General features: G+C 50.0%; 3 long non-coding RNA genes across 4 annotated transcripts; 1 reads left to right on the forward strand and 2 right to left on the reverse strand.

Moving 5' to 3' along the window:
• Positions 1 to 23,527: 23,527 nt before the first annotated feature.
• On the reverse strand, positions 23,528 to 24,526 carry LOC121832742 (uncharacterized). 2 transcript variants are annotated; one of them, XR_006076446.2, is made up of 2 exons: positions 24,288 to 24,526; positions 23,528 to 24,060 (listed from the first exon to the last, which is right to left on the reverse strand). It is a non-coding gene; the product is annotated as an uncharacterized LOC121832742 (long non-coding RNA). The 2 variants fall into 2 exon arrangements; XR_013042679.1 differs by having other exon boundaries at positions 23,528 to 24,145.
• Positions 24,527 to 30,387: 5,861 nt separating this feature from the next.
• Positions 30,388 to 31,460, forward strand: LOC121832741 (uncharacterized). The gene is made up of 2 exons (XR_013042680.1): positions 30,388 to 30,608; positions 31,135 to 31,460. It is a non-coding gene; the product is annotated as an uncharacterized LOC121832741 (long non-coding RNA).
• A 30,965-nt stretch (positions 31,461 to 62,425) lies between these two features.
• LOC121832740 (uncharacterized) lies at positions 62,426 to 67,786 on the reverse strand. Its single transcript, XR_006076443.2, has 3 exons — positions 67,687 to 67,786; positions 66,272 to 66,355; positions 62,426 to 62,615 (listed from the first exon to the last, which is right to left on the reverse strand). It is a non-coding gene; the product is annotated as an uncharacterized LOC121832740 (long non-coding RNA).
• Positions 67,787 to 71,294: the final 3,508 nt, after the last annotated feature.

Here is a 71,294-nt window from a genome sequence, read left to right on the forward strand (position 1 = left end):
GGAGGCTCCCGGCAGCATGGGGTTCTGTTTAGGGAAGCCGTTTCCCTGTCTGGGCAGATGGCCTGCAGGGATGGGGGCTTGGCTGATCTGGTTTCAACTAATTCTATTAAATGGAAAGTTCTGTAGAGCAGATTCCTTCGCAAGCCTCTGTCCACATGGTGATTTAATCGAGTAAATTAAAACATGGTTGCTCTCTGTCCGCCTTGAGTTTTTTTTTTTTTTTTTTTTTTTTTTTTTTTTTTTTTGCGGCGGTGGCCCTGTAGGGAATCTAGTAGAGAGGAAGAGAGGTCCTGCATGTATAGAGGCTGCAGGCAGCAGGCTGTGTTGGGAGCCCCTGGGGCAGAGACCAAGCTCGGAGAAGGCAACAAGGGCACCTGCAGAGTGTAAAACCTAGGACTGTAGGTTTTATGAGCGACTTCTAGCAATCCATCTACCCTGACAAGGTGCAGATAGAGAAACTAAGGCTATCCAAGATCTCCCAGGAAAGCGGTGTCAGCCAAAAGGAAGCTGGGAAGAGGAGACTAAGAGCCAAGAGGAAAAACGCAGGCCCGATGTATAGGAGCTGCAAGTGGGAAACTGACTGGGAGGGGCGAGGGTGTGGTTGGGGGTGGGTGGAAATGTCCATGTGCCATCTCACATCCTGGGAAGACGGGTTTCTGTTGTCCTTTTCATTCAGCAAGCTTTTCCTCCCTTCCACCTTCTGTGATTACCCCACCCCCCACCCCGCCTGCCCAACCCATGCCATAGTGAGTCTCCTCTCCCCGACTGCAGATATGGCACCATACTTCTCTGTAGTTTGCAGATCTCTTTCAAGGACTCGAACTTTGTACAACAGACAGAGCAGAGGGGAGCCGGTGGGCCCCAAATGCTGGTCTCTGGGACCTCCTTTTCTCCCCTGGAACTCCAAGGGTATCCACCGCCCCAACCCCCAGCTCTCTCCATGCATAGCTGGAGATGGGCTGTATTTGTAAAATGTACTGGGGCTTGTTACCCCTCCCAGCCACATCAGGAGAGGCACATAAAGACGTCTTCAGTGTTCAGTTTGCACTATATTCCTGATAAAACATGGTGCTCTCAGCCCAAGGTGGTGGCGCACACCTTTAATCCCGACACTAGCTCTGAGTTCGGGGCCAGCCTGGTCTACAGAGTGAGTTCTAGGTCCCCTGTGAGCAGCCAGGCAGACATGAGGGTCACCTCAGTTTCATGGATGATGACTTAGGACCAGGGACAGTAGCTTCTTTAGCTTTGGAGGCGAGCTTCACACCTGGTTGTGCCATCACCTGGGTAGGGCATCCCCAGTCAGGGACTGAACAGCTTGTAAGAACCCAAGGCCGGAGACAGAAGAGAAGTCGGGAGTCAGGATAGGATGGGTCCTAGACAAAGCTGCAGGTAGAGGATCGAGGCTCAATGTCCCTCCCCTTCTGCCACACCCTTTATCTAAGCCCCAAACATCCCCAAGGGCATCTGTGGGGTTGGTTGATAACCAGGCTACCAGAAACTTGGTGGGCATAAGGTGGGTTCTTTCCACAGAGACAGTGTCTCCTGAGCTCACAGTGCCTCTTCCTCCTGCCTGCGAGAACACAGAGGAGGGCCAGCAGCATCCTTTGGGAAGCAGGGGGAACCCTTCTCTTCTGAGATACACTCTGAACATGGCTGCCCATGCCCTCTCCTGCTGGGACTTCCCCAGGAATCTGCAGAATTAAATGGGCTCCGCTGCCTCCTCCCACCATCGGATCCCAAAGCATGCTTTGATTGTATTTCCTGCCATTCAAGGGTCATCTGGGCAGGCGGTCTTTGCAGCCCACACCGGATCGCCACTTGTCAATCAGCAACTCTGCCCTTCTCAGTAGCAAAGGTGTCTTTTTTATTTTTCCTGAGATTGTGCATGGCATGTATGCATGCATGCACGCTTTGCATGTATATGTGAGAATGCCTGTGGAAGCATGAGGTTGATATTGGGCGTTTTCCTCAGTGCCCTCCACCTTATAAACTGAGGGATCACTGACCCCACAGCTAGCTGTTTGGGCCAGTCTGGGTTGACTACTTGCTCAGAGGAGTCTCTGTCTTTGCCTTCTGTACCCTGGGATTACAGGTGGCTGCCACACCCAGCCAGCATTTATGTGGCTGCTGGGAAGTAAGCTCTGGTCTTCACACTTAAGTGTTTTGCCCACTGAGGTGTCTTTACACCTTTTGTTTGTGCACTGGGTTGTCCTGCACAGGGAGGGGTGTGAGCATGAGCCAGGGAACATCCATGGCTTCAGGCAAACCTCTCCGGGGGCATCTGACTGACTGTATATGAACGTGCCCTGGGCCCTGTCTGGATGGTTAAGTCCTTCACATTCCTAGGAAACAAGCTGGGATGTAGTATTTGCTTTTGACTGTGTGGCAGTTGGAAGAAAATCACCAAGTTACAAAGCCAGCCGCTAGAGAGTACAGGGCCAGGAGTCAGGGGACATCCTGTTGGCATTCCATTCTGTGGGGGGTGAGGATTTCCAGGAAGAACAGCATCCCTCCCCATGTGACCCAGGGCCTTGGAACAGTGTAAACCAAAGGGAGCAAGAACTGCTTCACAAGGCTGGGACGCTGCGCAGTTGGGAGCCAGGTGACACACAGAGAACCAGGACCAATGAGGAAACTAGTTTCCACAGAGGAAAGAGACAGCATCCAAGGGTCCATAAGGCTCTCACTGCACAGGAGTGTCCCTTTGTGACTGAGAGGACTGGGATCTTGGGTGCTCACTTGCCTGGAGCACAGTGAGAGTTCAGAATGTGTGAGCACCAAGACAGAACATTAAATTCATAAGGAGATCATTCAGATTCGGGGGAAAAGCATGTTTGCCCAGGACCGGGGTCTAACCCTCAAATCGCCTGCAAAATCATAGCAAGAGCCCTAGCTTCTCCATGTGTGGCACCCCTTCGTGGGGCACCTTCATGCCAAGACTCAGCACTGGTGCTCTGAGATGACACAAGATACAGCAGCCGCAGACACGGCTTGGGAGCATCTGTAGGCTGCTTTCTACTGGGTGGCCTCCAGCAAGTTCCACGACCTCTCTGAGCATCAGCATCCTCATGCCTGACAAGGGGGTACTCAGCACAGACTAGAAACAGATGCAGGGCCAACAATACCCTGGAAAACAGAGAGAGAGAGAGAAGAGAGAGAGAGAGAGAGAGAGAGAGAGAGAGAGAGAGAGAGAGAGAGAGAGAGAGAGAGAGAGTCTTGATCAGGGGTTCTCAACCTGTGGGTCATGACCCTTTGGGGGGGAACTGAATGACCCTTTCACCGGGATCACCTAAGACAATCAGAAAGCACAGATATTTACATTGTGATTCATAATAGTAGCAAAAGTACATTTAGGAAGTAGCAAGGAAAAGAATTTTGTGGTTGGAGGTCATTACAACATGAGGAACTGCATTAAAGGGTCACAGCATCGGGAAGGTCGAGAACCACTGCTCTGGATGGACGGCTTCTCTGTACACTCCTGAGGGCCAGCAGATTCTGCCTATCAGAGACAACCTTAGCATTCCTATCCTTTTTCCCTATACCCTGTGGGTCCTGGCCAGTGTACTGGACTGGGTGTCATTTGACAGGTGGTCTGTTACCAGAGCACTCGCTTCACATCTCTCTGCTGACCGAAGGCTAGCCATAGTTGATACTGTCAAAGCCACCCTGGTCCTCCTGTTCTCTCACCTGATCCACAGGGGGCCTGCGAGGCCCCAACTATTTCTAGGCTGCTGGGACGAGGGGACCTGGGAAATCTGTGCTGTCGCTGCTGCTCCCCAGCTGGCTGTCGGGTGCATTCCAACATGGTGGGAAGACGGCCCAGCTGGTCCCTTCCAGGGAGCCAAGCCACCACTGCACTAATTCTGCAGGCTGTCATCGTTGGGCATCGTTGAGTGCTGATGACCAGCCGAGTGAGTGTAAATAGAGTCAAGATTTTGCTCTACAAATAAATGCCTTGGCACGCAGCTGCTCCTGGGAACAGCCCCCTTGTCCATGGCATGTTTGAAGCAGCTTCTAACTGGCTTCATCCTGACCCGGCATTGGAGAACAGCCCTAGCCAGTCTCTGCCACCACCATGGAAGGCAGCAGATGGGGTTTGAGAACCCCTGAGCAACGCTTCTGGGTGTGGAAACTGGTGGAAGCTGCTGATGTGTGGAAGACAGCAACCCAGAGACCGACCTAGCTCAGCCACTCTAAAGTTCTGCCTGGCGCTGGGGAGAAAAAACGAAAAACAAAACAAAACGAAACAAAACAAAAAAAACTTTCCCTCTGTTGAATTTCAAGCCCGAAATTTACGGCACATACTTTCGGAGCCTTGTGTTTGATCCGTTTTTAATTAACTCATTTTGGAGCCTTCATACTTTCCCTCAAAATATTTTATTGGCATTTTGTTCTCATTGTCTTCCCTGGGCAGGCAGCAATACAGCCAGAGAGGGTCACCCAGCAACATGGCTTGGCATTTGGACGTGCTTTTGTTCCCGTCTCCCTGCCAGGCCTCTCTGGGGCTCTTGCATTTACTGTTAAAATATTGCAGAGGCCCACACCCGAACGACCATAATCCCTCCTGCTAGACTGTCTCTAATTGATTTAATTATTCATAATTGCTCAGCTGGGTTTTCGCATACTTGTGTGTGATTATGGAGAGAGGGTGGGACCGTGGCGAGTGCTGGGTCCCCATCCTGATTAGCAGGAGGATCATGGAGACACTGGGGACTTCATGTGGACGTTGGGATGGCATGCTCAGAGCCGAAGTTTTGTTTTGTTTTGTTTTTTCTGAGACAGGGTTTCTCTGTGTAGTTTTGGTGCCTGTCCTGGATCTCGCTCTGTAGACCAGGCTGGCCTCGAACTCATAAAGATCCGAGTGACTCTGCCTCCCGAGTGCTGGGATTAAAGGCGAGCGCCACCGCCGAAGTTTTAACGTGGTTCGCCCTGCCCCATGAATGTTTGCTCTTCAAGTTTGGGAAATTAGCATTTTTGGTGCCAGTGGGGTTTAAACACAAAGAACAGACAGAACAGGAAGAAACTGGGAAGAAAACCAGGAAGAAAAGTAAGGCAAGGTGCATGCAAACAGGAGCACATGGTCCCAACCCTCCCTTCATCCTTGAGGCCACCTCCCGTGGTCAGTGGGCTCTCCAACCCTGTGCTACCCTAGAGCTGGGGTACTTTGGAAAAACAGAACCTGTCAGTATCTGTGAGGACACAAGGGGAGGCCAGAGGATGCAGAAGCAAATTCCATCACCGGGAGATGAGATGTCATCAACATAAAGGTCTCTAATTGTCCCCATACGAGTCTCCTTAATTAATTCAAGACTGAGTAAGTGATACAAGGCCGATCGCTTCATGGGGCAGCTTCCTGGTGGCTAACGTTGAAGGTCATAAAAGAAGCAGACATGTTCTTGCTCCTTAATGGTCCCCAGGTCCCCAGTTGTCTCTGTCTCAACCCAGCTCACAGCTGACCCAGCTGCTCGGGATGGCTCAGAACACGGCAGGTGAGGACCTCGGAGGCTTCTGCAGTGCTGGTTGTACGTCTGGGAAGGCTTTTGGTCCCCTCTCATCTGAACGTCATGCCAGCCAGGAAACTCTAGGAGATAAGCAAGGCAGAGGCCATGAGCCTCCTGGGGAAGGAAATGGATGCTGGGAGCAAGGGCCCGCTGTGTGTGTGTGGGGGGGGGGGGCATGGATTGTACAGTCCTAAGTCTTGGGGTCCAACTTCCTTCCACCTGTTTCTGGGTCTCGGAAGAGGTTTTGGAGTATCTCAGCTTGGATCTGTGTTCCTGAGTGAAGGCTGTGCAGGTGACCCACAGAGACTGGAAGCAGGCCCAGAGAGGAGGAGGAGGAGAGGTAGATGGTTGAGGGGAACAGTAAACTTCCACATTCTGGACCATCTCAGTTCAGTTCTCTCCTCAGTCCTTGAGGACCCTACAGAGAAACTTTTTTTTTTTTTTTCCAAGTCACAGCTCCATAAACTCACGCGGAGTCACTAAATGAACCTCTAGGCTGTGCTTGGGAAACCAAGGCTGGGAGAACCAAAATGTCATCGTAGGGGACCCAGGCCCAGGGTGACATCTTCTACCCCTCCCACCAGGGAGGGTCTAGGCAGAGGAGTTTTAATCTGAAGAAAATCCTAAAATAGCCCTGAAGATGATGAGTGGATACTAGCTCAAATTCGCCCTTGGGGTGACTCACCGGATCTTTTCTAACACAAACACAGAAATGATTTTTAGAATCTAACCAACGTTACCCGGCTCCACAGCCCTAGAGAACCTCGGGCAGTCTGCCGCCCGCCTCCTCTGCCAACAGAAGTACCCTATCAGAAGGGTGTAATTACATGTATTTATACACATAGATTCTGAACGGGGGGGGGGGGGGGGGCTCGCAGGACGGCGCTGGAGCCAAGGGGGGAAAAAATAGAAGAAAGAAAAGAAAAGAAAGAAAAAGGCTTAAAAAGTCCTGACAATGCACCATTCTTCACGCAACAAAGCCATTACAATAGCCGGCCTTTGATCTTGCCGGCTCCTGTTGCCAATTGTATTTTGTCACTGCTGGGCTGTCACCCGCGAGGGAACACTTTTGAATTAAGCAGTCCACAGCAATTTAGTTTGCACAGGCTTTGAAGTGCCACCATCAGTCAGGCCAGGACTAACTTTTTTCATTAAAAAATTTTCAACTTCTCTAAGGGGGCTTTTTGACTTTTTTTTTTTTTTCTAAGCCTGCCGGGGCAGTTAGATAAGTTGAGCCTCCAACCCGTGGCCCCTAGACATCAAAAGGCCTCGGCCGAGTCCTGCTGGAGGCAGCCATCATTAAACCCTAATGGACTGCTTCATTAGGGTCGCTTCAAAGGCTGGGTTTACAGACTGGGAAACTGACTAATTTACACATTGTGGGAAAATTGCTACCAGCTCTGCCCACACCCCAGCGGGGGACAGACGCCCTCTTTCTCCGAGAGGTGGGAACTGCACGCCCGACCCTTTAATTGCAGGCTGGCCTTTTCAAGGCAGCCCCCCCCCCCACTTCCCCCCTCCCCAGGCTCTGCCCTAAAGTTCAGTGACCAAGACAGAGCCTGTGGCATTTGCCCACCTGCACCCCTGGTCCTGTTTGTCTGTCCAGCAGCAGTGCGGGACAGACACCAAGTATAGATTGGCTTCAGAGCCACATGCTCCCAGGCTTGGCTGTCAATCCCAGCTCTGCTCTGGTCCGCAGGAGACTTTGGGTGGGGGACGAAGCTGTCTGAGCCTCAGTGTCCCTCACCTGAAAAGTGAGTGGTACTTCCCATGGGTACTCTCAATAACAAGATGTAAAGGGGAGTGCTGGGCTTTCCTACCGTGGTTTTAAGTCCTATCAGCCCCACTTACCTCGGGAGTGCCTGCCAGGCTCTCTTCCTGGGATTGCTGATCGGGAACTGTGCCCCATGAGGCCTGTATATGAACAGTGTCTGTCCGTCTCTATGGAGTCAGGCTACTTGTGTTTTGAGAGCCCTTGGCCGTGACCTCCAGGACAGCACACCTTCATGCCCGTTCCTGAGCTCTGTCCCTTGTCGCAGAAACAGTTTGGAACCGTCAGAATTAAAGTATCCTGTCTTTGGAACACTTCCCTGTGGACCGCAAACCTGGCCAGTTACAGAGTGTGGCCACCAGAGAGCCAGGTGTAGGGGGCTGCCTCTGTCCCGATGTGCTGGGTGACACCAGCCACACTGCCTGCCCTCTCTGTGCAGCAGAAGCCACCTAGACTTGAGGAGTGGAGGGTGGGGGATTTGCCCAAGGCCTGGCCTGGAGCAGATGCCAGAAGCTCCTCTCCCATCCTTTGGCACTGATGTCACACACAGAGTCTCTGGCCATCCCATGAAGGGATCTCCCTTTTCACCTGAGCCAGATGACATGGGCACTCAGGCAGGGTTGAGGGACTCCACTCCAACCCCCGCCCCCAAGGACCCAGTGACCGCTATTTTCCAAGCCCAGTAACTTTGACTTCAGAAACCCGGATCTCAGAGTCCTCCAGCCTGGTCCCCTGTCTGTCAGTCAAATCTTGTCAGCAGCATGCCACTTTCCCTTCCCAGTGTCATCTGGGCAACGGAGTAAGAAGTTTCTGGATGCTCACTGAGCACCCACTGTGTGCAGGCCACCTGCTGGCATGCCCCAGTCCCCACAAGAGAGGGAAAATGACCTACCCAAGGCCACACAGCCCAAGCATGGCTCCTTCTGAGGACCCTCACCACTACCCGCTCCAGGCCACATAGGGGAAGCCGGATGTCCTGTTCCTACATGCCCCCACCACTGGGCTGGGTAGGAGGGGACCCCAGGGTGAGCTGCTTGCCTAGTCTTTTAGCACGGTCCCTTCTCCCTCCCACTTTCTATTGGCTGATCTTCCTAATTACAGAGAAAAAAAATTCTATAGTCACTTCCTCTACTCAACCTTTCACTTAAAAAAAAAAAAAATCACCTCCCACCCCTTAGTTCCCAGCCTCTCCGGGAAGCACCCCGGCCGCAGGCAAGCATCGCTCGAACCACTTAGCAAACCGCAAATTTCAGAGGCCTCGGCACATCTGCGTTTTATCAGCTTTTTCCGGATAGTATTACCCCAAGCAATTGTCTGCAGATCGGCCGACAGCTGAGACGTTCAAGCGCTGAATTACGGAGAAAGGGCCGGAGATAAAGCCAAGCACATGTATCCCATCAAAGTAATGAAAGCAGCCTGCCGCCAGGCCGCTTCGCTGCCTCCTTCCGAGCCGCCCAGCCGCTCCGCAGGAAGGCTGATTAACCCTTGCGAGGTGGGGGAAGAAGACCAGGGGTCATTCAATACCCAGGCTAATCACAGACCCCGAAGACCAGAGAGGTGGGGTGAGGGGTGGGCCGGAAGAACGGCTGCTGCTGAGGGCCACTATGACCTCAGGAGTGCCCGCTGCATTTTCTGTAGCGGGGCTTGTGGGCTGGGGATAAAGCACAGTTTCCCAGCATGCCCCTGGAGTGAGGCCGAACACATCAAGAGGGTAACTAAGCAGAGGACCTGGTACTCGCATGGGGATAGCTGGCAATCCCAGAGCAGCTGAGGGCAAGTGTCTGGTCTTAACTGTGCCCATCATTTGCAAGAGCTGGTGACTGGTGTTTTGTGAGCACCTACTATGGGCAGGCTCCATACCCCACACTGGAACCTCTGGGACATAGAGTGTACCCAGCTCTTTCTATGTTGGCCAACACCCCTGCAGAAGAGCTGACCGTTCTCCAAGGGAGTCCGGCAGCAGTGTGTCCTGTGGGCTTAAGTAAATGTGCCCTCCTCCTGGCAAATCCAAGACCACGCCTCCCTTAGGGGCACTTTGTCTGCTCCTACAGTGGGTAGTCCCACTTACACTTCTGCCTTTCCCTGACTGTTTCCCCAAGGTCTTTTTCTTGTTTGGTGAGCTCTCCTTGAATAGTCCCAACTTAGACACTGCTCAGTTTAAGTCTTTGCAAAGATAACTCATGCTGCCTTGCTACCCGGTTCCTTTGCCCATGGTGCCCTTCAAGAGGAATGTTTATTTTATGCATTCATGGTATCATGAGATAGGGTCTCCTGAGGTAGTCCATGCTGCCCTCGAACTCACAACCGTGCTTCAGTCTCCTGGATGCTGTGATTATGGGCATGTACCACACTACACCAGTCAAGAATTCTTGGTACAAACATGGCCCTGCCCCCCATCTGCCCTGTCCTTGGGTTGTTTTGTAGCAGACTAATCCTTCTTAGGCGCTGAAAGGCCTTTCTCTTTGACTAACTTTATGTCCCAGCCTAGGCCGGGGAATCCTCTGGAACCCTGGGAGGGCTTTAGAGAGAGACAGTCAGTTTTGACTAAAGTGAACAGTTTTCTGAGACAATATGTTGTTGGCTGATTTGGACCTCAGCAGTCCACAGGCCTCCTCAGGGTGGCCCCTTGCAAGCAGGTACCACGGATCTGATGAACATGGTGTCTGTCTTGCTTGGAGGATTATGTCCTGCCACAGCTGCATGGAGCTAACTGACAGTGCCCTACAGTGGTAAACTTTATGCTGTATGAGTTTAACATTCGCTTTTGGTCGGATGGACTTTCAAATGGTGTTTGTTTGGATGTCGCACAAAAGGAAATCATGCCATGGTGTCTGCTTCAGGATAGGCTGTGTACTAGGCCCTTTACTGAAAGGATGGAGGTTCAGAGGGACATGGAGATGGGTTGTTGGGGAATAAAGAGTCTATTAGAATTGTTAACAATGCAGACAGATAGACAGACAGACAGACAACAGCATGGAGAGAGCTCAGGAAAGAGGAAATCAAAGCCCACGTGGCTCCTTATACTTTTCCGAAGAAAAGGGTGGTTTCACTGCACACGCCTATAGCTGGGCTCCCAGATTCTGGGTAGGAGACAGGGAGAAGGTGGAGTGGAGGATGTGTGGCCACCAATACTGGCTTTGACCTGAATTCTCTTCTCCAGATGAAAGGTCCTGGCACCCTGAAGTCTGTTACCTAGAGACTCACAGAGTCTCAGATGCCTGAGGAGAAGGACTGAGAGAGTGCTGGGGCCTGAGCAGCAGTGACTCTACTTACATTCTTACATTTACCACACCTGTAGCTCTGACAGCCATCCTATTGCCAAGCTGTCCTGGAGATAGGTAAACTGAGTCCTTGAAAGATAAAGTGGAGAGGTTGCCCAGGGTCCTATGAGGAGGGCTGGAGCTGGGCTCTGAAGATGGGCACTCTTCTCCAGAGTTCAGGGGTGGGACTGGCTTTGTCCTCCTGCAGCCAGAGATGAGAAGATGGATTTCCACAGGAGCACCTACGACTTGCACATACCCTGCCCGGTCCAGCAGCCTTACTTCTTCACGGTTCCCGTCTCCAGCTTAGTATGTTCGAGGTGTCATTTTGGAAGTGGCCTGTGCCACCCCCCAGGTTTTTTCTAGGCAATCACTATTAAGGGAAGGACCAGGTCGTGTCTGCCTGGGGGTCTGGTCACTGCTGCGGGTCCAGCCATTATCCACCTTTCTTGCTCATGCCAACCCTGCTCCAGGGGGGCAGCCTGTGGGCTCCTTTATAAATGCTATTAGTACCATGTGGGGGCTGGCTAGCTAGAACAAATCTTAAAGCAGCTTTAGGAATGGAAATCTGGGGAGCTGGCCATGGCCACTACTGAACTCCGGATTCCCAGAGGTTCTCGATCTGCCTGGGGGAAACCATTGGCCACTCTTCCGCTGTCTTTGCAGTCACTAGTGAAATGGTATGTGGTCCATCAGCATCTCCGGGCAGGTATGTGAGTCAGCACAGAGCTTGAGTCTTTAAGACAGCGAAGCTGACATGGTCCCTGGAACTTGCAGTTTCCTCCAACACTAAATATTTGTTTTTCTACCCTGCGGGCACAATCTTTCCTGAGCCAAAATATATGGAGCTCATCCATAAAACCGGCATTCTGGAAGGAAGGAATGGTAGGAAGCCCATTGAGAGCACACCTGTTGCCTGCCATGCTCTGCTGGGTTCCAACAAGGATCTGGAAAGCCCTGGCTTTTACAGGTGGGCACCCGAGCCCCTGAGGGGTGCTGTGAGGGTCACACAGCAAGGGGAGGCGAGGGTAGCCACCAGCCCCAAGTGATCTGAGCGGGGAGAGGTGAGTTCCCTCTAGCCTCCAAGGGTCTGAGGATAAGGGCTGCTGGTGTTCTGGAAACAGCAGGAGACTGGGCCTGGGATGGTCCACCCACTTCCCCTGAGCTTTGAGCCCAGTGAGCTCTCTTTGTGCATAAGCAATGTTTCCTAGAGGGTGCACTCCTGTATCTCAGTTGTGTGCCGACGGTCCTAGCTGGTAGGTACAAGTTTGTTTAAAGGGATCCTTCCTGTGCCGGAGGAGGAAGATGCTGCAGAGGGCATCCTTGGGACCAGTGAGAAGTATAGATGAAGGCTATGGAGTGAGTACGGAAGTTCTGTAGTGGGGTTATATGAAAGAGCATCCTTGATCATCAGATATAAAGGCAGAAGTACCGGAGACTGTTTTCCTATCTGTTACTGGCCCCAACACGGTTAAAAGAGCAACAGTTACCACTGCTCATGAGGCAGTGAGCTGGGGTTGCTGAGGCTCAGCTGGGGCCGCTCTTCTGTGTGGGAGCAATCAGCAGGGATGGTTCACGTGCTGCAGTAAGTTGGCGCCTGTGTGTTCTGAAAGGCTGCAGTCACTTGCTGGGAGTGGATGGGCCCTCATGGGGCCCCCTGGACCTCACCCTCTGCAGACTCCTTGGAACTTGGTGAGTGTATCCTAGAAGGGGCAAACAGGAGTGACAGACCTCTTAAAGCTGTGCCCAAGAACTGGTACAACGTTACTTCTGCCACCTTCTGTCAGTCAGAGCAAGCCGTTAGAGTCACTCCCCACACCCCGAATGGAGTGAGGGGTAGTTGTCACATCGTGTGTGTGTGTGTGTGTGTGTGTGTGTGTGTGTGTGTGTGTGTGAGTGTTCCTGGGGATGGACCCCCCAGGGCCTCACACACGCTAGGCCACTGAGCTGTATCTCCAGCCTTCTCATATTTCCTTTTTGGTTTTTTGAGACAGGATTTCTCTGCGTAACAGTCCTGGCTGTCCTGGAACTCACTTTGTAGACCAAACTGGCCTTGAACTCGCAGAGATCCATCTGCCTCTGCCTCCTGAGTGCTGGGATTAAAGGCGTGCACCACCACCACCCGGCTTCATTTTTACTTTTTATTTTGAGACCAAAGCCTCACTAGGTTGCCCAAACTAGGCTGGCCTTGAACTGGTGATCCTCCTCCCTCAGTGTGCATACACACATGCACATGAGGTGATGGTTAGGTTGGCCCTGCCCTACTAGGTGCATGTGAGTATATGTTATACAATTATGCATGGAGGTCATAGGAGGATGCCAGGTGTCTGCTCTACCACTCTGTGCCTCATTACCTTGAGACAGGGTCTCTCACTGAACTTGGAGCTAGGTTGGTACCCAGCAAGCCCCAGCAATTCTCTTGCCTCTCGAAAAGAATTGGTCATAGCCATCTGCCGATCAGAGTGTCTTGGTTTCTTTCTTTGGTGTTGTAATAAAATACCCCAACAAAAGGACAGCCATCCTAACTCAGGGATTCCCTGAAAGAGGGACTTTTGGCATCAAAGCAGGAAAGTCCAGGAAAAATGGGCCAACTGCTGGTCTTCCCTTTCCCCTGCTGACAGCTCAGTCCTCATCTGTAAGGCAGAGACAGCAAGGCCTCCTGAAGCCCAGCACAAATCTGCAGAATGGTCAACAGCTCCTGCTTTGTGCCCAGGGAGGGCCCTGGGAGGAACAGAGTCAGCCCTACCAGGAGCAGAAGTTCCCTCAGGAGTGACCAGGCTGCAAGAGGAAAGCAGACCTGAGAGAGGACTCCGGGGCAGGGGGCCTGCTGCAGATCTGGAAGACCTTGATCAGCCCAGTTTAGGAGTTGAGATCAAAGGGGGAGGCAACACTCAGACGATTGGAGGAAGTTCACTGCAGGTAGAGAAGACAGCAGGTACAAAGGCCCCGAGGCAGCCTCAGGCATAGCTGGGATGTTCAAGGGGAAGCCGGCAATAGTAGGAGGAGTCTAGGCTGTAGTAGGTGGAGTCTAGGCTGTAGGAGGAGTCTAGGCTATAGTAGGAGGAGTCTAGGCTGTAGTAGGTGGAGTCTAGGCTGTAGGAGGAGTCTAGGCTGTAGTAGGTGGAGTCTAGGCTGTAGGAGGAGTCTAGGCTATAGTAGGAGGAGTCTAGGCTGTAGGAGGAGGAGTCTAGGCTGTACGAGGAGTCTAGGCTATAGTAGGAGGAGTCTAGGCTGTACGAGGAGTCTAGGCTGTACGAGGAGTCTAGGCTAGAGTAGGAGTAGTTTAGGCTGTAGGAGGAGGAGTCTAGGCTGTAGGAGGAGTCTAGGCTATAGTAGGAGGAGTCTAGGCTGTAGGAGGAGTCTAGGCTGTAGGAGGAGTCTAGGCTGTAGGAGGAGTCTAGGCTATAGGAGGAGTCTAGGCTGTAGGAGGAGTCTAGGCTATAGTAGGAGGAGTCTAGGCTGTAGGAGGAGTCTAGGCTGTAGGAGGAGTCTAGGCTGTAGGAGGAGTCTAGGCTGTAGGAGGAGTCTAGGCTGTAGGAGGAGTCTAGGCTGTAGGAGGAGTCTAGGCTGTAGGAGGAGTCTAGGCTGTAGGAGGAGTCTAGGCTATAGGAGGAGTCTAGGCTGTAGGAGGAGTCTAGGCTGTAGGAGGAGTCTAGGCTATAGGGCTGGGGAGACCGCTTAGCAGTCAAAGCACTTACCTTAACATCAGTAAATGCTGAGTGGGTGTGGTGGCCTGGCAAACATGCATACACAGGCATATCACACACACACACACACACACACACACACACACACACACACACACACACACAGATGGACCGACAGAGACAGACAGACAGACAGACAGTGAAATCTAGGCCACCACTAGAGGACAGAGCATGAGGGCCTGTACAGCCCCTGCACACCAGCTCCCAGGTCCTGAAGTCACACAGAGCTCTGGAAAACACCTTGGCCACTCCCTAGCTGTGTGCCCTTGAGCAGACTTCTCAGCCTCGTTGTGCTGTGCCCTTATCTGTAATCTGAATGTAAATAGCGACTTTGAAGGTAACATATAGTATCTGGCACAGTTCCTTGTGCAAGATGCTCAGCCGGCAGTTTTTACTCCCGTTGTTGTGGTGACTGTCATCCTGCCTCCAGCTGCCTCCACCGCGGGACTTCCAGTGTTACATCAGCGTAGCATCATCACCATCATCACCGTCAGCACCACTACCACACAGGCTTCTGGTGTCCCCTGGTGACAGATCTCCCTGAGGGAGCCCGCTTGATGGTTTCAGGACTCGACGCCGATTTTCTCTGGCTTGTGGTGGTTCAAACTACTACCCTGGCATTCTTTCCTCTGTTTATTGTTTTAGAAAATCAACTAGAAAATTGCTTTCTTCCCGATATGGTTCTCCAGCCTGAAGCATCGGGATTTTCCACTGGCATCTCGGAATGTTCTCATCGGAGGCCTTACAGCTTGGTCTGACTGAGGCTGGGAACTGCACCGAGGGCTTGGTCAGGGAGATCTCACACATGCACACTGCCCAAGTCCAGCCCCTTCCGGCCAGTGAAGGCCTTGCAACAGAGTTCCCAGTACAAAGGCCTGGGAAGAGAAAGGTTAGTGTGGAGGTGGCCACGGGTGCCATCGGGTAGGAGGGGGCCTGACGGAGGTGGACAGTCTGTCTGTGGGAAGGAAAGAGGACAGGAGCTGTACCTAGGAGAGAGGGGCCTGAAAAGGGACTTGGGGGAGGGGGGTGAAGGGGAAATGGGGTATAAGGTAGAGGGGAGAAGGTGGTGAGGGGAGAGGGACATGTAGGGGAGAAGTCAGGAGAGAGTAGGGAGAAAAAGAGGTCTGGTGGGAAAAGAGGCCTAGGAAGGGGGACCTAGAGGAAGGGAGATGTGGGAGGAGAAGCTTACGGGAAGGGAGGAGTCGAGGAGGAGGGGTGGAGGGGAGAGGAGCCTGGGCAGCTGTCTCTGTCCTCTCAGGGCCTATAGTATAGTTCCACCTGAGGGGTGGCTTAAGGGGTCCCTTCACCTGCTCACTGCTGGAGGTGGAAGTTCATGGGCAGGATGGCCGACCTGCTTTCTGTAATGGCTTCTGCGGCTGGCTTATAGATGTTCGCTCTCACTGTACATGAGTACACGGCAGAGAGAGGAAAGAGGGGGAGGGGAGGGGAGGGGAGGGGAGGAAGGGAGAGAGAGAGAGTGTGTGTGTGTGTCAATGTTTTCTCCTCTATAAACACAAAGGACCTACAGAGCATCCTGTGCTGGGGGGTTGGGGAGGGGAGAGGTGTGGAGAGGCGGAGGGAGGGTGAGTCTTTTGGAGGAGGCCTGGCAGGATGGATACCTACCGGGGAATGAAGAGGAATCCCTGTGCACTTCCCGGTAACACTCACTGTCTTTTCCATTCCTAAGAGTCTGTAGCCCTCAGCGAAGCCTTCCCTTCAACTCTGCCATGAGGATGCAGCCTGGTGCTGAGGGCAAAGGGTGCTGTGTAAGCGTGCTTCTTGGCCAAGCAAAGCTAAACAAGGGTGATGGTCGGTGGCTCTCTGTTGTTTTCTTTACTCTTTGCTCTTTTGGCTCTTTGATCTTTTGGGGGGGCTGCCACCCAGCTCCCCAATAAATCACACACAGAGGCTTATTCCTTCTTTCTTATTTTTTTTAATAAATGCCCGGCCTTAACTTGGCTTGTTTCTAGTCAACTTTTATTAACTTAAATTAGCCCATCTACTTTTTGCCTCTGGGCTTCTATGTTTATCCTATAAACCTTTCTTTACTTCTTATTCTGTGGCTTGCTGTGTAGCTGAGTGTCTGAACCCTGGAGAATTCCTCCTTCTCTTCCTCCTAGATCCCCCCTTCCCCCCAGATTTCTCCTCCTGTATATTCTCTCTGCCTGCCAGCCCTGCCTATCCTTTCTCCTGCCTCCCTATTGGTCATTCAGCTCTTTATTAGACTATTCAGGTATTCAGGCAAAGTAACACAGCTTCACAGAGTTAAACAAATGCAGCATAAAAGAATGCAACACATCTTTGCATCATTAAATAAATGTTCCATAGCATAAACAAATGAATACATCTTTAAAAATATTCTACAACAGCTCTCCTCTCAACCTTGGCTTGGGGACTTAGGCTCCTTGCTCTCATGGTTCCATTATTCCAAGAATGAAATACGTTAACCCCAGCCCCAGATCCCACTGGCAGACTTGGAAGGGAGGCTGGGAAATGTGGCTCAGCTGAATGGCCAGAGGAAGAGGAAGTAGGTTTGCTGGGTACAAGGGACTCCAGGGGATTATTCCATCTACCCATTCACCCATTCATCCATCCATCTACCCATTCACCCATTCATCCATCCATCTACCCATTCATTCAGTGGCCATGTAGGAGTACAGTCCTAGATAATCAGGGCCTACCACCATATATCTGTGACTCCTGGGCAACTGCATTTTGTCTGTGCCTCCATTTGCTTATCTGTTCACTGGACACCATGAACTTCCTGGGAAGAACCTCAAAGGTGTATTTTTATTGTCATCTTCTCTGGCTAGTGTTTGTCAACTTGAGACAAGTTTGGGTCATCTGGAAGAGGGAACCTCAATTCAGAAAATATTTCTAGCAGATTGGCCCTAGGCAAGTGTGGGGGGCATGTTCTGATTAATGATTGCTGTGGGAGAGAGCTCAGCTTACTATGGGTGGTGCCACTGTGGACAGCCCCAGGTTATACAAGAAAGCAGACTGAATAAGCCTACGGCAAACAGTGTTCCTTCATGGCCTTTGCTTCAGTTCTCTGGGTTCCTGCTGGAGTCTCCAATTTCTTTTGTTGTCATCCAACTAAACCCTTTCCTTCTCAAGATGCTTTCGGTCATAGTGTTTATCACAGCCACCGAAAGCAAGCTAGGGCACCACCCGTCCTTTGACAAGGGGAGTTTGTTGTCCACTCTTGACAGGTAGCTAGTATTTCTTAGGTCTGACCTCGAACCTCGTGATGCTTGGGAAACTGGCAGCATGTTGTTTCTCCAACAAGCTCAGTTGGAGAAGGCTGAAAGCAGAAACAAAGTGCTCATGGAAAAACTGAGTCCTAGAAAGGACAAAGGTTTCCACACCAGCCCCTGGAACATTCTACCTGACCCAGAATGCAGATTCCTCCTTTTTAAAGTAGGTGGATGCTTGGTGCTTCCGCAGCAGGGGCTGTTTCAAGGTCCAGGGAAGCAGGAATCCTACACCATCGTCTGTCTGCACCTGGTTTGCACTTGAACTGGACTCTGCCTTTTCTTGCCTAAGCCCACAGCACCTCTGCTTACCAAGGCTAGCAAGTTAGAGAATTTATCCATACAATCCCTGTGGCTACAAGACCCCGAGACAGGACACCATGAGCCCAGAGATGACACGCCCAGCCCAGAGCCCAGAGCTACAATGGCCCCGCAGGTCACTGGGAAGGACAGGCTCCTGCCCCCCCCCCCCGCCCCCCGCCGCAGCCCCCCCCCCCCCCCCCCCCCCGCCACACACACAGGGAGCCTGGCTCCCTGAGCCCCACACTACAATCACGCTGCATGGCTTCCAGCATGTTACTCCTTCTGCCTCAGTTTCACTTTCCAGAGTAGGACAGGAGGGTGCCCACCTCATCAGTAGGCATCCCTGCTCTCCTAACAGGATGTAGGGTGGCCATGTCTGACAGTAAAGTCTCCTTGCTAAAGCCTAAAAAAGATAGGGACCATAAGAATATGTGGGAGGGTAAGCTAGGTCGGCCCTGGCTCTGATGGCGTGTAACTCCATTAGGACTAAGAAGTTGAAAGCAGAGGTTATGAGCTGATAATGACTCTAAGCCAGTAGCTGGGCAGATAATCCAGTTTATGTATCTGATAAAGTGGGATGGAAATGAGGAACACATTTCCCAGCGCAGTGGGGAGCAGCTTTGTCCTTCCTCAGAGACTCCACAAGCTGCAGACTCTCTTGCCACTCCCTGCCTCCCAGTGAGAGTCCCTGCTGCTGACACTCACTCCATGGGTGGACTATGGCTCTCCGACATGAGGCTGGGCATCCCCGTGAAGGCCACCACCACTTCTGTGAGCCTCAATTTCTTCATCTGTGCAGTGGGAACAACTCCCTCTGCTGAGCACTCAGTGAGATGCCTGCAGGGTGCTCATAAAATGTTCAGTGAATAAACTGATTATAGTAGGTGCTCAGATCATGTTTGCAGAATGAACAATTAAAAGAAGGCATGGAGACCCATCTTTGCGATGGACAGCATTGCCCGCAGGCTTTCGTCTTGGGAGATTTTTGATAGTCGAGGCACTTGGGCTCAACGTGGTTGTATAAGGTGTCCTGGCTCTCAGGGCTCTTTAGACAGGGCCTCTTGTGTTTTGAACCCTGTTGTGTTTAGTCCCATGTGCACTGTGCTTTCCACAGTGTCCGTAAATTTCTCAGAGGGCCTACCGCTTAGCAATGCTTTCAACCATTGCTTAAGCCATAAACACGAACTTCTCTCCCAAGGCGCCGTGGGAGGTAGAGGTTCAGGCCCAGCTCTCAGCTGTGCCATCCACAGCACATGATTCTTTGCCATAGTGCCTGATACGTTACGAACACAAGTAGCCACGGTGACTGCAGGCATCACAGTGATCCTGCCTGGGGACAACTCCTTACACCTCACTAGTTAAGACTGATCAGCCACATAGCCAACTCTGGCTGCAGGGCAGGATGGGAAATAGGCAGCCAGCAAAGGCTGATAGGAAGGCCAGGCCGATCCAGGCCAATCACAACTGACCATGAGACACCTGCTCAAAACACAAGCAGGATTTAGATGGTGGGGGAAAGGAAGGGCAGTGGAGAGTGTGCCCATCTGTGGAAGCCCAGAGCCATTTGCCAGAGACCTAAGGGAGGAAACTGGGCCCCTAGAACTCCCCAGCGACAGGTCCTGGGGCTTGTGGACCTTGGTGCTGATATCCAAAGTGTTATGAGAAGGGACCAGAATCAGAAAACTGCAGCCACACATCAGGTCCATCTGCACAGCTGACCCAGTGTTCACAGCAGCCTGGCACAAGGGGTGTGGCCTCTGTATGCCCTCAGTGCCCCTTGGACTTTTGGGTGACATGATAAACAAGTGCCTTGGGGACCTTGACTGCATCTGCACTTAGGAAGAAAAAGTCTGAAGGATGTGTGGGGGCCTGAGCTGGGGCAATGGGACAGGTAGAGGAGTTAGATCACAGTGTGGAATGTCTATGAGTAAAGACTTTCCCACGTGTGAACATCACTGCTGTGGGTCTCGAAGAAGATTCGAATATTCTAGATAGTGCTCATCAACACAGAGGACAGCTATCATGAGGTATGCTGGTGGTTCATAAGAAAATGTGGACACACATGTATACAGTATACATACACACGAATGTACACACACAATATATACACATAGATATATACATGTGCACAATATACACTTATATACTTGCACAAATGTACACACACAATGTACACATATATACACACAGATGTGTGTACACATGCACAATGGACATACATACACACACAAACATACACAGATGTACATGTGTAGTATACTGACATACATACACAAATATATATTTGCATTCAATGTATACATATATGCATATGCAAACATACATGCACAGAAACATACATGTACAATGTACATATGCACACATTCAAACACATCATATACTATATACATGCCTGAAAAGTGCATGCATTATGTGTGTGCATAGCAGGAGGGGAATGGAGAAAGAAGAGGCGAGCAGATGTGTTTACTAACACTTGGTATCTCTGGTGTAGCATGAATCTTAAAAGTTCTTATTAATAAAATCAAACCCAAGGCAGGTATTGGGGTGAACGCTGCAAGATCAGAGAGACAGAACAGGCCACAGCCACCTCATCTCAACAGTTCCTCAGCTGATCCTGTTTCCTCAGACTGGAGGCCTCTGAGTCCTCTTCCAGAATGGGTCTCAGCTGAACTGCTGCTCGAAAGCCTGAAAGCTTAACCAGCCAAATGCTTCTAGTTTCTGGTCTCCACGCCCTATATATCTTTCTGTTTTTCCCATCACTCCCTGGGATTAAAGGCTCACTTCTTGGGATTAAAGGTGTGTGTCACCATGCCTGGCTGTTTCCAATGTGGCCTTGAACTCACAGAGATCCAGATGGATCTCTGACTCTGGAATGCTAGGATTAAAGGTGTGAGTGCCACCATTTTCTAGCCTTTGTATCTAGTGGCTTTTCTGTTCTCTGACTCCAGATAAGTTTATTAGGGTACACAATATTTTGGGGAACACAATACCACCACACTCTGGCTTCTCATTGAGGGATATATAGGGGTTCATTGTATAATTTCTGTAATTTATTTGTAAGTAATAATTCTATCAGAATCAAAAGTTGGAAAAGGGATGCACTGACTTTTTAGAGGACAGAAAATTAAAACTAGTAACAACCAAAATTATAACATGTTAGCAGATTCAGCCATCAGGGCAGCTCTGCCTGTGGCAGGCAGAGTCCAGTGTGAGGCTCTCAGTGCTAGTTTCAAGGACTTCAGCTTCCCTTGGGCCTGGGTTTGACCTCTGGTACTGTCCTGGGAATGGCTCCCAGGGAAAATGCCTGGACACATGTGAGGGGTGCATGGAGCTTCCTGTTGAACCTGAGCAGAAGCCATAGCCCCTGACACTGCTGTGCTGGGTGCCCCTGTAGATGCTACCTGGACTGGATTGGGGGAGGGGTTAGGTTTCTTGCGAACAGGAGATTTCCAGAGTGGAACTTCACCTGTGTTCCTCCTGAATGAGGTACCCAGGGGATGAAGGCACAAATGAGCCTCCATCTTGCAGCACATGGCCATGAATGTGTATACACACACATGTACACACATACACACACTCACACACATACACACACACACACACACACACACACACACACACACACACACACACACACACCACAGCTGGAGCAGCAGCAAGCCTCCATTCATCATGCTGGGACTAATTCCATTTTCCTGTCCCTGCATCCATCCGGAGGCAGGGATGGCCCCTAGCCTGGGTGGTGTCTACTTCCTGGCAGCGTTCAGGGCTCCGCTGCTCTCCTCCCCAGCAGTCTTGCCCATTCTCTGCCCAGGAGGTTCTGTGGTGCCATGCTAATCCCATTACCACAAATGAAGATGGCATCACAGCTCTTGCAAAGGCCCCCATAACTGATCCCTCTTGGAAGAGAAAAGAAAAGTGCCATTGTCCAGCCACTGGTTTACGAAGCTCCCTCTGGGACCAGGGCTGGGGAAGATCTCTGCAGCCTCCCACCTGGTCAGGGATGACCTGGCAGGCAGGGCTAGACAGCCTGAGTGTGGGGAGTAGGAGTCAGGGCTATGCAAGGTACCAGCTACCTAGTGCCACACCAACTTGCACATCTATGTCTCTAAAGCCCTTAGGGCTTTCCAGTGGGCACAAAGGATCCCCAAATATGCTCGGGGTATGGCCATGCATGGAGCAAAATATACATGAGGACAAAGGCACACATATGGAATTTAGTACATGTTAGCAATAGGCTGTGAAGACAGTAGGAAGCATTTGTGGGCCTTTTCTACATCATCCACTTTTCTATTTATTTATTTTCAAGACAGGGCTTCTCTGTGTAGCTCTCGCTGTCCTCGAACTCCGTCTGTAGACCAGGCTGGCCTCAAACTCAGAGCTGCCTGCCTCTGCCTTCAGAGTGCTGGGATTGGAGGTGTGCACCACCACTGCCTGGCTACACCACTTTTCTGATGTTCTCATTGCTCCTATTTATAAACAAGAAAAAAGAGACAGACAGCTATGTGACCCGTCCCAAGGTCATGGCTGGCGACTTCAGTGGACAGCAATGGAGGAACACAAAGCTGCCACCTGCTTGAAATGATGATGAATTTTGAATGGAACCAGTGGCATTTGACCTATGGTAAAGATTCGATCTAGGTTTGCATGGAAACAGAGACTTCCGGTCTTTGCCTACGTCCGCTGGCCAGCTGAGTTCCAGAGATGATGAAGGGTTTGTTTTATCCATGGTCTGGAGTGTAAGATGTACCCTTGGGTTGGCCATCTCTTTGCTGCTCCAGATCTGAGCTCCTTGTGCCACTCCACTGTGTCATGATAACCAATGATTGCCATTGCTGGCTCTGCAGGAAGTATCGGAGCAGGGGCTGTCAGCCGTATGTCATATACAGTCCCCAGGACATGCTGTTAAGGACCCAGGGACCAGGTCTCAGGAGGAGATGCCACCATCCAGAGCCTTTCATAGTTCCACAGTGTGAGACTCCATTACCTACCAAGCTGGTCCCAGAATGTAAGGTGAGTCACTGCCAGGGGATCGCGAAGGGATGTCTGCACTGGTTCGAATGCACAGCTCTAGCTCACCAAAGATCAGTAACTGGCAATTTGACAGGGCAAAGATGGAAGCCAAATTTGCAGATTAGCGAAGTGTGATGGTTGGCTTTAATTGTCAACTTGACACAACCTAGAATCACCTGGGAAGAGTCTCAGTCTGGGGATGCCTACATTGACTCCGTCTACTATGGGAGGCACCATTCCCTAGGCAGCGGGTAATGAACTGTGCAAGAGTGGAGAATTCAAGCTGAGGACAAGAAGGCAAGAATTCAGCGTGCATGCATCCTCTCTTCTCTCGACTGTAGATATAATGTGACCAGCTGTCTGAAGCTCCTGCCCCTGTGACTTCTCTGTGGGGATGGACTGCAAACTGAACTGTGAATTGTATCACAGCCACAGAAGTGAAACTAGAAGAGGTGAAGGCATGGAGGGGTGAAGGAAGACAAAGGCTTCCTGGGGTTACTTGCCAGTCAAACCCCGCTGCTGCCAAGCTGGAAGAGGTTGCCCCTTGTCTGAGCTCAAGACTGTGTGCTAGCTTGCTTAGGTAACCTCAAAGGCAGAGTCTAGCACAGCGGTTCTCAACCTGTGGGCCATGACCCCATTGGGGTTACACATCAGATACCCTGCGTGTCAGGTATTTGTATCACAACGCATGACAGCAGTAAAAATTATAGACATGAAGTAGCAAAGAAAAAATTTATGGTTGGGGGTGGGGGGCCACCAGGACATGGAGGAACTGTATTGAAGGGTCACAGCATCGGGAAGGTTGAGAACCATTGCTCGCGCAGGAAGCACTAGCTCCAGGAACAAACTAAGGGCCTTAGAAACAGTTCCAGCATGGAGTACTTGCCTCCTCCGAGGCCACAGGAGACCAGTAAGAAGAATGCGCATGCTTTTGGAGTGCCAGGAATGGGCCAGAGATTCTTCTCACATCTGACCTTATGTCTGGCTTCCTGCAGCTTCCAGGAGGCTGCAGGGCCCTGGGACCCTGAGAAGCAGACCCAGCACCAAGAGAATTCCAGGAGGGACCTAGATGTGTGAGGACTGATAGCTTCGTGGATCCGTCACCTGCTTGATGCTCCGAGCTGAAGGTTTGTCCCCTCAGCTCTGTCTGCAAAGCCAAGCTCCCATGGGGCTGGCGTTTGGACTGGGGACCAGAAGGAGGTAGCAGTGGTTGTATGACCTCATGGAGTGTATCCTCAGCTAGAGCCTTACCTTAAAAACAATAGACACAGGGGCTGATGAGATGGCTCAGCCAGTCAAAGCGCCTGCCACCAAGCCTGGTGACTGGAGTTTAGTCCTGGGGCCCAGGTAGTGAAAGGAAAGAATGGACTCTTACAAGTTGTCCTCTGACCTCCGTGTGTGCTGTAGCATGCACCCCCACCTCCCCACCCCCTGAAGTCCCCCCTCCACTCCTGCCACCACCCCCACACAATAAATACCTGTGAACTAGAGCCTGAGGCCGCTGGTCATGCTGTGTCACAGAAAGCAGAGAGAGACAATACTGCGGCTCAACTCGACTTCTCCTTTTTATGCAGTCTGGGACCTAGGGAGTGGTGCCACCAACTTTTAGGTTGAGTCTTCTCATCTTAATTAGCCCAGCCTAAATAATTCCTCCTAGACATTCTCAGAGAGTCTAGATCCTGTCACATTGCCTATTGGAGAAATTATTTTGGCCACTCCACGTAGTTAAAAGGATATTTATTTAATGGCGTAACTCACAAATTAAGTAATGGGTAGGTCGCAGGGTCTGGGGAAGGTGTAATGCAGTCCAGCGGTGTTCTCCGGAGCTCTGCACAGTCAATCTGCACTGGTCAGCGTTCCGGCACCGAGAGAGTGCCCAGAGCGAGCGCTGGCCCATCCAGCTCTTGGGTCCCCAGGCGCCTCCCCTCGCCCCGCCTTGTAGGCGTGACAGTTGCTGGAGTCTCAATGGGGGTTGGAACTTCCAGAACCAAGCTGGAATGGCTACCCACTACAGTTGCCCATCAACGTAAACCATCACAACTGGTGTTGGTGAAACTCAAAGGCTGGGAGAACAACCAGAAGATCGAGCTCTCCTCTCCTCTTCCTTCGCACAACCCTTCCATTCTACAGGTTACCTCCTGGTCTAATCTGGCTGCTTCAGCTCCACTGGGTCATCATGCCCACATTCCAGAAAGCAGGCAAAAGAATAACAAAGGGAAAAGTCACATTCTTCTCCTTTAAGTCACATATCCCGTTGGTCAGGATTAAGTTGTAAACTCCCTGTTTCAAGAGAAATCAGACAGGAAGTCTTTTTTTTTTTTTTTCCAACCAGTGCTGTGGTCAGCAAGGAAACTGAGGGCTGTTCCCCAGGCAGGAGAGGAGCAGGTTATTGTGCAGAGGATTTGCCACACACACCCAGAGTGTGAGCTCACTTGGTGTGACTGCCTAGGACTTTAAAGTGTTTAAGAGATGAGGCAATTGAAGGGAATGGCGGAGGAAATGAAGTCCAGGTGGCTCTTGGGTGTGGCGAGGATGAAGAAGCGGGAGGAGCGGGCAGGCAGGGGCATTCCACGCTGCTGCGCTAAGGTCTGCTGGCTTCCTTCTGCTTTTGAAGGAGGTACGTTCTGGCCCAGGCTGAGCCCAGACCTCCCTCTCCTCTGCTCTGTCTTTGGGTCTTTGCGAGGCCTGGTGACCCTGGCTAACACGTTGGCCTCTCTCCCTACCTTCCAGGGCGAGCAGACAGAGCAGTGCTGGGATTTGAACCTTTTCTCCCAAACTTACTGGAGCTTTCACTTTTGCTTTCACGATGTGGGGAATTGAGGGGAGCTTTTCCAGAAGTGCTTGATTATTGTGGAGATGGGTTAGTAAGGCCAAGCTGGGTGGGTCTTTCCCACTGTACACTTGTCCTTCCTTTCTCTACATTAACACATGCCATGAAAATGCTGGCACCCGGCTCTTGCATTTGTGAGTCTCCAGATAACCTTCTGATGTTCCTAAATCACCCGGTCTCGGACATGCTGTTATTGCAACACCAACTGATAAAGATGGCTGGGATTCGCTGTACACTGTGAGATCAAACATCAAATGAAAGAAGTACCTGAATAATTTGTGACAGTAGTTGGCATTCATGCCGTCTGGGCCATCAGCCTAGGTAGCAATAGCTGGCGCTTTGACCTTGAGTTGGCAGAAAAAGGGAAGCATATGCAGGGCCCAGTGCGGAATGAGCACATGATGCTACTTCCAAGTGTGATGATGCTGTTCCACGAAACTGATGCTTCACAGATGCATTCCATCCACTGGAAGGCGTAGAGTATATATATGAAACAGCCTGGGAGCATGAACTGTTGTTATAACATGATGGTTCTGTGGGGCTGGCCACCATTCTGTCAGTCAGAAAGTATCCATCCAACCCTCATGGGTGCCAGACACTGTCTTGGCACCCTAGAGCCCCCAGCAAAAAGACAGAGTCTGTGCTCTGTAAGGAAGCCAGACCTGAAATAATTCATCCCACGCCTAATGAGTTAGGATTGGGAACAAGGCCAGGACACTGAGCTTAGCCTTGGTGAACCCAGGAGCAGCTGTCAGGAGAGGAATCCTCGGAGACAGGCTGGAGTCCAGCCAGATCAAGGCAGGGGACAAGTCTCTAAGCCCCAAAGGCATACCCAGTGTGGCTGGGTAAAGGTCTGCCCAGGGTGCTGGATGAGGCCTACACGCATCAGCTCAACAGGTCTCTATTTCAGGCTCCAGAGCTGGGCCAGGGCCAAACCAGCTGGAGCAGGCTAGGCCTTGGCAGGTGTCTGTGTGCTGAGCTTGGGTAGGGCTGCCTAGCTGCCACTTCGGGCAGCTCCTTTGTGGGGCAGCCTGGTCCCCCATGCTGAGCTCTAGCCATTTCCTTTCTGTGGAGTCTGACTTGCAAAAGCCAGGGGATTGTCCCCTGGCAGCTGGGGTGGGGTGGGGGCGGGGGTTAAGGTGGGCTCCATGGAAATCCAGGCCCTTACGTCTCTATATCTCAAGCTGAAGGAATATTGCTCTGTTGATAACCATGGTATGCCAGCATCCCAGGTCCTTACCGAGTCAGGCTTAATGAATGACAGCAGAGAATCCATGGCAAGCCTAAGGCCTCAATGAGGTGAGGCTGGATTGATGACATAAAGGTTGTTGGGCCCTGAGAGACGCTGCCTTGGCCAGGGTAACACCACGGCAGGAAACTGGAACACACACGAGAAAGCTCTCATCTCTCCTCCATAGAAGGCAAGAAAGCAGTCAGCAGTAGTGAGGGTCTTGCTCTGTCACTTCCTGCATGCCCCCGAGGACAGGCCCTCCTCTCATGGTCAGCTGGGGAACCCCTTTATTTTTGTTCCCAGGGAAAGCCGAGAGTTTTCGTCAAATCTCCCTTGTGGTTTCTCAGATGATTTAATGCAAATTCTCTTAACATTTCATGGGAATTTTCTTAGCATGCTGTCAGCATTAGTGTAGAATTCTCTGGAAGTCAAAGGGATGTTCCATGTGTGGAGTCTCTATTTCTAAGAGAGCTCACTGAGGCTCACAAGGCAACTCAGGAAGGTTTTCACGGGAATCCATTGGGAATTCCACAAGTTTTTCTATGAACATTCCAGAAGACTTGTGGAAAGGGTCCACGAGAAAGACACAGTTGACATGGACAGAAAGCAGAGCAGGACTTCTGGGCGGGCTTGGGCTATCCCAGATTCCTCTGTGCAGCTCCATGCAAATTGTGCAGGAATGCTGTGGGAGGTCTTGGGAGGTCCAGAGGAATTTTAACAGCACCCAGGGCAGGGTTTTTCTGTGAGAGTCACTCTTGTCTTCTCTGTGACTACAGAACTCGGGTGCTAACCACGGTTTTCAAGGCTCCCAAGACAAATGATGCCTAATGTGTCTTTTTGTCTTGTTTATTGTAAAACTTTTTCCTCAAATTCAGGAAGGAAGGAAGGAAGGAAGGAAGGAAGGAAGGAAGGAAGGAAGGAAGGCGGTGGTAGGAGGGAGAAGAAAAAGGGAAGCAAAAGGAAATGAAATAAAAAAAAGAGAAGAGGAAAGAGAAGGATTCGTTTGTTAGAAATATCCTCATTCTGGGTTCCTGCAAAGGGTTTGGAAACAACCCAGCTGCCTATGGAAATGCAGGATGAGGCAGGGAGGAGGAGTCTGGACCACATGGAAGGAGCCTTCTGACCCATCACATCTCCTTCTGGTCCCTGGCAGTCCAGGGAAGAAAGTGTGTTGTCTGACCATTTCTCACATGGCTGGTGTCCTGGTGAGCATACTGTGGTTGGGGTTAAGAGTTTCTGATTTAAATTCCTGTTTGGTCAATCTCTGCATCTCAGTTTCCCCTTTTTGTCAAATTAAGATTAGGGGGCTTCAGGGACAGTCAGTGTTCCTACCATGGGATGGTGAAGGTGGTCGTGGTGGTGGTGATGATGGTTATGGTGACTGTAGGGATGCTGTTGGTGGTGGTGATGATAGAAATGGCCGTGGTGATTGTAAAAGGGCCAGCCAAAGAAACACACCCTGGTATGGTGATATTTTATTTGTGCTGAAATGTGATTTTATTTGTATATTAATAAAGTTGGCTGGGGATCAGAGCTAATTGCCAGCCATTTAGCGGAAGTTGGGCAGTGGTAGCACATGCCCTTATGCTGATCATATGACAGGCAGAATCTCTGTGTGTTCAAGGACACAGCCAGCATGGAGACACACGCCTTTAATCTCAATACCAACCATGGAGACCTGGAGGTCTGTATAGACAGGCAGTGACGAGGAGGTCATGTGGTTGGGTTTACAACCAATGAGAAGGCAGAACAGAAAGTCAATAAAAGGACAGGCACGCAGGAAGTAGGTCTCTTTCTCAGGGGAAGGACGGCAGTGGCAGCGGGTGGTAAGGAGGTGGTTTCAGCTCTTGGCTACTGCTCTCTGATTTCTGGGCTTTTAACTCTGCATTTGGCTCTGTGTTTCTTATTTAATAAAACCGTTCAAACTTACATCTATACCCTGGTCCTGAAACCAGAGCCAGTGAAAGGAACACACCCTGGCCCTGGAACCATAGCCAAAAAGTTAAAAAGGTCCAGTGAAAGTAACACACTTTGGCCCTGCAGGGCCAAAGAAATACAATTTGCCCCTGACCAACTCAGTATAAGAACCAACCAATCCCTGAGCATAAAACCAGCCAATCACTGAGTACAAAATCCAGCCAATCCCTGAGCTCAAGGATTGAAATCTGACCAATTCCCACCCTGAAAATCTTCACCCTGGATACACTCCGCCCCTAAGAAGCCCTATGTAATCCCTGTAACTGTTCAGTTGGCTGCTGCTTTTTTTCTACCACGGCAGAGGCAGTCACCCTCCTGGATTCTTTCTTCCCAATAACTCTCTTGAATGAGGTTTGGGTGAGACCTTCTTTTCGCTGGAATGGAACCGAACAGAGAAGTTAACATCCTTCCCCTGAGCAGAGCAGAGCAGGACTGTAACGCTTTAGTTGTGGGAACCTTCCCGGAGCAGAGTTGTTACACTCGGGTGGGACCTGAGCAGAACTGTAACAACTTCACTGGGGAAACCCCCTGCCGGAGCAGAGTTGTTACATTGAGGAAACCTTTCCGCTGAGCAAGGTTGTAAGCTGCTATGCTTATGGTGACTTTGCGGTACTCCTTGGCTCTCGACTGCCAGCATCCCTTTCCATTCAAGCTGCAATGCTTACAGTGATGGTGGTGGTGTTGATAGTGGTGTAGATGGTTGGGAAATGGTTACTGTCATCCCTGAACCCTTACACATGAATTCTCTCAACTTGTGCTAAGTTCTTTAACCCCCGTGTCAGCACTTTGTGTAAGAACTACAGTGATCTATTCTGTTATAGGTGCGGAGGTTGAAGGCTGTGAGATTTAATTGAGGTCCCTTGGCTGATAACAGTAAACTCTGCCTCCCGTCCATCCCCCGCCCCCAGCCTTCTCTTAGACTCTGAGCTCATCTGTTACTTCTGCTACTTGCCATCCTAATCTTTAGACTCCAAGGAAGTTTCTGCAATATACTACTCAAAGGGCCTGTGGTGAGGAAGCTTTCTTGGGTCTTTCCCTTTATGAATTGCCACTTCCATTCCTGTCTGCTCTTTCCTTCCCACTCTATGATTCCCCATGTCACTGTGGTCTCCATTCCGTTTGCTCTCCCTGCTCCAGGGCACCCCCCCTCACCCACGGGATCCACCTAGTACACACAGGCAGGTGAACTTCCTGCAAACTCTCTGGACTCACCGCTTGTGCTCAGAAGTTCCAGGGTCTCCTACTAATTTCCAGCAGAGGAAGCTGAAGGCTTGAGCATCCCAGTGTATTATTCTGAGAACTCCATAGCTTGGAGATCCTTGCTCACAGATTTTCCTTAATGTGCTGAACTAAATTTCCTCTGTGTGCTTTACTCCCAAGAATCGTATGCTGAGAATGCCTCCTTCTCTTCTCTTCCTCCTCCTTCCTCTTTTTCCTCTTCCCTCCTCCTTCCTCCTCTCTGCTCCTACTTCCTCCTCCATCCCTCCTTCTCTGCTTCCCTCCTCCACCTTTCCCCCTCCTCCCTCTTCCTCTCCTCTTTCTTCCTCCTTTCTCCAATATGAAGACACACACCCCCAGACTACTCCAATTGCATTCCAGAACATTCAGGCACTGATGTCACAAAGCAGTGAGGTATGAGGTAAGAGGCTGCGTTGTTGCGATACTTCCCTCCACTACGTGCGTGGACTCTGGAGGAATGCGTGTGTGAAAAATGACTGGAACCACAGCACTGAGATTGCGGCAGGCGGCAGTGGTCCAAGGGTATGTGGCCATAGTCTACATATGGGGATGAGTATACATAGATATGATGCTGGGAAGAGGGAGGGCCCCTGCTGGGGACAAGGTTTGGGGCTAATGAGATCTTTAAAAAGGAAAAAAATGAAGTGGGGGGATAACTAACAAACCAATAATGGAGTGGGTGAACCACTTAAGACAAGGACCCCAGGACAGCTACCTGCTTCTGCCTCTGACCAGACACACTACTTTACCCAGACAATGTCCTCGTTTGTGGAAAGGTAGAACTGGGCTGGAGGGATAGCTCTGTAGATGAGAGCACTTGCTGTCCTCCCAGAGGACCCAGGTTCATTCCTAGCACCCACATCAGGTGACTCACAACTGTAACTCCAGCCCCGGGGGATCTGATGGCCTCTTCCTCTTCCGGCTAACTCGGGCCCTTGAATGCAAATTTGGGTGGTATACACTTGAGATATATATATATAAATGTGGAGGTCAACTTGAAGTCCCATTGCTGTGGAGAGAGTGCTTTGACACACTTTTCTGCCTGTAGAGAGGGAGGAAGGTGCTATCAGGATCATCGGGATCATGGCCACTGTGAGTCTGGAAAGGGGCTTGGCCTTTGTATTCCCGTGGAAAGATAAAGACAGCAGGAGTGATAGGTGAGTGCTGTGGAGCAAGCAGCAGAGTCTGGGCCCTGTTCTTCGGTTCTTGGACCATGTCACCATGAGCTTCTCCCATGCACCGTTCCCTGAAGGCTGGCTCTCTGAGGAACTAACCAATGGCTTTTCCTTTTCAATGTCAGTGAGCAATGAGGCTGTGCTGTCTTATGCTTCTCAACTCCTATGTCTCTCATTGCCATTAAAAGTCCTCTCTATGCTTCTGGCTCCCTGCTTGCCTCCAGGAGAACTGTGGACCAGTGGAGGAGTCAATCCGTGAAGGAGACAAGGTTGATGCTCTCCTTTAGGGATTTGGAGAATTTGGCTACTGTACCAAGGCAAGGGCAAACAGGACTTACTTTTCTATGACTAAACAATCTTGAAATTACTAGACTAGGACTCAGGGTTCCCCAGGGCTCAAGCCCCGCCCCCCATCAGCACCCTCCCCTTACCTTTTGATTATTATTATTATTATTATTATTATTAGCATTTTTAAAGCAGGAAGAATATTAAATAGGTAACAAGGATGAGGTCCAGCAATCAGCTCATTCTCTCAGGAGTCACACACCCCTTGAGCCACCAACACCTGCAGGAAGCTAAGAATTGAGTTGCTGAGAGCTCAAAACTGGAGTGCTCTTAGACCAGAGAAAGAAATGTCTCTGTCACAGTTGGAACAAAACGCTCTTAAAGTGGGAAGCAGGAGGAACCAGGCATGGAGTTGAAGGGACGAGCACTCACATGAGACCCTAACTTTCCAGTAGGATGTGTTAAGTTGAACAGCACTCTTCGAGGCATATGGAGTCCTGGCTCTTCTCAGCCACACCCAGACCATCTCCTCAAGGTCATCAGTTTGGATGGAGGGACCTTAGGGAAACCCCACCTTGCTCCAGGACTCCAGTTTACAGACCCAGAATTTCCAAGTCACAGCTGCGTGACCAGAAATCTCATGATCTCTATAAAGCTCCGCTGTTTCCATTGCTGTTGTCTGCTAAAGAGGAAGAAAAACCCTACCTAAAAAGATGGCAACAGGATTTTAGCCTCTGATCAGGGGGATCTGCAAGTTAGAAGGAGCAACCTCAGAGCTTGAGCAGGTCTGGAATAGTTGGTGCTTGCAGCAGCCGGAATGGAAAAGCCTCGTAGTTAAAGTCTGCCAGTGAGTGCAGAGAAGTATTTATTGCCGTAGGAAGGGGTAAAATTAGCCTTAGACTAAAGGCTGTCCTGATACCATCTCACAAAGATTTAAAACAAACCTCAGAAGGAACAAATGGTTTCTAAATTTTACCTAATTGCTCTGCAGGAAAAAAAAAATAACAATAAAACTCAGGCATACTTGTAGAGTGTAAAAACAAGTCATAATTTATGGTATAGAAAATTACCAGGCATCATCAGTCTGTGCCACAGCACCCTGAACATGCCTGATCTTGGAAGCTAAACCTGGTTGGGTCTGCTTAGTACTTGGGTGGTAGAAAGTGATCAGGAGCAGAGAAACAAAGTACACAGTGAGAAAAACAGTTCCCAGAAACAACAGAACAGCAAGGACAAAAGGACATGAGGAGAGTGAAGAGACAAGGACCCAGGTGAACACATCCAAGAAAGAGGAGAGGACTGAGCCCATGAGCTAGAAACACGGAGACAGATGAGAAATGAAGCTGGACTTCAGTGAATGACAAGATGCCGGCCAAAAAACCAAGCAAATGTACCGTTAACCGAAGCTTAGGAAGTACAGGAGGCAATGAGTCTGAAGACACAGTAACAGACAGTATTGAAAAATAAATAAAATATCCAAAGTCCTGCCTGTGACCACTCCCAGTATGCAAATATATGTATACAGCTGTATGCTAATGTATGCTAATATCTGTGTCCAGAAAAGGAGTGTGGAGATGGGAAAGAAATAGTAGCTTAAATTTTTCTGGCCGGGCGGTGGTGGCGCACGCCTTTAATCCCAGCACTTGGGAGGCAGAGGCAGGCGGATCTCTGTGAGTTCGAGGCCAGCCTGGACTACCAAGTGAGTTCCAGGAAAGGCGCAAAGCTACACAGAGAAACCCTATCTCGAAAAACCAAAAAAAAAAAAAAAAAGAATGAAAAAAAATTTTTTTTTCTGAAACTGAGGATAACTGTAACCCACAAAGTACAAAAAATATAAAGGAACCTTTATCAAGGGCCGTCATAGAGAAGATAAGAAATGCTTAAAACTAGTTTGTAAAAGGAAAAGATACGTGTCTGGAAAGTGGTATAATAAAAATTTAAAAAACGATTTTTTTCCCATGGGCTTTAGATGGCTCAGAGGTTAAGACCACTTGTTGCTCTTGATTTTTATTCCCAGCACCCATATTGGACGCTCGCAGCCACCTCTAACTCCAGCGTCAGGGGATCCGATGCCCTCTTCTGGCTCCTGAAGGCACCTGCATGCATGTGCCCATCCCCTGCCCCCCACCCCACACAACACATACACACATACATATTAAAAAGTAAAACCTGTAAAAGAAGTTTTCCATAACTTAAAAATGTACATAAACTCAAGATACCGGTGAAGAAACGGAATGGGTATAAATCAATACATGAGTGATAATGAAATAGTTGAAATTTAAAAGGAAAGAGGACAGGAAGGATGCAGTCGAAGAACAAGGGAGATGAAGGAACAGCAAATGGCAAGACCGGCAGGTCTACAGAGAATGTGACTGCGCTGAACGCCCCTGTGAAAAGGCAGATAGTCCTGTTGAAAAGAAAAAGCTGCCTCCATCAAATCCCCAGGAAAACACACGAGATGGAAACGGGCCATCCTGGTACTAATGAGGAGAAAGCTAGAGGGGTTATTTTAACATCAAGGCGAGTTCTCGTAGTAAAGATCCTCACTAAAGAGAGGAGTAATTTCACAATAAATAGGGCTGGGTGGGGTTAGAAAATCGGCTCGGAAGTTAAGAGCACTGGCTGCTCTTTCCCAAGGCCAGGGTTCAGTTTCCAGCACCCACAAGACGGCAAACAACCATCTGGAACTTGAGTTCCGGTGAATCTGATATCCTTTCCTGATATCACACACACACACACACACACACACACAGAGAGAGAGAGAGAGAGAGAGAGAGAGAGAGAGAGAGAGAGAGAGAGAGAGAGAGTTTCTAAACCTCTCCCAAGTAGTCATTTCCCGGTGACCAAAGGACATTCTTTATATGACCCAAATCCTTTGATATATACTGAGATTTTTTTTAAAAGACTCAGACTATGACTAATTTTGCTAAATATTTTTACAAATACTTAAAAATGTGTATGCTGCTCTTGATGAATAGAATATTCCAGAAAAATTAACTGGGTCAACTTAGCCAGACTATTCAGCCTCTCATGTCTTTGGTAATGTTTCCCTGCTTGTCTGATCAGTGATTGGCGGTGTTCAAAGGTCTGGCCAGTTGTACTTCGCAATTCTGTCAGTCCTGAGTTCATGGTTGGTTTGGATGTGGCACTGGGAACTGATGGTAGGGCCTCACACGTGCTAGGCAAGCTCTCCACCCCTGAGCCATAGACCCAGCACGAAATGACTTTTTAAATTTTTGGGACAGGGTCTCACTAAGTTGCCCTAGTTGACCTTAAACTCACTCGGTAGTCCAAGCTGGTTTTGAACTTGTGATCCTCCCTCTTCAGCCTCCTAAGTAGTTGGAGTTACAAACTCCTATCACCAGGCCTGACTGCTTCTTATGTCTTAAGGCTCTATTGATATTGACACACACTCTGTTGAACATGTAAAATTATTGTGTCCGTTTGAATGGCCTCTTTGCTGTTTTTTAAATTAGATTTATTTTTATGTGTATGAGTGTTTTGTCTGCATGTACGTATGTGCACCATATACGTGCCTGATGCCCTCAGAGGCTTGAAGAGGGTATCAGAAAACCTGGAGTTGGAGATGGTTGTGAGCCACCAGGTGGCTACTGGGAACCGAATCCGTGTCCTTTGCAAGACCAGCAAGTGCCTTAACTGCTGAACCATCTCTCCAGCCCTTACTTTGTTGGAGTTTTGTTTGTTTGTTTTAGAGAGGGTTTCTTCTCACTAGGACCCAAACTCAACGTTTCTAGGCTGGCTCTGAGTATTCTCCTCATGCTTAAGCAACTGTTAAAACACTGATTGAACCATCTCTCCAGCCCCAATATTTACAGACTGATCAAGTTATCATTCTTCCAAGTATCCAAAAGTTCAAAGACATCAAAATTCAAAGTAACAAGTGTTTTTGAAATAAGTGAAAAATAGAAACATGACTTACTAGAGGTTTTTTAATTAGTGGACAAAATAATAGATTTCATTCTGACACCTTCACAAATGTATACCATGAACTTTGCTGACACCTCATTGCACACCCGGCCCTCCACATACTAAGTCCCCTTCTACTTTTCAGTCACATATAGATATAAAAGAAGACTAATATGTCTCTTGGGTTCCAAGCCCAATACTCTTTCAAGTAGAAGACAATGTACAAAACTTCCCAAGAGAACAAAGGCTAAAGATTTGTTATCTGGATACTTTTCCCCCAGTCAGCCCTTGGCCGGAGACGGTACCAAGAGTTAACACATTGTAGAGTCTTGGTTGTGTTGTTCTTGTGTGGATGAAGAAACAAGCCAGAGATATCACTGAGCCAAAGGAGTCCAGGCCCAAATAGGAACTAAAGCTTGGGCTCTGGAGCCTGGGCTGCTAACCATGGCTGCTAACCATTCCCTCCTGCTGCTCCTTCTGAGAGCTGGGGGCAGCAATCTTAGGATGTTTTGCCTGCATGTATGCCTGTGTGCCACATACAAGGAGACCAGAATGCAGCATCGATCCCCTGGAACTAGGGCTACAGACAGACGGCTGTTAGCCAGCATGTGGGTGTTAGGAATCGAACCTGGCCTCTCAGGAAGAACACTCAGTGCTCTTAACCACTGAGCCATCTCTTTGGCCCCTAGCAGCAGCAGTCTTAACCTGATAGGTGGGTCCTCTGTAAAGAGTTTCACAGTTCTCTCATTCCCACCCTGAGTTTTAGTATCTTTCCTTCTCTTTTCTGCCCCCCCCCCCCCGTTTCTGCGGCACCTGTTTGGAATATATTGTTTCCAGAACCTTCTAGAATCTTCCAGGCAGTTCCATGATGCCATGACGACCCTCCAATGACCTTATTACTTGCTATATACTCTTTGCTTTGCCAGACGAAGCAGTCCGTCCTCTCAGGGCTAGCTCATCTGTCCAGGCTTGCTGACGCCAGTCCCCAGTTCCCCCCGAAGCAGAGCTGGCCTCATTCTTCTCCTGTGCTGTGGAGACCCCGGGGCGGGACAGCCTGGCTGTGAAAGATGCAGGGCTCTGGGAAAGACGCCAAGACGTCATAGTAAATAATGTGGAACAGGGCAAGGCTAGTCGGGGTTTCTCGTCTAAATGAAATTTTCAATCATGAAACACAGTTTATCTTCCATTTCACAGCTCTTAGTCTATGAACATGATGGGGTGGGGGTGGTTCCTGAGAGCGGGTCCTGACAGATGTCAAGATGACATGAAGCACCAAGTCAAGGGCACTCACTCCCTTGAGCTTGTGTGGTCCTGATGTTCATGTCCCTCCCTCTCAGGGGTCCAACGCTCACATCCTGGTGGCACATGCACACTTCAGTATATCTGCATCTATTTTATTCCTCAGGCCACAGAAGAAATACTTGAAAATCGTGGTGGTAGGTACCAAAAGTCACCCATATTCTAATCCTTAGGACCCTGAGCAGGTCTCTGATTGTGGTAAAGGAGACTTACCAAGTGTCACAAAGTTTAGGATCCTGAGGTGGGAAGAGCACTGTAGAATGTCTCCAGACTCATGTCATCACAAGTCCCAGGACAGGGGCAGGACAGTCACATTCCCTTTCTCGGGGACAGCTAAGGGGTGTGACCAGCCAATGCCAGGCACACAGTTCAGTGTGATTTTAGACCATTCTGAAGCCCCAGCCCAGCTCTGGGGGTTTGGGGTTCAGGCTTGACCATGACAGTGAACTTTTCCACGTTGAGGATGGCTCCCTCACACCCTGTCAGCATTTTGGTCTGAGCTTTCCATAGTGAATTCCCTGATGGTGATATGCTAGGAAAGTCAAAGACAACAAGCATCAGGCGGCATTGCTGACAGCCTAGAATGTCAGTGGCCTTGGGGACCAGCTGAGGAGCGGAGGCCTGGACCCTCCATTGAACAAAGTGAGCTGCAGAGCTGAGCCATGCTGCTTGCTGGTGTGGCCTCAGGAAGGGTCCATGCAGGCCATTACTGGGGAGTCTTTCTTATTGCAAATACATTTGATCGCCCCAGCCACGTAGAGCCTGGGGGTACTGGAACAATGACCCCCACACATGAAGAGCCACAGGGTAGGGAGCGGAGGGAGCCCTGAATGAATGTGTATTGTTGACAGGAGCCCAGCCATGTCAAGAACCCAGTGCCTCAGACCCATGGGAATGGCAAAGCCTTCCCCCATGGTGAGGCTGGCAAGGAGGATGGCAAAGCCTTCTTCTGTTCCAGGTTTAAATGTCGACAGTGTATGCAAGCGCAAGTGTTTACTGATGATTAACCAAATGACTGGGGGGGGGGGGACCCTCTGCTGCTTCCTCCTGCCTAACTTTAACCTGAGATTGCTGACCTCCCACTGAGACTAACCAACCCCTCCCGCTGTGCTGTTCATAATAAACACACTGAGAGTGCGGAGCTTCCTGGTTATTGCATAGTTGATGTAGCTCCCTCAGAGAGAGCACAGCCCACCTGATCCCAGCATTCACTCAAAGGTAGGACATCATGTCAAATGGCTAGCAAGTGCCATTGCAGAAATTGGATGAGGGAGCACCTCCCCATCTGAAGGGCAAGAAGAAGAGGTGCTGAGACCCCACTAAGGGCCCAGGCCCTGCCCAACACTTTCCCTGTTGCTTTCAGTAGCTTTTGCTCCTCTCCTGGTTCTGCACATGGGCACAGAGAAGCTAGAGAAGAGGTAAGGGGACCTCAAAGACATATCATTATTTACTTGCATTCAAGTATTCATGCATGAAAGTATGTATTCATTCAACAAACATCTCTTATATGTCTACTGAAAGCCAGGTCCCTGAGAGGTGCAGGGGGAGAGAGAGAGAGAGAGAGAGAGAGAGAGAGAGAGAGAGAGAGAGAGAGAGAGAGAGAGAGAGAGAGAGCGCACACGCGACAAGAGGAGAAGGCTGAAGGTTTAATTAGGGTGGGCAAAGAAAGCCTCTCTGGGAGGGGGGAGAGTTGAGGCAGTATGAAAGAGGGTAAGGGGGGAACCAGGCCATTAGAGGTTTCCCTTCTATTTCTGGGGGCCCAGAGCTGCAGCCCATAATGGTCAGGTGCCTTTGGGGCTCCCCAGTACAGCATGAAAAGTCTGTGGCCCTCTAGCTGTTCTGGGCTGGGCTGGACCTGTATCAGAAGCCGGACAGGGCAGGCAACACGGCACCAGATGATAATGCCTCCTGTCGCCCACACAGCCTCACCAGCTGTGAATACCACCTGTGGCTCCAGGGTTAATTGCTCAGGAGCACAGGGGGTGTATAATTTGGATCAAAAGGCCCCTCTTGGTAGAGACTTAATTGTAGCACTTTGTGCTGACCTGGGGCAGTCTACTACCTCTGGAGTTGAGTCTGCCCTCAACCCTGCGCTTCGCCTCTCCAACTCCTGGAGTTCTCACCTAGAAGATAGAAAGGAGAAACTATCCCAACCCTGAGCACCCCACGGGGCTAACAGGGAATAGGGAGGGTGGGTAAACCTGGGGAGACCCCGATCCTGAGTTCTCACTGACTGGAAAACTCCCCCTTTTTAAACCTACCCTGCATCCAGCGGTGCCTGGGCCCCTCTTTATGCCAAGCATGAGTCCTGGGTTTGCAGAGGTCATGAAGGCCAGGTCAAGGGCATCTAAGAGCTGCCCGTCAGAAGAGACTGGCAAGGGGACAGGAAGGAGTGCAGAGAGAACGCACCTGCTGGGGAAGGAAGCTTTGGGCTGGGCTCTGTCCCGCTGCAGCAGGATGGGGGCGCTAGGCAGAGGGAACCAGATGTGGAGAGAGGGAGGGTATGGTGCTGAGTGTTGGTGGGAACTTCCTTCTGGTTATAGCTGGGGCTGGCAAGGGCTGTGAGGGATAGTGGGGTGGTCTGGCTGTGCAGGGTAGTGGGGTGGTCTGGATTTGAGCCTTTGGTTAATGGAAGCCATGAGAGGCTTTAAAGCAGTGGAAAGATATAGACAGCTTAATCTAGGGCCCCTAATGCCAATATGAGTTGTCAAGTAGTGGGGATGTGGGAGCAGGGAGGTCAGCAGGAGTCAGCGGCATTGGTTAGAGTGAGACATCGTTCCTGTACCCTGTGGCACAAAGTTAGCAGACCCAGGTAGGGTCCAGGAAAGGAGAGATGGGCACTTATATGCCACAGCAGAGAAGGGTAAGGGATCCTCGGGCTGGTGTGAGCTCCCAGGAGTCCCCCAAGCTGCTGTGGATGGAGAGATGTAGCTGCTAGCTTCGCATCCCTGTTCATTTCATTCTGCAGGGCTAGGAGGCTAAACAACTCCACCTCAGACTTCCTTGGCCCTCTGGGTCCCAGCCAGATTACCAGTGCACCAAGGAGATGCAGCTGGAGCAGGAAGTGGCCTTGAGCCTGCCTGATTCCAAACTCTGGACAGCTCACTGCTTGCAGCCCCAGTGTGCTGCTGAGCAAGCTTTCTATGGGGTCTTGCAGGCTGCTGGAGACTCTGGGGCCAGGGCAGAATGTCCAGGCGAAGGCTACACTCTGTGCTCCAGGTCTACTTTCTGCAGCGACCTCCTGATTTCTACTTCTGGATCCTAACTGCGGACCTGGCTAGATCTGACATTTGAGATGGAACCTACTATATAGTGCTAAGAAGCGGCTCTTGTGTGGCTTTAAATGTTCAGGTCTGTGTCTATGTAGCCGCCCTAGGCATCCCATGAAACACTCTTACTTCTCCAATGCTGTTTACTCCAGCTCAGCAGATCTGGGAATCCCTTCTGAACCTCCCTGTATTCTTTCAAATATCATAACGAAAGTCATGGGAGCTATTCTGATGGTTACTTTAGGGGACTCTGCTGCTGCCCCCTCCATCCTTCCCAGAGACCCAATCCTGTGTATTAAATTGTTCACTGAGAAAACAGAAAGTCTTGGATACTAGCTGGGAGGGAGGCCCCTTGGTCTGGAGAAGATGCCACACCCAAGAGGCTGGGCCAGTCGGTATCATAGCTGTGTAACCTGAAGGGAGCACATGGGATGCTCTGGGATACGCTGGGGTGCAGAGAAGAGAGGAGGAGGAAAAGCTGCCCCAGATGATACTCCTTAGCCATGTACACCCTGGCTGCCCTCCATGGCCACCCTTCTAGGATAGGCACCTTCTCCCTGTCAGCTGTCCTCCGGCTACCTGGCAGACCCCTGACCCTAGCACGTGTGGCCCTTTACTGTGTGCGCTTGTGGCTGTGCGTCATATAGGACACCTTTTCTCTCTAAGGCAGTGAACGTGGCTGGGGACAGCATCTTGCCTTTGTGTCTCTGCGCCCAGTTCTGTGCCCAGAACATTAGTCTCCCCATGAGCCCATTAGCCATTGCTCCCAAAGGCTGTGTTATAGCTACCTGAGACTCCATGGACTCTCCACTGGCAAAGAGAGCGGCAGGGGCCATGGGGTCCAGGCAGGGTACCAGTACCTGTAACCTAGAGCTTGTGCACAGTAGGGAAGCAGAGAAGACAGAAATAGCTGGACAGACCTATGGGGCCACAGGCTGGGACTGCTACCTCACCTGCCTTTTGGCTCCACACTTTTCTGTGTGTAGCCGGGTGTTGGGAATCAGTAGGAAAAGAGGCAGGAGACAAAGGGTGACCATCGACAGCAAACATTTGAACTCCTTGTTTCTGAGAACTAGGCTGGTGAGCCCAGGTTTCCTGAAGCCAGGGGACCTCCAAGTAAATCACAGCGGCCCCTGATCTGAGTTCCTCAGCCTTGTGTATTTGGGTTTGTCATGCATCGATGTACCTCATAGTGTGTGCTGCAGGTTTCTCTGCCTGATACTGTAATGGAGGGCCTAAAGGCGTGGGGACAGAGCAGTTCAGGAGGCTGTGGCCACAGACTGTAGCTCCTTCCTGAACCTTACTCTTCAGGCTGCTCCTGGAGGACAAGCCAATGGAGACTTCCGGGAGCCCTCGCCATCCACCAGTCACCCACCACACTGCTTTGCCATTACGAACTGGCAGCTAAGGTCTCCCGCAGGCTCCTTGTTGGCCAAAACAGACTCAACAACTTGTTGCAGTTGGCTCCTGTGAGCCTGGCGGTCACTGTCTCGAAGTGCCAAGTGTTGGCTGTGTTCAGACGAGTTTTTATTCCCAGAAGGCCATGTACACCGCAACAGATGGGCTTCAACAGGGGAGGAGGTGAAGGAGACAGCCACCATGGATACCTCATTCTCAGGTTATAAAAAAAAAAAAAAATCGCCTTAACTCTGAGCAAACAGAATCAATGCCAAAGACAGAGCCTGGTGGCTGGGGCAACCTAGAATCCATCTGTGTTTCCCAAATAAGTTCTGCACCGTGCACTTCTGCAGTGAAAGCCAACCTGATTTCCCCCACGGAGCACAGGCCATGGCTTAGCATTTGCTGGCAACTGCTGGCTTGCAGGATTTCACGCAGGTTAAAAATAAAAATGCAAAGCATTATGGTAATCCCTCCTGTTCTCCCAGCACGGGCATGGTCCACAAGAGGAGTGCTTTTCCCACTTGTTCTCCCTGTGGACCCCCACAGTGACCCTCAGAGGCTGCCTGTTTCACAAAACAGTGGGAGGGGAAACTGAGGCAGAGGGGTAAGGCCAGCAGAGGCAAGACGCAGTGCAAGCCCTGGAGCTCCACACATGGTGTTTGCCATTCCATGATTTATGCCGAAACTGAAAGTCCTGGGTCTGAGCCATCTGTTGCACTGGGTATACAATACAAATGTCACACTCATTTGTTTAAATGGTGTCCTTGTCCTTGGAACTGTCTTAGGGTTTTATTGCTGTGGAGAGACACCATGACCACAGCAACTCTGGCTTACGGTTTCAGAGGTTTAGTCCATTGTTATCATGGTGGGAAGCTTGGCAGTGTGCAGGCAGACATGGTGCCGGAGGAGCTGAGAGTTCTACATCTGGATCCATAGGCAGCAGGAAGAGACTGAGACACACTGGGTCTAGCTTGAACATCTGAAACCTCAAATCCTACCCCCAGTGACACACTTCCCCCAACAAGGCCACACCTCCTAATAGTACCACTCCCTATGGGCCTATGGGGGCCATTTTCTCTCAGACCACCACAGGAACCTATGCCGAGGGAATATTTCCCAGTTCACATCTTAGCAATGACGCTGGTCTAGGCCCAATGGGAAAGAGATAGGTTTTCAATTGTGGTAATTTTCAGGTATCTGGTAATGTTTGAAAGAGGGCAATGCTGTCTCAATGGGCTCGGGGGACTGAGAATGGAAAGCCAGTAACTTGTGGGTCTGCTAAAGGAGAGAAACGGGGGTCCTCTCACCACTGACTGGACAACACAGTGTGGCCCGGGTGTGGACTGAGGCCACAGGCTGGTGAGTGGTTCTAGTAAAGGGTTATTGAGCTAACCAAGAGCTAGCTAGCCAGGGTTCAGGAGAGGTAGGTTTTACCCAAAGGTGGGACCCAGCAGAAAATGAGATCTGAAGATTACAGACATCACTGCCAGGCCTTCATAGAGGCCCTTAGTCTGGGCCCCTTCATCTTACTGTGAAGATCTCGCCATCTGCTCTGCTACTAACTAGCTGTGGGGCCATATATCTGTCACTCAACCTCTCTGAGCCTCTAGTTAATAAATAGCAAGGCTCGTGGGCCTTCGGCTGTATTGTGAATTGCATATTGTATGTTGTGGCTACCTGTGAGAAAGAAGCAAGTGAAGGTACCCACTGGGGTGAAGCCATGATACTTTGCTGTGCTCTGCCACACAAAAGTCAATCCTGTCACCTCTTCCAAGACATCCTCCTCGATAGTGCTGCCCTTCAAAAGGATTAGACATCTGTGCTGGCTCCCATATTTCCCTGTGCTGATCTTCAGGGTCCCCTCATCTAGCCCTCTGTGAAAATGGATGCTTTTGGGGGGCAGGGCCTTGTTGTCCCCCAATGGGTCTAACAGCTTTCCTGGCACACAGAGGTGCTACAGAGAGAATGTGCCCCCCCCAAATTCATATGTTGACATCTTACCTCCCAAGGTGGTGGTACAAGAAGGTGGGGCCTTGGGAGGTGATGGGATCATGAGGGTAGGAACTTCAAGTGCATTGTCACTCTTGAAAGAGAGCTTCCTCCCTCATCCCGTGAGGACACAGTGAGAACACATTCTCTATGAATGAGGAGGACCCCTTGACTAGATGCTGGATACACTAGCATCTTAATCTTAGATTCCAACCTCCAGAGCTGAGAAAGAAGTTGTTCTGAAGCCATCTGGTCAACCGCATTTTCATGTAGTCTCTGAAAGAGACAGAGACAAGAAAATGCTGCTCAGCAAATATTTATCTGCTGATAAATGATGAACGAATGAATGAATGAAGGGTCTCTTTGAGAGTTAATTAGACTCTTCCAAGGACATGCAGCTGGTCTGCGGTTGATTTTGTGTGAGAAAGTTCCAAGTGCTGCAGTGTGCTGTGGGATGATGGATGCAGACTTGTCCACTCAGAGCACCACTCTGACCCTCCAGAAGAGCTCAGAGGAAGTGCTGAGCCTACTACCGGCCCTGGGAGCAAGCAAGGGCTGTTTCCCACTCAAAAAAAAAAAAAAAAAAAAAAAAAAAAAAAAAGCAATGGCACCCTATCCCTGTTCACCTTATTTAATGCTCCAAATTTTCTGCGAGGCCTAATTGAACATTCCTCTGCGGACCCCTCGACGCGGAACAATTAACCGGCCTCTTAGCAGCAAGCGGCTCCCTGGGCAGAATGCTCAGATTTATGTCTCCTGGGGAGGCAGCCTATTAGCTGTGGCTGTAAATCCCAGGGTCCTGGCTGGCAAGGTGGGTTTTAATAAAATCAGAGGGGACGGAGCCAGGCTGGGGCTGCAGATTTCCGGGGGGAGAGCCAACATTTGCCTGTAATTAATCGGGACTCCTCCAAGCTCTGGGGAGATGCCAGGGTCTTAATGAAAACTCAGGAGCTGGAAGCAGCAACCAGTTGGCAGTCATACCAGTCCCCAGCTGGGACAGAGATGCAGAGACCTGGGGGAGCCTGGGTTGCCTCTGCCAAGGGGACTTAAAATTGGGGCATCATTCAGTGGACTTAGGGACCCTGAGTCTGTAGATCTGAAAACTTTCATACTAGTTGGGAAATGGCTTCATACTCACATCCCCATGGGCCATCTACTTTTAGGGACCCTTGCCCAGAAATCCTGGAGCTCCCATGTAATCCTAAAACAAAAAAGGTAAATGCCTAGCCCAGCAAGAGGCTTCCTGATCCCGAGTCCTTTCTGAGTAGCGCTCTCAGCCTTCCTTTGAACTCAGTAGTCCCTATAGTTAACTCTGTACATGTTGGAGGGCCTGGGATAGCTACCCAGACCCCAGAATCTCCCTTCCCTCCCCTCTTTCCCTTCCCTTCCCTTCCCTTCCCTTCCCTTCCCTTCCCTTCCCTTCCCTTCCCTTCCCTTCCCTTCCCTTCCCTTCCCCTCCCCTCCCCTCCCCTCTCCTCCCCTTCCTTCCCCTCCCCTCCCCTTCCCTCCCCTTCCCTTCCCTTCCCTTCCATTTCTTTCCCTTCCCTTCTCTCCCCTTCATTCTCTTTTACTTCTCTTCCATTCTTTCTTTCCTCCCTCCTCCCTCCCCATCATTTCTCCCTCCTCCCTCCCCTTCATTCCTCCCTTCTCCCTCCTCTTTATTCCTTCCTCCTCCCTTCCCTTCATCCCTCCCTCCTCTCTTCCCATTTTCCTTCCCTTCTTTTTCTGGATCTGTGTCCTTAGCCCACACTCTTGAATTCATGGCTCAGCAGTTCGAGAGGTCCATGGCATGGCCTCTCTGACAGTGATCTGCTGACTGCCTCTCCTCGAACCCCCTCCTCTCTGGTCCCTGCTCTAGGTGCCCCCACCTCTTCTCAGCAGCTATCACCTCTCTGTTGAGGCATAACACTGGCAAGCACCCTTGGCTTTCCCTCACTGTCACCCCAACACACGGTGCCAGCTCTCCCACAGGGCTCTGATGCCATCCTCCCTGGTTTCCTTCCCACCCAGACCTCTATGGACCACACGGACCACGGTGGCCTGCTCCGTTGAGGTCTTTGTGCTTCACTGTCTCTCCGCTGTCCCTCCTCCTGGGCATGCTCACTCAGCAGTGATGGCAGACCCCTCCTCGGTGCAGGATGCTGTCCCAAGTGGTTCACATGCTCTGGTTCGACCCTCTGGTCAGTTGATGTGGTGGTCTTATTGCTCCCATTTTCCCAGTGACATTCCCATCTCTTCTACTCTTTCTCCTACCCCTGCTCTCACCGGGTCACCCCGTGGCCCTGCCAACTCTCATCACTGTCCAAAAAGCAGCATCTGCCTCTGCCTATGTGTGACTGCCCCAGAAGCCTGTCATCCCCTGAGAGTGGGACCAGAGGTCTCTGTTCATCTGCTCCTGGCACCTAGTAGGCATACCATAATAATGTCACCTCAGATGCATTCTGTGTAGAGTGGATGGGAACCCATGCTGGAGCCAGGTGGTCTCTATGTGGTCTGGAATCAGTGAAGGGATTGTCTTTCTCAGAGGCCATCACTGTCTGTATTATTGGGCCCATTTCCTGGCATCCCACCTGAAGCTGGACCCTCCTTGTTCTCATGGGGTCCACATAAGGACGGGAGTATGCCAAGAGGGAAGTTTCTATGCTAGGTATTCCAAGAGAGATGACAGACAGACAGACAGACAGACAAAATTATGAGTATTTTTAAGAACTAGAAGGGTCTTAGTCATTGCCTACTAAGTTGCCTACCATAACCTCAGAAGTTCCTGACTAAAATCAAACTATCTGGAAGCCAGGGTTCTTATACTTGACATTACAACTCACGGTCTGATTTTTCCTGACCTTGGGGAGCTAGGAAAAAGCACTGGGGTGTTAGAGAGAAAGGCTTTGCACACCAGCCAAGCATAGTCTCCAGTCCAAGCAAGTAGGCCAGTAGCAGAAAACAAGAACTTCAAGATGTTACTAGAGATGATCTTCCAACTAAAGGCATTTCATAGGCGTTTACCTCATCCCCCAAACACTTATTCACGATGAAGTCTATTCCACACATTTCATATCTCTGTCACCTTCCTTTCTTCCCTCTTCCTTGACAGGGTCTCTCACTCAGGCTGACCTCGAACACTATACACTGCTGAAGATGAACTTCCTGATCCTTCTGCATCCACCTCCCCAAGTGCAGGGATTACGGGCATACACCATTGTACTAGGATTATGTGGTACTGGGGACTGAACCCTGAGCTTAATGCACTCTAGGTGAGCACTCTACCCATTAAACCACACCCCTAGCCCCCCAGTAGTTTCTCATGAAGCTGCTATGTCAAGCTGGGTTGAGATGCCTGCTACACAGTTTTCCCCCAACATTATATTTTTATTGAAATTTTGAAAATTTCACATCATACACCCAATCACACCCACTTACCATCCTTCCATGTCCACCCCACCCTGTGACCTCCCTCCACAAACAAACAAATAAAACCAAGTCCTATCTGTATTATCCACATAGACTGGAGCATGGTCAAATTCTTAGTAACCTGCCCCTTAAATAGAACTGAGTCCTTCCCTTCCTGCACCCCTACCAAAAGCCTAGGGATTGCCACAGAAGCCTTTCACATCCCTCTTTGCCATCCATATCACTGCCAAGGTAGCTTCTTTGCTCTTTTTGGTGGCAACTCTGGCCACTGACATCAACATAGACCCTAGCTGCAGCAGGACCTTGGCCCCAGATATAGCCCTTGGCGGCATCATGGATCAGACATCAACATGGCTTCAGGTTGCAGCACAGACCACAGACATCCTCCACATGGCCTTAGATGATATCATGGGGTCGTGGACACCAACAACAACCCCCCTCATCTGCTGCATCATGTCCCCTGACCCACACATGGCCCTCAGCAGCAGCGTGGATCAGGGACATCAGCCTGGCCCCGTGCGGCTGCATGGGCCACTCACTTCAACATGGTCCCTGGCCTGTGTTTTCTTGATTGTAGCTTTTAATAGGAATAGGGGAGGTGCTAGAACTGTGGTTCTCAACCTATGAGTCGTGACTCCTTTGGGGGGAGTCACATCAGATATACTGCATATTAGATATTTACATTATGATTCATAATAGTAGTAAAATTACAGTTATTAAGTGGCAACAAAATAATTTTATGGTTGCAGGTCGCCACAACATGAGGAACTGTATCAAAGGGTCGCAGCATTAGGAAGGTTGAGAACCACTAGAAAGTCAGGTGTGAAGGTGAAGACTTCAGGATGAAAAATATGAGTAGGGAGGAGGTGAACGTCGCTGTACCATGGGACGCAGCCCTTATTTTACACTTGAGACAACCCATGGAGACAGGGGAATCCATTACTCTGCAGTCACTGCTGGTAGGGCGAAAGTGATACATATGAAGCCTGGCGTGCTTGACGAAGTGTTGGTCTAAACAATTACAACAGAGGAAAATTCGTTTCAAAAGGACTTTGGACATTTTAGACAAATAAAATATCTTATAAGTCTTTAATAACAAAAGCCAAACAAAAGAATTACAAGCAATAAATGGATTTTGTGTGCTTGAAAGCCTCGTTCATAGAACGCTAGATCCAAGAGGTTGAAGCCCAGCGCAAAACAGGCAGGTTTTGCGAACCTGAACCCTCCAGAAGGCAGAGGGGGCAGACCTGGTGTCTCAACCTCTGGGAGTGTCTGTGCCTGGGAGCTGGGTGCATGCAAAAATGTTTCTTGAAACAAACTATGTCTCCAGAGAAGAGTTTTCGAGAAGTTACTAGAAAATTCTCCTGAGGCCTCTCAGTGGGCCCTGGTGCTAGAAGATGGACAGTGTGGTAGGAAAGAGCTGTATGGATTCTCTTCTCCCTGGGAAGCCTTGGGAATTCCTCCACATCCAGCTGTAAGGAAAAGCATGTCTCCAGCTCTAGGCTCACTTGTGAGGATGCAGAGGCCAGAGAGTGGAAGATACTCAGGTGGACCTGGCAGGATGGCCAGGTTGGGGCAAAGGGATGGTGCTGTGGTTAAGAGTGATGGTTACTCTTCCCAAGGACCAGGGCTTGATTCCCAGCATCTACATGGCAGCTCACAACTGCCTGCAAACACCAATTCCAGAGGATCGCATGCCCTCTTCTGGCACTCCATACATAGATACAAATAGAGGCAAAACACTCTTCTATATTGAATAACAATAAGTGCATCTTAGAAAAGATGGGCTGGACCATAGACACATGAATCTCATCTTACCATAAACCTAGTAGCAGAGGCAAACAGGTTGGGTTTCTATCACCCTGCCTACTGCTGGAACCAAGTAGGTTCTCTGGTGCTATGTTTAGTAGGTTCTTTGGTGCTGCGCTTAGTAGGCTCTTTACAGCTGTGTGTAGCTCCCCCTTCTCATGTGTCTTGTCCTTAGATTGTGTGCCCTCACGGATTCCTGTGGACAGGCCCAACACCCACATGTCACTCTGAGAGCTGGCTCGTGCCAACTCACCTCTATCTCCTGCACACAGTAGGTGCTCGTGGAGCAGCAAATACAGAACAGTAGACTGTGAAGGTGGCCTGGGTTTTCCTTTTGGCCTTCTACAAGGCAAGGCCCACAGCCCTCAGTGCAGACAGATTCCACCTGGGTAATACTGTGATAGGTTGAGCCTACTGGAAGACACTGAGGCGGACATTCAGCGTGAGTCTTCGGTATCCCTTTGCAGCTTCCTGGACGCAGCCTCAATCCTGCTGTGATGGGCTCCAGGGTCTGCGTTGCCTACCCCTTACTGGCCTCTACAAGAACAAAGACTGGCCATCGTGGCCCTCGTCCAGGCCTTCGCTCCCCAGCAGCCCTGCCCGCACTGCTCTCCTCACACACCACTGGGGGAAGACCTTCCGTCCACTCTCCAGAGTCCCCTTCTTTAGGAAACCTGGAATGGCCACCCTGCAGGTGGGTCCAATCACCCTCCACAGCTGTCCCACAGATGGGCCCCAGCCAGCCACAGGTGGGATTACTCATCACAGGTTGAGCTGGCCACCCACACAGATGGATTCAACTACCCACAAAGGAATGGTCACCCCATAGGTAAGTCTGCCAGTCCCAGATGGACCTGACTTCTGGCCTCATTCACACTCTCCACTTGTCTATCTATCCTGGGCTTGTGTGACCTGGACAGCTGTGTCTCTTAGATCACAGCCCAGGTTAGTCACATAGAGGGACCTCAGGGGATGTTACAGATCTCTAAAGGACAAAGCGTCTATCCCACTTGACACACCCTCTAGATTAAACAGTCTGAAAAAAATGTAAGAATACTCACAGTACATTTGAGAACTTAGCTTCCCACTGGCACAGTTACCCCCCAAACTAAGAGAAACCCCCACCCACAAGGAAGAATTTCACCATCACCCAGCCCCACTGCCCAAGAGCCAAGCAGAGTAATTATATCTCAATAATTGTTTTGCAGTGTAGGATTTATAATTACTAAATGTGTGATAACTGCGTCTTAAATGCCCATGCTCTTTAAAAAACCTAATTTATAATGTAAAAAGCTGACACTTCTCCTCGGGCTTTATTTTATCTTGTCGGGAGTCATGGAAGAGTAAGTTATTGAAGCCTTTTCTTTTCCATTCGCCTTAAATCCAACGACAATTAATGTGCCCAATTTGATTATAAACCGCACAAATTAAACAATAAAGAGCTGTCTAATGAGAAATTAATTATGAGGCTGGGAAGGGGAGCCGGGCTGGATGGAAGCAATAACTCACGGGCCATGGCGGCGTGTGTCAGGCTTAAAGGAGATGGAGGGTCCTCTCCTCAATGTGTGTCTTTGCTGATAGGACCCATCACAGATCAGTTGATCCAGAAACCATAACAGCCTAGTAATTGAAACCGCTGAAATCAATAGTGCTGACAGCCTTAATTAAATTAAATATGGCCATGATGGGCTCCCAGCGCCCGGCAGTAGCGACGGGCCACTTGACCCTCCGGCTGTGCCCGCCTGATGGAGTGCAGTCACCGAGTGATGGATCTGACCCCAGGGGACAGTTGGGGACCAGGCTCCTGCTGAGAGAGGCTCCATGCAAGCAGAGTAGCCGCTGCTGCCCCGCCCCGCCTCCCGATGCCTGCTGGTCTGCTGGCCGCCTGGTGGCTGAGCTGGACAGTGACTTGCATCTGACTAGGAAGCCTTCTGCTGGAGCAGGGGCTCCGCTCCAGGGGAGCTGGGAAGTTTGTGTCTGGTGACATGTGGTGTGAGTGTGCCGAGGAGCCCCTTGAGTACAGGAGGGGGTAGGGAAGGTACCAGGGAACCCTGTAAGCAGGGCCTTTCATACTGTCTTTGGAAAAGAATCAGGGGACTCTGGCCCCAAACCAGGACAGGAGAAGCTGGTCAGGGCACAGACTACCACTGAGGACTCACAGGCTCCTGGGAAAGCTTCCCAGCCTTGCCAACCTTCCCTTTCTACTTCTGCATGGTGGGTGGGTACACACATGGTCATGGAGCCACACTGGTCAGGTGTGTATAACTTACAGCCTGGAGACACAGGCATCCAGATATTGGGAACCGAGGCACCTGTGAACATGGAGGGCCTTGGTTGGGTTTCAGGAGCATCCAGCGACACAGTGAGCAAGCAGGGGCCCAGGGGTACCATGAGTGACTCACACTCTGAACTCAGAACCTCTGACCCAAACCCACCCTCTGTTCTTCCCACAGGAGCACTGCTTATGAGGAAAGCCTGTTCAGTGTCTGACAAGCTCTTCTCTCTGCCCAGTCATGCCCTGTGACGAAAGTGTGTGGGTTATTAGCCCCATTTCACAGAAGAGAAAACTGAGGCTCTGAGCAGTTAGGCAACTCACTCAAGGTTAGAGAGTGGCTGAGTCCCTGAGCTACAGCAAGAACCTTGCAACCCCAGTAAAAGAGGGCCTAAAATGTGAAGTTGAGGTCTAGGGGCCAAAGAACCCCCAGGCCCCCGGGCTGAGAGGGAGGCTCTGTTGGAAAACTGATTCATCTGAGCTCCTAGAATCTGGAATCTTCCATCTGCCCTTGATCCCATGCAAGAAGAAACAAAACCAACAGCAGTTTTTTAATGCTTTGGTTGTATGGCTGATTTTCTTACAATACACCCACTCCATCGTTGAGTTAATTCTGTGTGTGTTCATGTGCATGTGTGCTTTCAGGTACACGGGCGTGTGTGTGTGTGTGTGTGTGTGTGTGTGTGTGTGTGTGTGTGTGTGCATGTGTGGGTTAGTGCAGAACACAGCTAAGATGCCATTCCTTAGGTGCCATCCACTTTGATTATTTCAATCTTAAAATATTTTGTTTTCTGTGTGTGTGTGTGTGTGTGTGTGTGTGTGTGTGTGTGTGTGCATTTGAGAATATGTGATGTATATGTATGGTATCTGTGTGTAAGTATGTGTGTGAGAGTGTGTGTCTATGTGTGGTGTGTGTGTCTGCATGTGTGGTGTGTGTGTGTGTGTGTGTGTGTGTGTGTGTTTGTATGTGTGAGTGAGTGTGTGTGTGTGTTTGTATGTGTGAGTGTGTGTGTGTGGTGTGTGTGTGTGTGTGTGTGTGTGATGTGCATGGGCCTGTGTCTGTATAGGAGTATGTGCACACATGAATACAGGTGCCCTGGGAGGCCGGAGGCATTAGATCCCCTGGGTTCTGGGAACCCTACTCAGGTCTTCTGGAAGAGCAGTAAGCACTCTTAAATGCTGAGCCCTCTCTTCAGCCCTGGGTTAATTTATTTTTTTAAGGACAAGAACGATCTAAAATGGACACTCCCCTCCTTCCACTCCTAACTGTGGGGTTCCCGGGACAACAGGAGCAGGCCCACCTTGGCAGCGAGAATACTTGGTCCTCTGGACAGTTCCAGCTGGATACGAACTCGGATCTCAGTGCTTATTAGCCGTGCGACCCTGAGTTTGTCCCTGAACCGCATTACCATGGGGACATGAGTACCTTACTAGAGCCAAGTCCAGCCCAGCTCCAGTGGAGTGTTCCTGCTCACTAGACACGGAACCCACTAGCTTTAGTCTTGGGTTGAGCAAACGCCATGGGGGTGTGGGCATGATCAGGTCGTAAGAGATTACTCTCTCCTCACCAAAAAAGAAGAAAAAACCTTAACAATTACAAAGAGTTGACCTCGTAAACGCTGGCTTTCACCACGGGGAGCTGAACAAATAAATATTTTCAGTGTGCCCTGTTGTTGGCTGGCCTGAGTGGACTTCTTAAATGACGTGAACGAGGCGGCTGGGTTCCTCCATGTTTATGTCAGCACTAACAAACTGCCCCTTCATTACAGTCCTGCCGGAGATCAGAGGCCCAGATTATTAAAGGAGACGCCTTGGACATGCCCAAGTAGTTGCTGTGACAACTCAGCGGGGAGGGGGGGGGGAGGCAGGAGGCCTGCTGTCTGTTGGAGGGCTCCTGATGCCTAGCCAGAGATGATCCCAGCCCCTCCCAGTCACGCCATCCTCCGTGTGTGTGTGTGTGTGTGTGTGTGTGTGTGTGTGTGTGTCCCTCCCTCTCTCTGTCTCTGTCTGTCTGTCTGTCTGTCTGTCTGTCTCTCTCTCTCACACTCCTTAGTAGTGGTTCTCAACCTTCCTAATGCTAAGACCATTTCATACAGTTCCTCGTGTTGTGGCGACACCCAACCATAGAATTATTTCCTTTGCTACTTCCTAACTGTAATTTTGCTACTGTTATGAATTATAATGTAAGTATTTTTGGAGACAGGGGTTTGCTGGAGGGGTCACCGACCACAGGTTGAGAACTATTGTTTGACAGTGCTGGCCGCCACCCTTCCCAAGCTACTCCTCACAGTGCCAAGAACTCAGACCCCCTGTCCAGATGTACAGCCTTGAACAAGACCCCTCACATTCCCTGAGTGTCCAGTATAGAAGAATAGCTTCCACCTTGTAGGTCTCTTAGGGAGCCTGGGACACTACTACTCCAAGCTCACACAGAGGCCAGAGATGAAGGCTAGAGAGCGTCAACCTTGAGGTTCTAACTCCAACAGTGCTCCTCTACCTGCACAGCCTTGGGTAAGTCATCTATTCTCACGAGCCTTGGTTTTCCCATCTGCAAAATGGAGACACTACCCACCTCCTGTGGATGAGCATAAGATACCCTATGTGTTTAATCCGTGTTTATGATCTCTGAATGTCCTAAGGAGGAGGCTCCTGGTGCCTGTCTGAGGCTGGCACAGGCTGGACACCTTCTCAAGGTCCAGGCCCTGGAGACGCAAACCCAGAGTCCTGTCAATGGAATTTACACCCATCCTGCACTCCTTCACTAGAACCCTGGTGGCATAGGGCACAGACATCACACACATGTGTGTGCAGGCCCCCTGCACTCCAGATCACGAGCTGCTGATAACATGGTGAGTCCACTGGGGGAAGGACATTATCACAGAACGGAAAACAAACCCTGCCTTGAATGTGCCCTGCATGCGCATGTGGGAGCTGTCCCAGCCTCCTCCGGCCCAGCCTTGTCCCCAGACATCTAAAGCGACAGAAGATATGACTTACTCTCCCTGCCTGGGCCTAATGGCAGTAGACAGGCACCGAGAGTGAAGCAGGTGGATCATGGGGTGGGTCTTCATGGAGCCTGGCCGACTGCATTGTCCAAGCATCTCCCAGGCAGCTCACTCATCGGTTCAGCCACTGTGACCAGTTCCCACTGGGTGGCCTCATACAGGAACCCGTGCCAGTCGCCATCCGCAGGACTCTTTCCTTCCGCCATCTTAGCCCTTTAACCCCCATCTTTCCACCCCCAGTTGCCCGCTCGCCATGTATGCACATGCTGCACTCAAACTTGTCCACGTGACTGGACTGAGAGGCACCTAGGAGACCGGCGAGGCACATCCCTGCTAATCACTATGGGGTGTGTGGGGGCGGAATGTGCCTGGCACCATCCCCACAGGCTGGGCTAACCAGATGGGATTAAGTGAGGGAGGGGGAGACCCGGCTAGAACAAACACCCTGCACCTGCTTGCTCTCCCTAGCTCTCTTCTTCTCCTCTTTTTTTCTCTCTGCTTCCTAACGGTCATGAGGTGAACTGCTCATGCCCTCCCCACCATGGGGAACTGAACCCTCTGAAACCATGAGCCAAAATAAGGTCATCCACCTACCTACCACCCGTCTATTTATCCATCTGTCAATTAGTCCTCCCGCCTATGTGTACATATTATCTATAGACCTATCTACCTACCTGTTTGTCTAGCCATCTACTCACCAGTCTACTTACCCAGCCACACATTTATGTATTTATATATGTATATATGTGTGTGTGTATACCCAACATAACACACACACACACACACACACACACACACACACACAACACACACACACACACACCTTCAGTCTCTCCATTTAACTAAATATCTAGGCCAACTGGGTTTGGTAGTACCTGTAATCCTAGTACCCAGGAGGCCGAGGTGGGACAATTATTAGTTCAAGGTCAGTCTTGTCTGCACACTCTGATCCTGTATCAGAAAAATCAAACTAAAAAGAAGTGTAGGCTGCAAAGAGAGACTTTAGAGGACTTCACCTGTACAATAAATAGTGAGGACAGGTAAGTTTGAACTCTATAAAGTGGCAGGCAGAGGGCAGTTTAGGACAGAGCTGGCACCACTGTCTTGAGTGTAAACCCTGTGGTCTGGGTGGCCAGGATGGTTTTTTCTTTCTGGGCCATAGTCTAAGGAAACCCCCTTGCTTTGTGACCCTCCATCTGTATCCGTAAGGCCTTTGGCTGCCTGCACTCTGGAAGCTCACTGGCTTTACTCAGAGTTCCCTTATTTTCACTTACTCCAAATGTGGATCCTTTCCAGCAACACCCAGACCAGAAGTCAATTAAGTCAGCAGGCCTCAGGACTTTGTTAAGCAGATGCAACACACACACACACACACACACACACACACACACACACACACACACACACTGCCATGAGTACCCAGGCCACCAGCCTTCTTGCCGGAGACTTGGTTTGGGATCCCAGTTGACTTAAGTCCCCATGAACTCAGGGAGCTCAGGATGATCTGCAACTTTGAGAGAAGGGGGGTGAGGCTGGCAAAGCTGAGGGGTCTTTCCTGGAGTCAAGCAGGGGCCTCACTGTCTTTCAGGGACAGGTCCACAGGAGGAAGAGGACAGCCACCCTCAGACACCCACAAAGAGCTCTCACTGTCTGGCCACATTTCTCCACCTTTATTGCTGCTAAGGAATAGATCTAGGGGGCACCAGACATCAGAACACTCAGCCATGGCAGTGAGGAGGAAGCCAGGGCCCCAAAGCCCCTCAAGTTCAAATAGCCCTTCTGAGGTCAGTATCTGACTCCTGGCCCATTCTGGAAAGACTCGCCTCAAATGCATCCCTTTGTCATGGAAAAGAGGGTGTTTATACACTGCCTTACCTCTCAGCATGGCCTCCTGGGACCCCACAATCTGATGCCAGCCCACCCCGTTAGCCCATCTCTAGCCGGTAACCCCCACGTCAAAAGAAGGCTCCGTCCCACATTGTTCACATATCATGTCAGGTTAAACAGTGTTCTCCCCCCCCACACACACACACACTCAAGTTCATCTGGGACCTGTGGAGGTGACATTATCTGCAAACAGGTCTTCTCAGCTATAATTAAGATGAGATCACAGTGAGTCATAGAGGGCCCAAATAGAAAACGAGGGACAGAGGACACACCGAGGCATACAGGGAGAAGACAGCTGTCTGCACGGGAGCAAGGATTAGGCTGAGCCTGCAAGCCAAGGACTGCCAGTCACCCCAGAAAACTGGGTGAGAGTGTAAGTCTCTTACAGGGCATTCAGAGGGGTCAGAGTGGGTTTCTGCAGCTTGGAGCCCTCTGGCTTGTGGTTGTTGATCACAGCAACCCCTGGAAGTGCATCACAGGCCTCAGTGGTCCCTGCTCTAAACCTCAGCCTGATGTCACTCTTCCGGAAGCCGATGCTGCGTCCTTAGTCCTGATCACCCCCCTTATCTCAATGCTGATGACATCTCATGATACGACCATGTGGCACATACTCAAGTTGAGTGCTTCCTGGGGACTACGGAATTACAGTTCCCAGGGCGCTCCCCACCCGGGATCTCCCATCCTGTCTGGCACACACCTGAGAGGCCTTGGAAATTTTTGTCTCCCCTGTTTGACCTGGGACCCAGCCCCTCTCTGGGGCCCGGGCCCAGTTCTGAGCTCATGATAAAGTGTCTATTTTGGGCGATATTGGCCTGGAAGTGTAAACACATACCTGGTTGAGACACAACCATTTCTATCTTGGATTTCAAAATAAACTCTGCTCAGTAATGGGCAGTCTCCAGGCACCACAGTCCCTCATTAAGCCTGGAAGGGCCTCTGACGGGCAGAGAGGCTGGTCCAAGGCCAAGGAGGAGCCCCGACTTTGCTGAGTAGCATCCCAGCTCCACAGAGGACACTAGACATAAAAGTTCCTCTTCTCCTCCCTCTCTCCTTCCCTCACCTTCTCCTCCTCCTCTCCTCTCTTTCTTTCTTTCTTCTACATCTTTCCCCTCCTCTCTTCTCCTCTCACTCCTTCATTTCCCCCTGGCTTTAAGAAGGAGCTCTCCAGGAGCTCGGCAGTCAGTCCCCCTCCAGCCAGTCTCAGAGCTTCATTAACACCTTCCCCATATGCCCACGGCCCTCCTTATGCTAGAACAGCATCCTCACTGGCTCTCACTCCCTTTCTCTGGATTCGCCTATCTCTTATTTATTTATTTTTGTATGAATGTTCTGTCTGCATGTACACCTGCAGGCCAGAAGAAGGCATCAGATCCCATTAAAGATGGTTGTGAGCCACCATGTGGTTGCTGGGAATTGAACTCGTGTCCTCTGGAAGAGCAGCCAGTGCTCTTAACTGCTGAGCCATCTCATCAGCCCTCAAGGATCTTTCCTCTTTATTGAGCCTCAGGTGGCTTGGCCTAAAGAATTCCCCACAGTGCCTCTCCCTATGTGAGCCTTCACTAGGTCCCCATTGTCTCCAGATAAAGGTGGAATTGCTTATCCACCTACAGAGAGCTCTTTGGGAAGTGGTTCTTGTCTCTACCGAGCACCTGCCCATTTGCCATCCTTAAAGTCTGGCTAGAACTCATCAGACTGCACATAAACACAGGTCCACAGCTTGGGCCTTTAACGACGTCACCCCCTTCCTCTGTCCTCCCAGCTGGCTAGCCCTTCCTTGCCCTAACAGAGCCACAGCAGGTGTGTGTGCCTTCTGTAGTCTTCCGACCTGAGTTGTGTTTTTCACTAATGCCATTCCCTGCTTCCTGGGCAGAAGCAGCAATAGAGGTCCAGGTGTTCAGCTGAGGCTCAGGATGATCAATGCTGACCCAGTCCCACCTGCTCGGGCCATTCAAGGTTTCCTCTTGGCGGGCAAGTGGGCACTCACCTTTCTGCAATGTAGTGCATGGTGGGTGATGGCCCTGGGAGCTCTGGCCTTCCCCTTGTTTTGTAACAGTTTCCTCCATCCTGAACCGTTCCATCCTGCAGAGAAGCACCTTAAATAGGCAGGCAAACAACTCAAAACAGCCTCAGGAAGTCCCTGAAACTGACCAGATTCACTAGGCCCCTCCCTTGTAGAGTACCCAAAAAAGCTGAGGGCCTTTCTCCTGGACAAACCAGAGCTGCAAAGAAGACCCTCAGAGCAAACCAGCTGCCAGGAAGAAACCTAAACCAGATGAGCTGCCTGGAAATGGTTTAGACCAACTGAGGCACCTGTTAAGGAAACTTTCCAACCTGTACCTAATGTGATACCCATTTTACAGATGTGGGCACTGAGTCCCAGAGAAGCTCAGGAGAATTGCCCCCAGCTGCCCATGCCTGGCTCTGTGACTCAGATGCGCCTGTCTCTATGCCTTCAACTGTGTGTGATCATTTCTATGAACACCTAAACCTAGCCAGGTGGCTCTGCTCTCATTCCCAAGCAATTGAGTTTTTCAGAGTAGCTTCTAACATGATTTCATTGGAGAAATAGTGTACACATTGAATTGGGAAACTAACGGATATTTTAAAATAATAAATATAATTTCAATTACTCTCATCACTCCTGGCCAAGCTCTGTAACAGCGGTTACACTTTCCATTCTTTTTTAATGTGTTTAATTCTTTTATTAATAGCGTTAAAACCAGAGTGCTAATGTCATTTTAAACTGTGTTTTTAAAAATGTATTATGCTTATTTGTGTGTGTGTGTGTGTGTGTGTGTGTGTGTGTGTGTGTGTGCGCGCGCGCGCACACGTGGTACTGGTGGAGGTCAGGCAGCAAGTTGCAGGAATCCATTCCCTTCTTGCCCCATGTGAGTTCTGGGCATCAAACGCAGGTCCTCAGGCTTGGTGGCAAGCGTCCTTACCCCAAGTCACATCGACAGCCCAGATCCACTTCTTGTTTGCTTTTAGCTTAGTGCAGTATCTTGGGTGTCCCTTCATATCCTAAACTACGAGTACAGGCAGTGTTCAGTGCTTTTTATTAACTGTTCAAAAGGTGGCTTCCCATTTATAATTACTGGTCAGGGCGCCATCATTTACTCAGCCTCTCTTGTGGTTGAACACTGGAGTAGCTTTGATTTTCACTATCCTAACAATTACACAATAAACCTTTATGGGCAAAATTTTCTTGCATACACTTGGATAAGCAATTAGGCTTTAAAAGTTGAAGATTTCTAGACTGGGGGTGTAGCTCAGTGACACATCATTTAATTAGCACCCCAGGTTTCACCCATAGAACTTTTTTTAAAGGCAAAATAGATGTATTGCTTGATAATGTCTTTGAAACATGTACAATCAAATTGGAATAGCAGGGAGATTTGCACAGTGACATGAAACAACGCATACTTGATCTCTTGGTTTCTTTTTTCTTTTTCTTTTCTTTTTTCTTTTTTCTTTTTTCTTTTTATTTTTTAAGACACAATTTCTCTTTATAGCTCTGGCTGTCCTGGAACTTACTCTGTAGACCAGGCTGCTCTTGAACTCATAGAGATCTTTCTGCTGCTACCTCCCAAGTGCTGGAATCCAAGGAGGTGCCACCATTGCCTGGCCTCTTTGGTTTTTTATTATTATTTACTATTATTTATTAATTTATTATTTACTATTATTATTAATAGTTATTTATTTATTGTTATTTTTGGGAATTCCAGACATGAGAACTGTATTTATATCATTTTCACCCCATTTTCTCTCCCCCTCCAACTTCTCTGGTATCCTTCTCCATTCCTTTTTATGACATGCTCTCCTTTAATTTTATTTATATATATATATATATATATATATATATATATATATATATATAGAGAGAGAGAGAGAGAGAGAGAGAGAGATGAATGAATGAATGAATGAATGAATGAAAGCAGCTGAGTTCATGTGGTGATCTGAATGACTCCCATAGGCTCATATGTTTGAATGCTTAGTCATCAGGGAGTGGCACTGTTTAGGAGGGATTAGGAGGTGTTGCTTTGCTGGAGCAGGTATGGCATGTTGGAGGAAGTGTGTCACTGAGGGATGGGCTTTGAGGTGTCAAATACTCAAGCCAGGCCCAGTGGCTCTTCCTCGTGCCTATGGATCCAGATTGTAGAGCTCTCAGCTACTTCTCCAGCACCATGTCTGCGTGCATGTCACTATGCTCCCCACCATGATAATATTGGTCTAACCTCTGAAACTGTAAGCCAGCCCCAATCAAATTTTTATAATCTTTCTTTTTATAAGAGTTGCTGTGGTCATGGTGTCTCTTCTCAGCAACAGAACACTGACTAATATGGTCCATTTAGTGTTGCTCCTATTGGATGATCTACTTGGGGCTCATCTCTGGAGAAGACTGACACTCCTCTCTGTAGCAGGAATCTTAGAAGGTCTTGCCAGTTCCTCAGCTGATCCTGTTTCCTCAGACTGGATGCCTCTGAGTCCTCATCCAGAATGGATCTCAGCTGAACTGCTGCTCAAAAGCCTAAAAGCTTAACCAGCCAAAATGCTTAACCAGGCCAAATGCCTCTAGTTCCTGGTCCTCACGCCTTATATACCTTTCTGCTTTCTACCACCATTCCCTGAGATTAAAGGCTAGCTTTCTGGGATTAAAGGCATGAGTCACCATGCTTGGCTGAATCCTTGAACAGATGGATTTCTGCCTCTGGAATGCTAGGATTAAAGGCGTGTGCTACCACTGCCTAACCTTTATGTTTAATATTGTGGCTGTTCTGTCTCTGATCCCAGATAAGTTATTAGAGTGCACAATATTTTGGGGAACACAATACCACACCTCTCAGCATCCATTGATGCCTACAGTTTATCTAGGGATGAGGCCTTGTGAGATTTCCCCCATCTGTGCTGGGCTGTCAAATGGTGTCATTGTACAGGTCTTCTTTAGAGAACCACATTGTTAAGATTTCTTGAGTGCGAACTCTATCAGCCCTAGCTCTGAACAGAAGGGCTCAAAGCCAGAGACACCTGTCATGCTGCAGCCTGGCTCTACATAACAATGGTAGCCTCATTGGTCCCATACATCTGGTTGTTGCTCTGTAAATAAATAGTAATAAAATTTTGTTGAACAATGAAAAAGCTAATAGTGCTATGGCTCTCTAAATTCGTATATGGAAGGCCTACTCCTGCCCCATGACTTTATTTGGAGAGTGGACTTTTAGGATGAGCTAAATGAAGTCACACAGGCACGCTTAAACCCGTGAGCCTGGCACCCTCAAAAGAAAGATCCGAGGGGAAAGCCTTGTAAGCACACAGCAAGGAGGTAGCCCTCTATAAGCTGTGATGAGTGTCTCACCAGGAACCAACCTGAGCATCATGACCTTGAACTTCTGGCCTCCACAAAGATTCAAAAGTGCAGAAGTCCCATGTTGCTGGTGTTTTAGCCTATCCACCCAAATAGACAATGGAAATTTTACCCACAAATCGGGTTAAAACTTAATAGACTGTGCATTTCAGGTATTATTGACTTTTGTTATAGCACCGTTATGGTTTGAATGTGAAATGTCCTCACAGGCTCATGTGCTTGAACCTGTGTTAGTTCCAGCTGGCGGTGTGTTTGGAAAGGTTGTGGAACCTTCAGGAGGTGGAACCTTGCTGAAGGATGGAGGTCAATGAGAGTAGGCTTTGAGGCTATCCAGCCCCACTCCACTTCCTGTTCACACTCTGCTTCCTGAAACTGTGGTGTGATCAACCAGCCTCCTGACTGACCTTATCTCCATGTCTTCCCTGCCATCATAGACTGTACTGTCTCAAACTGTGAGCCAAAGGAAATCTTCATTTCTTAAATTCTCTCTTGCCAGGGTATTTTGTCACAATGAGAGGAGTGACTAATACAATTTGGATATTTTTTAAGTAAATATCAATACATAGGCTAAACTGTGAGATGTTTTCAGCTCAATAAGTCCCTACAGATAACTAAGGATACTTGGGGACAGGTAGAGGACTGCACATAGAATCTCACCATCTGTATCCATGTGTTTGGACACAGGTCGCTCATCAGGCCATGGTACCCGACCATAATGTACCCCAGAGGAACTGTCACATTGGCTTGGTTGCTTGAGTGCTGTCCTCAGAGTCTGCTTCCTCATCTGTGAAGTAGGATGGTGGCTCCTTTCTTTTGGGCCACTGTGAGTTAAGATATACTAGTCACATAGTACTTGGGAGGAGATACTTCAAGAGTTGTCACTAAGAAATCATAAGGCCCTATGAGTTTCCACCTTAATAGAGTAAATGGACAAAGCCTGCCTCTTTCGCTGCAGTGACCAGAAGTGTCCTCGAGGAAAACTGACTGGTTTCCTGAAAGTTCACACACTGCATCAGAATAACAAGAGGCTTAAGGCAATATTGATGGACTCTGGACTAGCACAGGGATTGGGGTGTTGGTGGGGGGCATTATGATACATACCCAGAGAGTTGCAGAGAGCCAGCTTCCAGGGCCACACTAACCACATGAGAATGAAAATACCTCAACAAGGATCAACCCAGCCAGGCCACAGCGCTGAGACACCAACGGGAAGACCCCAGAACATACCAGACACACGACATCCACCCAAGGTAGCATCATACCGTCTCGTTTTATAGCAAGGCTCAGACATGGTCACTTGCTTGAAGTCACGTCTTGTGGAGCTGGGTTTCCAGTGTGAATTTGTCTTGCTCTGAAAGGCCATACTATGCAAACACTGTGAACAGGTATGTAGAAAATCTTCGTTACGTTGGGCACCTACTGAATGCCAGGGTCAAGCCTGCTGCGTGAGGAAGGGGCCAACAGTTAACATGCAGGCAAGAGCTCCTCATGACTTCCATGAGTGAAAATGAGCACCGAAAAGGCATGCATGTGCACACACACACACACACACACACACACACACACACACACACCTCATAGAATGAATCAGTAATTACAGAAATGCACAGATTCAGTTGTTTTCTTAAGGACAGAAAGGAACAGGTGAAATCTGGTTATAAACACAGCATAATTTACACTTTCCCTGAGATGAACTATATAGCTATCATTCTAATGAGACCCAAACAACATCTAAGTGAAAAAAAAAAAAAAAAAAAACCTGAAAGAAACACACGGAAGGAGATGAAGGGAAGAACTGAATGATGTAGTGCTGACCCCCGCTGTGTGCGAGAAAACTCCAGATTGTCAAGGTTGCCACGCACGTCTCAACTTCTCTGGAGTCAAGGCACCTCCCGGAAGGCTGTGTTGTAGATACCAAAAAATTCATTTTAAGTTTGTACAGAGGGCCAAGAGACCCAGACAGCAGCGTAATACTGATAAGAACAGAGTGAGAGGGACCACCCTGCTCACTCCAGACTTGCTGTAAACTATAATTTGGTACTATGGGGGGTGGGGTCGTCAGAATTGAAAGCTGTCTGCCACTTTCAGATTGTTGAACTGCTTCCTGATAGTTCAAAATGTGATCTCTCAGCTTCCCGTCCCTGCCATCCTGCCTGCCGCCTCCTGCCATGTTACACCTGATGCCAGGGACTCTATCTGACCTTTGGAACCGTGAGCCAAGGAAACGCTCCCTCCCATAAGTTGTCTTGGCCATGGAGTTTTGTCGCAAAAACAGACAAGCGTCTAAGACAGTGGCTAAGTCCAAGATCATTTCTTTTCTACTGTTACCTTTCTCTAAATTGTATGACGTTGTGTTACACTTTTACACCTTTGATGAATTTTAATTTATTTTTTTATGTATATACTCTCTCTCTCCCTGCATCCTTTCCTCCATCCCTGCCTTTTTTCTTGTTTGCATGTAAATATCTAGTTGTTCCAACAAGACTTTCTTCAGTCCAACAAGGTAGTACATGCCTGTAATCCCAGACTTGTCTAAAAACAAACAAACAAACCAACAAAACCCCAAAAGCTGAAGATGTGGGATGTAACTCACATGCTTGGCATGTAGAAGGCTCTGTGTTCCAATCCAAGAATGCATAATTTTTTTATTATTAAAATTAACCTACTATTAATGAGTCAACATTCTACCAACGAAGGCAGACAGATGCCTACAGACAAGCGTATGAAGAGATGCTTCTTGGCATGGAGATGTGGCTTAGAGGGCAGAGTACTTGCCTAGCATGTACAAGTCCCTGGTTCGATCCCCAGTTCTGCATACACTGGGCATGGAGGGACATGCCTGTGATTCCAGCACTCTGGAGATAGAGGCAAGGGGACAGAAATTCAAGATCACTCTCTGTTGCCTAATAAATTGGAGGCTAGCCTGGGCTATATGAAACCAAGTTTCAAAAATACATATATATAAAAAGAAAAGACAGAGCCTTGAGAGCGTATGGCATCAAGAAAGGTGGCCTTAAACAGACAGAGGGATGCCACTGTGTCTATTCTTATTCCAACAGCTCCAATTTCAAACACTGACAGCATCGGGCACTGGTGAGCATGTAAGGCACCAGGAATACTCCTAGACTGCTGACAGGGCCAGTCATCTGCCAAATAATTTGACTTGAGAGAGGAAAGAGGCTGAACTCTTTTTTTTTTTTTTTAAATGAAATTTGGCCTCACCAGGCTGGCCTTGGATTCTTGATACTCTTGCCTTAGCCTCCCGAGAGCTCAGGGTGACAAGCCTGTGCCAGCATGTCTGACTCTGAACTCGTTGTTTTTATTAGGATCCCACTCCCACAAAAGCTAACCCACTGCGCCATAATGTACTAATTCACTGTGGGGGCCATGCCCTCAGGAGCACCCCCTGCCCCCCATACTGTTGCTATGGTGATTATAGTCTAGCAGGAGAATAGCACCATAGCCAAGCACAGAAAAGAAACTTCTGGTGAAAGAAGTCTGGTAGAGTTAGAATAAAAACATTCCTTTTTAAGACCCAGAGCTGGGGCAAGAAACACGACACTCCCCCTTCCTCTACAGCTCCATAGCGAAGTCTTTTAGTGGTTGTAAGCTTTTCCTTAGTCTTGTGAATCCTAATCTGGACCCATTGGCTAGCCTGAGACCCCAGTGGGGACTGGTATACTAACAGGTTCCAGCGAAGTGGAGAATGGAGAAAGCCAAGAGTCAGGTAACAAGATGTGTTAGGGAGAGTCATAACTGTGTGTGCACAGTAGTCAAGGGAGTCCTCTGTCACCAGGGATCTCAAACCAGGGACCCAGTAAAGCAGCCAGGCTTTCAGCTCTGGGGCCCTTGGAAATGCACTGCTTGGATGCAGGTGGACCTTGACTGGGACCCTGGAGTTTTCAGGTACTGTGAGGTATTTTAATTATTTCTCTTTATTTTGTATGTATACATGTTTTGCCTGTGTGCATATATATTCACCATGTGTGTATGCTTGGTGTCTGCGGAGGCAGAAGAGAGGTCCTCTGGAATTGGCCTTACAGATGGTTGAGAGTGACCGTGTGAGTGCTGGGAATTGAACCTGGGTCTCCTGGAAGAGCAACAAGTGCCCTTAACCACTGGGCCATCTCTCCGGCTCCCTGTGAGACGACACTTCACACACTTGGGTGCTCTTCTTGCCCTTCATCTCAGGATCCTGGTATCACCTCTGGCTGGTATAAGGGGCAAGACTGAGCTAGATCTGATAATGAGGTGAGTCACCATCTGCAGGACTCCCCCTCGTCCACCATGTTCCCACAGCATCTCCCCACATAGAGGGAGGAGGGGGCTCATTCTCTGCAGTGACCTCGTCCTATAGCTGTCGCTGTCCCCATCACACTGAGCACTCATAAGCAGCGACTGCAGACACCTTGGGAGCCAGCACTGCTTTGGCGACGGTTGGAGGTGACACACAGCCTCAAGTCAGGAAGCCATTCTTCAATTTCTAATAAAGTCCCCGAAGCAGGGATGACGCACAGTAAATCAACGTTCAGCGGTTCCACTCTCCTGTAATCTGTTCAATTATCTGTTGGTGCTCTGTGTGTCCCCTCAGAGAATCAGCTGGTGCTGCAGGCATGCCAGCCCTGCCAGCAGTGGTTGGAGAGTGTGGGTCCAATGGCCAGTACACCCAGAGACTAGAACCACCAGCCAGCTTGGGGAAGGGGTGCAAGAAGGTTGGGAACCAAGGAACAGTCCACTGGCTCAGCATAGGGCTCTGTGCATCCCCAGCATCCCAGGAAAGATGCTCTGAGAGTCCACCATGTTCCTAGAACTGCGGAAAATCGGGGTCAAAATGACATGTCCCTGCTACCCGGAGTGGCCAGTCTAGCAAGGCGTGGACAGCAGGTGCAGAGTATGGAGGAGAATAGGAAGTCCCAAGGCACAAAGAAAGGGTCTGGTAAGCTTTCCCGAGGGGCTGGCTGGCTTTGGAGCTCCATCGCTTACCTGCTCATGACATAGGCAATAGCTTAGCCTCTCTGAACCTAGGTAAGGGCTGCAGCAGAGGATGGAGTGTGTGCTGGGGGCCCTGGAAGAGTGGACTGCTTCTTCACTCATTACCTGTGCTCCAGAGCCCTTTGTAACTCCAAATGGTATCTTTTCTCCATTCTCTGCAGGCCTCCTTCCTCCATAGAGCTGAGGTGCCTGTATATGTGCAGACATTTGGGTCCGCTCAGCCTTACAAGATTGACTGAGGACCCTCCCCCCAGAGCCAGAGTTCCCTTCTGACTTGACTCTGTGAACCCCTTGGGCCACCTAGATGGCATACTCCCAGCTAGTATCTCCTGCCTTCTTGTTGGAGGGTCACATGAACTGGCAGGTGGGTAGTTAGAGAGTTGGAATCATGAATGGGTGAGGTAACTGATGAAGGGATGGATGCATGCATACATACATGCATGCATAGACTCAGGAATTGGGGGTAGATGAAATGATTGATGCATGCAAGCATGGGTGGATGGTTGGTTGGGCGAACTGATTAATAGATTGATGGGTGGATGGAGGAGTGGATGGGAGAAGATAGTTAGATATGAAGGGTGAATTGTGTGATGGATGGGCAGATGATGGGTAGGTGGATGAAGTGATTGATGAATGAATGAATGGCAGGAGGCAGAGATGGGTGGGTATGTGAATAGATTGGTGAATGGAGGCCTAGGTAGATGGGTAGGTAGTGGGATGGGTGAGTGGGTAAGTGTTAAGAAGAAAAGTAGATGGATAGGAAGGGAGTGATTAGACAAAGTAAAAGGTAAATGAAAGGATGGGTAGCAGGATGAATGGGCAAATAGGTACTGTTATGGGTGAATGGATGGTAGGAAGGGCTAGTACATGATGGAGGTGTGGGTACACAAATAGATGGGTGAATTGTAGATGAGTAGGTTAGTGGGTATACAGATGAGCTAGTGGGTGAATGTAAGTCACAACTGGGGAAATAGGAATGAATATAATGAGGTCCAGGAAAGGATTGCCAATTAGAGGAGGGAAGAGGGAAAATTTGAGATATCATTTGTTTCCTTATCCATTAGGCTGTACTGGGCAGTGTGCTGGGCTCCAGGGACCTGGGGAAAGAAGGCTCAGGGTTGAGTGGAAGCGACAGGTGACTGGGCAGTGAGTGGGGGCTGCTGTGGGGGCTGGAACAGAAAGCCTGAGGGGGCCACTCACTCTCCCGATGTCAGCACAGAGAAAGCTGCCAGCAGGGCTCAGTGAGGCCCTGTGAGCCTGCATTCTGGACAGCCTCAGCACCTGGCAGAGACTGAGTTGGCACCCCTTCACCACCTCTGGGCAAGTCTGCCCATGCCTGAGCCTCGGCTTGGGAGCTCCTGCCTGGCTAGGGATCCCTGGGGACTTGGCAAACACTTGTGAAGCTGGGGGTCTTTTTTTGTCAACCCCATTCAAGCCTCATAGGAATGGGATTGTTCTCCCATTTGGGGAGAAAGAGAAGATATTCAAAAAGGGAAGACTTTCCCCTCAAGCTCACCCACCCAGCTGTGGAACAGAAAGGCAGACTTGGTACCCAAGACAATCACTCTGGACCCCATGCCCCTCCTACTAGTCTATGTCCCTACTCAGCATGGATGTCCTGTCTCTGTTGCCAGGGCAACCTTCCCAGCCTAGCAGTCACCCCCCTGGAGCTTGACTCCTGCACCTGACATCATAATCTTCCGTGACATCTTAATCAGCTCCCTGGCAACCGCAACAACAGGCTGCAGGGACATTAACACTCCCATGAGTCAGCAGGGCCTGGACTGGCCCACCTGCCCCACCTCTGCCTATCCTGCCTGCCACCCTGACCTTTGAGGGGAGGGGAGGGGAGGGGAGGGACCGATGGGGCTCGGTTTGGAATTCCAACAGCCACTACTGTTTCAGATGCAAGTTTTGCAGGAGAATCTTGACAGACGTCAGCTTCCTCCTCCGTAACACACAGGGCCGTGATGATGGCCCAGCAAACATGCTCTACTGGATGAAGTCCTGGTGGAAGGAAGTGGCCATTCCAAGCCACCGCCAGGGACTGCAGCATGAGTGACCAGCCACCAAGAGGACACACATATGGCCTGTTGTGGGTCTAATCGTGTTCTCTGCAAAGGACAAGTAGGCAATGCCAACCCTTGTTACTGGAAGATGTGCCCTTCTTTAGAAATGAGGTCCTCAGAAGGAAGCCATTTAGGATGAGGCCATGGAGGAGAGGGATGCTTAATCGAGGACAACTGGTGTCCTTCCAAGAAGAAACTTGGACACAGTCACAGAGGACGCCATGGAAACAGGCAAGGGCTGGGAGTGGTGCAGCTGAGAAGCAAAGGTTTCCAGGGACAGCGGCCACCCCTAAGGTCAGGGGAGGAAAAACGGTTGTACACGGGGTCTCAGAGAGAGCACAGCCCTGCTCAAGGCTTGATTCAGATCGCCGGCCTCTGGGACTATGAAAAGATCCATGTCTGTTGCCTTAAACTGTCCAGTGTGGGGGATCTGCCCAAGTTGTCCCAGGGGTCAGAGAAGCCTCTAACCATATAGCTTCCGGGGCAGGAGAGATGGCTGAGCTGGGAAAGTGTTTACCACACAAGCACAAGGCCCTGGGTTCCATCCCCAGAACCTGGGTGAAAAAGCCAAGTGGGGTGGCACACACACTATCCTAGCCTTCTTGGTGAGCTCCAGGCCAGGGGTAGAATGGATCTCCAAAAAATAGACGGACAGTTCCATGGCAACAACACCCAAGACTGTCCTCTGGCATGCGCATAGATGTCATCCAGACACACACACACACACACACACACACACACACACACACACACACGCACATGCACAGCTTCAACTCAGAGTCCCTTGTGGCAAGGCTGAGGGTACTCTGCAGTAACACTCCCTTGCTGAATGGAACCACCTTCTGCAAGTTGCCCAGTTCATTTTCTCCTGGACAGGGGACCATGAGGGCCACCCCAACGTTAGAAGTGAATTGGAGACGAAGGGTAAGCGGTAGCCTGGCAGGGAAACACACCACAGTTGATGGGATTATGTATTCCATGGCACAGTTACAAGCACGGACTTTCAGTTCTCACTGGGAGGCCTGATTCTACCACCAGGGCCTGTGTCCAGTAGAAAGTGGAGGTCTCCATGAAGGCACCAACCACTCCATGTGTGCCTGGCCTGGCTAGGACATGACTAGGACATGGCTAGGACACCCAGGGTGCTCCGATGGCCCTTAGAGAGTCTTTCTATCTCTCTTCGTTTGTTCCCCGAGACTGAGAAGCTAGGAGCTCCAGGGATCCTCTGTACAGATGCCTTGTTTCCTGTCAGCAGCTAACACTGCCCTTCCCTCTCCATGGACTACAGCCTCCCAGGCCTGTCATCTCCTCAGCTGGGTGGGATCATGAGGGATCCTAGACATGGTCCAGAAAATAAAGAGGTTCTGGACTCAGAGACACCATCGCATCTGTCTCCCATCCTCACTACTGACCTGACATTGGAGTGAAGTCTGATTGTCAGGCCGAGGCTGCCTTCCATATTTGCCTTTTAAGGTGGCGACGCAAGGGCACAACTCCCATGCTGCCCCTTGTCACCCAAACCTCCGCAGCTCGCTGCCTCTGCTCCGACCCCCGCCTCTGCCGTTCCCCCTCCCTCAGCCTAGCCTAGTTCTCACTCTCTCAGGCTTACTCCTCCCATATGAGCCTTAGCCCAGCATCTTCCTGAGGGAAACTCCATGGCCTCTGTCATGAAGCCACCCTCCCAAAAGGATGCACCTGGGTAGGGCCCAATGATGTCAATCACAGCCAAGCAGCCACAGGACCAGTTAGAACAGGAATGTGGCTAGGCAGCGGCGGTGCATACTTTTAATCCCAGCACTTAGGAGGCAGAGGCAGGCGGATCTCTATGAGTTCAAGGCCAGCCTGGTCTACAGAGTGAATTCCATTTCAGCTAGGGTTACACAGAGAAACCCAGTCTCAAAAAACCCAAACCAACCAAACAAAACAAAATAAAAAGCAGGAATGTAAAGGGGTTCCCTAACCACGTGACTCCCTTGACCTTTGTCCTTTTACCTCCAAGAAGACCTGGACATCTAGTCAGTTTGGAGGGTCACTGAGGGGCAGGGATGAATTTGGGGTGGAATCCCTTGGTGTGCCAGAAAGACTCAGACCTGAGGCTTTTATGGCTACCTCACTCTCCTCAAAATCAGCCTTCTGGAAGGTCCGCCGTCCTCTTAGAACAAAACCATGTCCTACAGGCTTCTTCGGTACCAGCCGTACACAAACCTCTTCCCAAGCCTTCTCTAGTTCACACCTCACAGTGATAGGATGTGAGGTGACCCTGCCTTGTGGGAAGAGAAAACACACAGAGAAAGAGACTGGCAACATTGCTAAAGTCACTGTGTGTGGGGAATGTACTCGAGCACTGGAAGCGCTTTATTGAGCATCTACTGTGTGCTGAGCTCTGTGCTAAGCGGGAGACTGCCTCAGCCAAATGAAGCTCCCCAGGGGTTGAAGCTCCAAGGAAGTGATAAAACTGTAATTCAATGTCAGTGGCATCCATGAAACTAAAGCAGGTGCAGGAGGGGTTATTAGGGTGGACATCTGTGATCTAGAAGATGAGGAAACAGTTTTGGAGGGTTTTGTGCACACACGTGGTCAAGGGCAGAAGCCCACGTGCTTCTGCCCTTGACCACACCAGACAGGTGCTGCCTCAGAGAGATGGGTTGGTTTGGAGCAGCAGGTGGGGAGAGAACATGTCCAACTTACCTCAGTTAACCTCCCTGGATCCCAGAGCCCTCCCTAGCCCCAGTTGATACAAAGGTACCTGGCCAGCCCCATGTGACTGCTCTCAGAGGGCACTGGGGGTCTCCTTCCTGCATCGAGCATCAGCTTGTCCCCTGGGCTTGACCCTGGCCACAGCTGGAAAGCTCAGCAACGTTCTCAGAGGACACAAGCCCAAAGGGCCGGGGCCAGGATTTGAACCCACTGACAAAGTCCAGGGAATCCTCTGTATTCTGAATGTGGCTTCTTCACTCTCCTCTTCCTCTGACCTCCTTTCCCTCCTTTCTCCCCTCACTGCCCCCCTCTCCACCCCCCCACCCCCCCAGCCAGCATCTCTCTGAGGACCTCCCTTACCT

This window comes from Peromyscus maniculatus, chromosome 10 (assembly GCF_049852395.1).
Source record: "Peromyscus maniculatus bairdii isolate BWxNUB_F1_BW_parent chromosome 10, HU_Pman_BW_mat_3.1, whole genome shotgun sequence".
Classification (NCBI taxonomy): domain Eukaryota; kingdom Metazoa; phylum Chordata; class Mammalia; order Rodentia; family Cricetidae; genus Peromyscus; species Peromyscus maniculatus.